Genomic DNA, 72,089 nt, shown 5'->3' on the forward strand with positions numbered 1-72,089 from the left:
TGCATAATCTCATAGTTATAGGAACATGTATAAGTCATGAAGAAAGCAATAGCAACATACTAAACGATCGGGTGCTAAGCTAATGGAATGGGTCATGTCAATCAGATCATTCACTTAATGATGTGATCCCGTTAATCAAATAACAACTCATTGTTCATGGTTAGGAAACATAACCATCTTTGATTAACGAGCTAGTCAAGTAGAGGCATACTAGTGACACTTTGTTTGTCTATGTATTCACACATGTATTATGTTTCCGGTTAATACAATTCTAGCATGAATAATAAACATTTATCATGATATAAGGAAATAAATAATAACTTTATTATTGCCTCTAGGGCATATTTCCTTCACGCGCCCCCTGCCTCGCGGCCCCCTAGTGGCCCTCTGATGCCCATCTTCTGCTATATGTGGTCTTTCGTCTGAGAAAATATCATAAGCAACCTTTCAGGAAAAAACTCCGCCGCCACGAGGCGGAACCTTGGCGGAACCAATCTAGGGCTCCGGCAGAGCTGTTCTGCCGGGGAAACTTCCCTCCAGGAGGGGGAAATCATCCCCATCGTCATCACCAATGATCCTCATTGGGAGGGGGTCAATCTCCATCAACATCTTCACTAGCACCATCTCATCTCAAACCCTAGTTCATCTCTTGTATCCAATCTTTGTATCCAAACCTCAGGTTGGTACCTGTGGGTTGCTAGTAGTGTTGATTACTCCTTGTAGTTGATGCTAGTTGGTTTATTTGGTGGAAGATCTTATGTTCAGATCCATTATGCATATTGATACCCCTCTGATTATGAACATGAATATGCTTTGTGAGTAGTTACGTTTGTTCCTGAGGTGTAACATCCCAAATTTTCAATTTGGAATGTTATACATTAGATCATCAATGCATATCATATTTTATTTTGCATTTTGGTTGATCCTAGAAATTCTACGCAACTCAATGACCCACGGAGAGAGTTGGGGATTTTGTTGTTTTCATATTTGAGTTTTTCTCAAATTTTGAGAATAGGATCATTTGATTTTATTTATTTTATCATCAATTATTTCTATTACAAAAATATGCGAGAGGGAATAAAATGACTTTCCCAAAATAGATAAATATTGAGGATTTAATAATAAAATCAAATAAGATTTTATTTTGGAGTTTTTCGGTGTTTTATTTGAATTTAGGAAAAATGTGCATTTTTCAAAATTGCATTTAGGTCCCAAATAAATGTTCACCTTGTGCGGCTTGATTTTAGAAGCCCGTGAAAATTTATTTCGGAATTTTTGGAGTTCATTTAGTATTTCTTTTTATTTTTCTTCTACGCGTATTAAAAAAAAGCGAACCGACCTACGGGCCGTGTCCTATCCGGACTCCGGCCCGACTCGCCCTTTATAAGCCGGGGGAGGCCCAGCCCCGGGGAAACCCTAGCCCCAGCCGCCCGACCCCGCCCCCCCCCCCCCCCCCCCCCCCCCCCCCCCCCCCCCCCCCCCCCCCCCGCCCCCCCCCCCCCCCCGCCGCCGTCGTGCCGCTTTGCCGCCGCCGCGCCGCCTCGCCGGATGCCGCCACCGTCGATCCCGCCGCCCGAGGTTCGCCGCGCCTCGAAATCCGTGTCATCAGTTTTTTTAAATAACCGATCGGTTTTCGTCGGTTTATTTCTTTTTTTAGATTTCTTTTTTTATATATATCGGTTTTTCTGGTTTATTTAAATAGTGAGCGTTCGTCCATTCGTTCGTTCTAGCAAACGTTCGTCATTTTTCTTTTTCTCGGATTAAATCCGCGGTTTTTCTGATCGTGATTCCTGATCCGATTTTCTTTTTAGTTTAACTTTTCGCTCGTTTATCGAAATCAGGCGATTCAAGCGCCTGGAGTTTCGTCTCGAATCCCTCTATCCGTTTAACCAACTTAAACAAGATTTTTCTACTGTAAAATTTGCCCTAGATCCAGATTAGTAGAACTAAGTTGTTTTCTTTCGCCGTTTGACTTTCGTTGCTTCGTTCGATTTGATTCTTTTTGCCAACCGGAGTTCTTAAGTTGAACCTTCTGGTTATATCTCTTATTTGAGTTTTACCTATGCATTAGATGAGTACTTATTGTATGCTTGTTTGTTTGTCTGCGATAGAATACCCGGAGTGCGCCGCTTGTTACTTCGAATCTCTAGGTTTCCCGGATCATCAGCAAGGCAAGTAACACTTTGATCATACCTTTTCTACTACCCAGTTTTATTGCATTAGATCAATCCTCACACATTGCATGGTTAGGATCTAATTAAATTGTGGGATGGGAAGTAGATGAGGTAGAACCTATTACCTGTTTATTATCAAACATTTCGGAGTTACTTCTACGTTTGCTTATTATGCCAAGCTATGCTAGTAGACATGGATTGGGTGAGTGATATCCATGGCAGATGTGAGTTTTGTTAATTAATGGTTTATCTAAGGTGGCAACTTAAATACACATCTGGGTGGATTGAGGCACCTGGATATTCCAGGACTTGACTGTTTTCTTTTGGACCGCCACCCATGCTCAAAGGGATCATGAGACTATTCGTACTAGAAACTTCCATGTGCAGCCACAAGCTATTATGGGCTCTAGCAGAGTTGACTAAGTCGTGAAAACTCTTACAGTGGTAGACTAGCAGATGTAGGGGATGTAGGTGGTACGGTCTACCCGATCGTAAGGTGCTAGCGCTTCTGAAAGACTATGTCTCGGTCATCCGTCTTCTCAAACACCATGTAGTGCGAGAAACCAAACGGAGGCGATCGAGTCTTGTGGGGAAAAGTGCGCAAACCTCTGCAGAGTGTAATAAACTAATCATGGTTAGCCGTGTCCCCTATTATGGACATCTTGAGTATCTAGTACATGGATTATCATGTGAATCTCAACATGTTACTCTAAATTAATTTTGTTGGGTTATGTTTAATGATGATGTTTAATTGGGATTGAGAATGCTGTCAACCATTCTCAATGTTTAACAACTACCATGATAGATAAATAAATCTATTCCTTTGAAGTAGGCAAAAATTGGCTTTACGCAAAACTGTAACCATAGAGCTTTCCACCAGCCAAATATGCATATAGTATAGCTGTTTCATTCCATTATTCTCTATGTGTTACCTTGCCAGCATATTCCATGTGCTGACCCGTTTTCGGGCTGCAACGTTAAGGAGTTTTTAGGTCGTGTTTCTATACTCAGTGATGCCGTTGGAGTTGATGGACTCACTTATCTTCCAAGCCTTCCGCTGTTATCGTTATTAGATGGCCTTAAGCCATATTTATTGTAATAAGTTCTCTTTTGAGACACTCGATGTAATAAGTGTGTGATTGCTACTCTTCTATAAATCCTCCGAGTACTATGTGGTGTTAGCATTACTGATCCAGGGATGACACTGGAGCACAGAGATCAGACTGTTTGAGGTCTGGTCGCTACAGAGATGGTATCAGAGCACACGCTGACTGTAGGACACGACCACTAAGCTAAAGACCTAGATCACTATCCATTCTCTTCTCTTCTGACTTCTCATCTTTTCTACTCATTTAGGATGGCGGATGCAAGGAACAAGTTCACACAACCGGATGAAGATACACCCTTTGGACGTCACTTGAAGGAAGTCAGTAGATACCTGAACATAGGAGTACGAAGCTTCACCGGAACCTACAACGCCACTTTACCTGAAGAAGAGCGCTGGATGATTCAAGTTCAAGTTCCAGGAAGGACGTTCATGCCAGTCACTGAGCCCATAGAGTTTTCTTTTGATGCACCAACTTGGAGTCTAGGAAAGAGCATGGCAGCTCACATCGCCATGGGACGCATTGGAGAAGTCTACCGCAAGGATCTCAAGGATACTATCTACCAGATTTATGGGCGCCGAGATGAGCACTGGGAGATGATCAGCACCAGGAAGGATAGATCAATCGTGGCTTTTATCCAGGAGCTAAATCAGCACATTCGACGACAGGAGAACCAGATGTGCGCCGACATGATAGATCTGAAGAAGGCTAAGACTAGAATCAAGGAACTGGAGGAAGAACTCAAGGCTACACGTGAAGATTATGAAGAAGAAATTGAAGTATTGGTGGAGAAGAATGATGACCTGATCAAGAAGATTGGAATATTTATGGGAGGCCCTACACCAGTAGAGGAAGACGAAGAACCCAAGGAGATTAGCCCGGAAGACTACATCATCATCGACGACACCGACTCGGATCAAGATAGTAGCGATGATAACTATGTTGATGAAGCTGGAGCAGATATCATGGAGTCTGCCACCGAAGAATATTTCTAGTAGACCACCTCATCAGTAGTAGTAGTAGTCCACCATGTAAATAAAGTAGTCCGAGCACTTTTGCGATAGATAGATCGATTGTATGCCCTTGTTTGATTGAATGAAGTGAATTGTTTGCTTTTGCCTCATGTGCATATGGGTAGTGTTTTCTCTTTAGACCCCCTCTATTCTTACATCTCATCTTTTCTAAACCCCTCAGATGCCTCTGAGACGTGACCCCTGATTTGCCTTTCCACCGGAGCTCACCCAGTTGATCCAACAGCAGAACACGTTGATGCAGTTGCTAGTCCAGAATCAGAATCAGGGGAACAACAACAACAACCCACCACCACCACCACCTGTTGACCATTTAGCCCGTTTTCTTAGGCTAAATCCGCCGGTGTTTTCCAGTAGCACCGAGCCGATAGTAGCAGATGATTGGCTCCGCAAGACCGCTAGGGAGTTGACCACAGCAGGATGCACAGATGCGGAGAAGGTGAAGTTTGCCGCACATCAGCTAGAAGGACCCGCAACATCATGGTGGGAGAATTTCACAGCCACTTTCCCTGTCGACACTGTCACATGGGACCAATTTCAGCAGGCTTTTCGTACTGCACAGGTTTCAGCAGGAGCTATGGCCATGAAGAAGCGTGAGTTTTGCAACTTGCGCCAAGGAGGATGGACAGTTGGCCAGTATGTGGAGGATTTTAGTAAGTTAGCACGTTATGCACCAGATGACGTCGCTACGGATGCAGCTAAGCAGGAGAAGTTTCTGGAAGGACTGAATGATGAGGTGAGCATGCAGTTGATGGTAGCAACCTTCAACAACTACCAAGAGTTGGTAGATCGTGCTCTTATGATTGAAGGGAAGCAGCAGCAAATTGAGAATCGCAAGAGGAAGTATGGACAAGGGAAGTACAATTCAGGAGCTCAGCAGAAGCCACGTTTTACCCCTAGACCGGGAGGACATTTTCAGCATACCCATGGAGGAGGTAACTCGCACAATCACAATGGCACCAAGAATGGAAATGGCAATGGAGGAAGCAACTGCCAGAATCGCACCAACCCATCAACCCCAGCCAAGAAGGACCTGAGCCAAGTCACTTGCTTTAAGTGTCAGAAGACCGGACATTATGCTAATGAATGTCCTGAAGGCCAAAATGGCAATGGAAGTTCTGGGAAGAAGCCGAACCCTTTCAACAGGGGACAGGTGAACCACGTTAGCATGGAGGAGGTTGAAGCCCAGCCCGATGCAGTAATAGGTAAGTTTTTGGTTAAGTCATTTACTGCACTCGTTCTTTTTGATACTGGTGCATCGCATTCATACATCTCAAGGGGATTTGTGGATAAGTATAACCTATCAACCCAAGCCTTTAGGTCACCCATGTTAGTAACCTCGCGTGGAGCAGATTATGTGGCTAGTCTATGGTGTGATCGGTTACCATTAAGGATTGGTAACTATGTTTTTCCCTCAGACCTAATAGTATTGGAATCTCAAGGATTAGATGTGATATTAGGCATGGATTGGTTATCAAAGTATGAAGGGAATATAGAATGTGCTAGTAAGTAAATTTTGCTTACCACCCAAGAAGGGAGAAGGATCAAGTATGTATCCCGGCATGTGCCAAAGAGGACTCAAGTAAATTGCCTAACAGGAGTTGTGCAGGAGGAAGTACCAGTGGTAAGGGATTTCCCTGAAGTATTTCCAGAGGAGTTTCCAGGCATGCCACCGGATAGAGGTATTAAGTTTTTGATTGAGCTATTGCCAGGCACGGGGCCAATATCAAAGAGACCATATAGGATGCCAGCAAAGGATTTGGTGGAAATTAAGAAGCAGATTAAGGAGTTACTGGATAAGGGATATATTTGCCCAAGTTCTTCACCTTGGGGATCGCCAGTACTACTAGTGGAGAAGAAAGATGGATCGTTAAGGATGGTTGTTGATTATCGAGGATTGAATGAAGTAACAATCAAGAACAAGTACCCACTACCAATGATCAATGATCTGTTTGATCGATTGCAAGGAGCTAAGGTATTTTCCAAGATCGATTTGTGATCGGGATACCACCAGTTGAAGATTTGAGAACAGGATATACCTAAGACAGCTTTTACCACCAGGTATGGGTGGTACGAGTATACCGTTATGTCATTTGGTCTGACTAACGCACCTGCATATTTTATGAACATGATGAATAAAGTTTTTATGGAGTTCTTGGATAAGTTCGTCGTAGTGTTCATTGATGATATCCTGGTGTACTCGAAGAATGAAGAGGAGCATAAGGAGCATTTGCGTTTGGTACTTGGAAAGCTCAGAGAACATCAATTATATGCCAAGTTCAGCAAATGTGAGTTTTGGTTAAACGAAGTAGGATTCCTCGGACACGTTATATCTGGAGAAGGTATAGCAGTTGATCCCACTAAAGTTGATACCGTGACCAAGTGGGAAGTCCCAACAACAGTTGGAGAGATCCGAAGTTTTCTTGGACTCGCAGGATACTACCGGAGATTCATTGAGAATTTCTCAAAGATTGCGAAGCCTATGACTGAGTTGTTGAAGAAAGATACCAAGTTCATATGGACGGAGGAATGTGAGGCTAGTTTCCAGAAGTTGAAGAAACGTTTGGTTACCTCACCAGTGTTGATTTTGCCAGACCAGACCAAAGATTATGAGGTGTATTGCGACGCTTCACATCGAGGACTTGGAGCGGTACTTATGCAGGAAGGGAGAGTTGTTTCATATGCCTGAAGACAACTGAAGCCTCATGAGTTGAATTATGCTACGCATGATTTGGAGTTAGCAGCCGTAGTGCATGCATTGAAAACATGGAGACATTTTCTGATCGGAAACCATTGTGAGGTGTACACGGATCATAAGAGTTTGAAGTACATTTTCACCCAGAAGGAGTTGAATCTCAGACAAAGGAGATGGTTGGAGCTCATCAAGGATTATGATATGAGGTTGCATTACCACCCCGGAAAGGCTAATGTAGTAGCTGACGCATTAAGCCGTAAGAGCCATGTCAATACGTTAATGATGGGAGAAATACCCAGGGAGTTAGCAGAAAATCTTCGTGAACTATGTGTGGAAATAGTTCCGAGAGGCTATGTAGTAGCATTGGAGATTTAGTCAACTTTGATGAATAGAATCAGGGAAGCTCAGGAAACAGACAAAGAGATTGCCCCTATAAAGGAGAAACTGAGCAAAGGAAAAGCTAAAGGATTTCGTGAGGATGAGCACGACACCCTATGGTTTGAAGACTGTGTTTACGTGCCCAATGACCCGGAGATTAGCAAGTTGATTTTGCAAGAGGCACACGACTCACCGTATTCAATTCAGCCAGGAAATACCAAGATGTATTTGGATTTGAAGGATATTTTCTGGTGGACCGGAATGAAGAAGGATATTGCGGAGTATGTAGCAGTTTGTGATGTATGTCAGAGAGTAAAGGCAGAGCATCAAAAGCCAGAAGGATTGTTACAACCATTGCCGATACCCGAATGGAAGTGGGATAAGTTAGGCATGGATTTTATCATGGGATTACCCATGACTCGTTCAGGCTATGACTCGATTTGGGTTGTAGTTGATCGATTGACAAAAGTAGCTCATTTCATCCCAGTAAAGACCACTTACACCAGTGCTAAGTTGGCAAAGATATACATGACCAGGATCGTATGTCTGCATGGAGTTCCAAGGAGTATCGTATCAGATAGAGGAACCCAGTTTACCTCAAAGTTCTGGAAGCAGTTGAACGAAACTTTGGGTACCAGGCTAGAATTCAGTACAGCTTTTCATCCACAGACAGATGGACAGACCGAGAGAGTAAATCAGATTTTGGAGGATATGCTGAGAGCTTATGCGCTAGATTATGGATCTAGTTGGGACGATAATTTGCCATATGCAGAGTTCTCTTACAACAACAGTCACCAAACCAGTTTAAAGATGGCCCCTTTCGAATCCTTGTAAGGAAGGAGGTGCAGGACACCGTTATCGTGGGACGAAGTTGGAGACCGCCAGTCCAGGCAGAAAAGTTATGCAGATTCTAAACGCAAGGAGACAGTTTAGAAGTCGGGGATAGAGCTTATCTTCGAGTATCTCCACTTCGGGGACCAAAGCGTTTTGGAGTTAAAGGAAAATTAGCGCCATGATTTGTAGGACCATATCGAGTTTTGGAGCGTATGGGAGAAGTGGCCTACAAGTTGGAATTGCCCGAAGGATTGTCAGGAGTTCATGATGTGTTCCACGTTTCTCAGTTAAAGAAATGTCACGCGGAGATGGCTGACATACCGTTGAGAGACACAGTGCCCTTGTAAACTATTCAGTTGGATAACGATTTGACGTACGAGGAGAAACCAATTAAGATTCTCGAGGTTGCCAGTCGAGTCACTCGCAGCAAGGTTATCAAGTTTTGCAAAGTTCAGTGGAGCCACCACACGGAGGATGAAGCCACCTGGGAACGAGAGGAAGATTTGCTCAAGGACCCCCCTCACCTATTTTCTAGCCAACCCGAATCTCGAGGGCGAGATTCATCCTAAGGGGGGTAGGTTTGTAACATCCCAAATTTTCAATTTGGAATGTTATACATTAGATCATCAAAGCATATCATATTTTATTTTGCATTTTGGTTGATCCTAGAAATTCTACATAACTCAATGACCCACAGAGAGAGTTGGGGATTTCGTTGTTTTCATATTTGAGTTTTTCTCAAATTTTGAGAATAGGATCGTTTGATTTTATTTATTTTATCATCAATTATTTCTATTACAAAAATATGAGAGAGGGAATAAAATGACTTTCCCAAAATAGAGAAATATTGAGGATTTAATAATAAAATCAAATAAGATTTTATTTCGGAGTTTTTCGGTGTTTTATTTGAATTTAGGAAAAATGTGCGTTTTTCAAAATTGCATTTAGGTCCCAAATAAATGTTCACCTTGTGCGGCTTGATTTTAGAAGCCCATGAAAATTTATTTCGGAATTTCCGGAGTCCGTTTAGTATTTATTTTTAGTTTTCTTCTGCGCATAATAAAAAAACGAACTGACCTACGGGCCGTGTCCTATCCGGACTCCGGCCCGACTCGCCCTTTATAAGCCGGGGGAGGCCTAGCCCCAGGGAAACCCTAGCCCCAGCCGCCCGACCCCGCCGCCGCCGCCCCGCCGCCGCCGCCGCGCCACCTCGCCGCCGCCCCGCCGGACACTGCCGCCGTCGATCCCGCCGCCCGAGGTTCGCCGCGCCTTGAAATCCATGCCTTCGGTTTTTTTAAAAACCGATCGGTTTTCGTCGGTTTATTTCTTTTTTTAGATTTGGTTTTTTTAAATAGATCGGTTTTTCCGGTTTATTTCAATAGTGAGCGTTCATCCGTTCGTTCATTCTAGCGAACGTTCGTCGTTTTTCTTTTTCTCGGATTAAATCCGCGGTTTTTCTGATCGCGATTCCTGATCCGATTTTCTTTTTAGTTTAACTTTTCGCTCGTTTATCGGAATTAGGCGATTCATGCGCCTGGAGTTTCGTCTCGAAACCCTCTATCCGTTTAACCAACTTAAACAAGATTTTGCTACTGTAAAATTTGCCCTAGATCCAGATTAGTAGAACGAAGTTGTTTTCTTTTGCCATTTGACTTTCCTTGCTTCGTTCGATTTGATTCTTTTTGCTAACCGGAGTTCTTAAGTTGAACCTTCTGGTTATATCTCTTATTTGAGTTTTACCTATGCATTAGATGAGTACTTATTGTATGCTTGTTTGTTTGTCTGCGATAGAATACCCGGAGTGCGCCGCTTGTTACTTCGAATCTCTAGGTTTCCCGGATCATCAGCAAGGCAAGTAACACTTTGATCATACCTTTTCTACTACCCAGTTTTATTGCATTAGATCAATCCTCACACATTGCATGGTTAGGATCTAATTAAATTGTGGGATGGGAAGTAGATGAGGTAGAACCTATTCCCTGTTTATTATCAAACCTTTGGGAGTTACTTCTACGTTTGCTTATTATGCCAAGCTATGCTAGTAGACGTGGATTGGGTGAGTGATATCCATGACAGATGTGAGTTTTGTTAATTAATGGTTTATCTAAGGTGGCAACTTAAATACGCATCTGGGTGGATTGATGCACCTGGATATTCCAGGACTTGCCTGTTTTCTTTTGGACCGCCACCCATGCTCAAAGGGATCATGAGACTATTCATACTAGAAACTTCCGTGTGCAGCCACAAGCTATTATGGGCTCTAGCATAGTGGACTAAGTCATGCAAACTCTTACAGTGGTAGACTAGCAGATGTAGGGGATGTAGGTGGTACGGTCTACCCGATCGTAAGGTGCTAGCGCTTCTGAAAGACTATGTCTCGGTCATCCGTCTTCTCAAACACCATGTAGTGCGAGAAACCAAACGGAGGCGATCGAGTCTTGAGGGGAAAAGTGCGCAAACCTATGTAGAGTGTAATAAACTAATCATGGTTAGCCGTGTCCCCGGTTATGGACATCTTGAGTATCTAGTACATGGATTATCATGTGAATCTCAACATGTTACTCTAAATTAATTTTGTTGGGTTATGTTTAATGATGATGTTTAATTGGGATTGAGAATGCTGTCAACCATTCTGAATGTTTAAGAACTACCATGATAGTTAAATAAATCTATTCCTTTGAAGTAGGGAAAATTTGGCTTTACGCAAAACTGTAACCATAGAGCTTTCCACCAGCCAAATATGCATATAGTATAGCTGTTTCATTCCATTATTCTCTATGTGTTACCTTGCCAGCATATTCCATGTGCTGACCCATTTTCGGGCTGCAACGTTAATGTTGCAGACTTTTCAGACGACGATTAAGGAGTTTTTTGGTCGTGGTTCTATACTCAGTGATGCCGTTGGAGTTGATGGACTCACTTACCTTCCAAGCCTTCCGCTGTTATCGTTATTAGATGGACTTAAGCCATATTTATTGTAATAAGTTCTCTTTTGAGACACTCGATGTAATAAGTGTGTGATTGCTACTCTGCTATAAATCCTTCGAGTACTGTGTGGTGTCAGCATTACTGATCCAGGGATGACACCGGAGCATAGAGATCAGACTGTTTGAGGTCTGGTCGCTACATGAGGACATGGGAGAAGTCTTGCTATAAGTAGTCATGTGAATTTGGTATTCGTTCGATATTTTGATGAGATGTATGTTGTCATCCCTCTAGTGGTGTCATGTGAACGTCGACTACATGACACTTCACCATTGTTTGGGCCTAGAGGGAGGCATTGGGAAGTAATAACTAGATGATGGGTTGCTAAAGTGACAGAAGCTTAAACCCTAGTTTATGCGTTGCTTCGTAAGGGGCTGATTTGGATCCATATGTTTCATGCTATGGTTAGGTTTACCTTAATACTTCTATTGTAGTTGCGGATGCTTGCAATGGGGGTTAATCATAAGTGGGTTGCTTGTCCAAGTGGTAGTACACAAGCACCGGTCCACCCGCATATCAAATTATCAAAGTACCGAACGCAAATCATATGAACGTGATGAAAACAAGCTTGACGATAATTCCCATGGGTCCTCGGGAGCGCTTTCCTTCATATAAGAGTTTGTCCAGGCTTGTCCTTTGCTACAAAAAGGATTGGGCCATCTTGCTGCACCTTATTTACTTTTATTACTTGCTACTCGTTATAAATTACCTTATCGCAAAACTATCTGTAACCGATAATTTCAGTGCTTGCAGAGAATACCTTACTGAAAAGTCCTTATCATTTCCTTCTGCTCCTCGTTGGGTTCGACACTCATACTTATCGAAAAGGCTACGATAGATCCCCTACACTTGTGGGTCATCAGTGGGAAACAACTGCCGAGTCTTCCCTGGCTCCGTGTCGTTCCCTTCCTAGGCCTCGCCGTCGTCCACCGCCCTGGTGCTCTCGGCATGGCATGGTCAACGCGGTCAACAAATGATATCCATAGGAAGTGGACTGTACGTGGAGACGCTGACAGCTGGTTCCATGGACGCATGCAAGGAAATGCCTCCTTATTACGTGCAAAATAATGGTTCCTCCACCTGACAGCTGGGATCCACCTGAAGGGCCTTTGTATTCCCCGAAAAAACCGTTCGCCCCACTGACAGGTCGGACCCACCAGCTATATCTTCGCATGCAAGAAAGTGCCTCCTTATTATGCACAAAAAATGAATCCCCCCCTCCTAGCTAGGACCCATCATAGTGGGAGACTGACCTGTGGTCCTACTAAGTTGACGGGGACGGAGGGCTTTGTCAACTTAGTCAATATGAACGATTCTAGCTCCAGTGACCGTACGATGTCCATCCAAAGGCTGTAGTGCTTCTTCAACATATGGTCTTCTTGCTCCAGCCGCCCAAACTAGCGCCGGTCATGCCGCGTGCTCCTGCCTCCCGTGGCCGGCTATGATGCCGCAGAGGCCTCACCGCCCCCTACTACTCCCACCGCTGGCCAGGCCATCCACTCACCCACAACCCCTGTTATTCAGCGGCGATGGCAGCCTCACACCACAGCCAAACCAGTGAACCCTCGTACTCCTCTCCGCATGGGCTTCCACTGCCACGTCTTCCCTAGCTCTGTGTCGTCCCCTTTCTAGGCCTCGCCGTCGTCCACCGCCCTGGTGCTCTCGGCGCGGCGTGGTCAACGTGGTCAAGGAGCGACTTCCATCGGAAGAGTACTGTACGATGACAGCTGGGTCCATGGCAGCAACAGGGAAGTGCCTCCTTATTTCACGCAAAATAATTATTTCTCCACCTGACAATCGGGACCCACTGGACGGGCCACCGTATTTCGTGAAAAAAAGGTTTCCCCCTGACTGCAGGGACCTACCAGCTACATCTTCGCATGCAAGGAAGTGCGTCCATATTACGGGCAAAAAAATGATTCGCCCCCTGACTGATGGCACCCACCAGCTACATCTATGCATGGAAGGAAGTGCTTGTCAGTCGGGACCCACCTAGTCAAAGCGTACATAGCATTGTCATTCTGGTCACGAATGTGTATGTACATACTGGTTGATCGGTATGTCTCCAGGCTGCAGCGATGAATCGTGGCCGTGTAAGGAATGGCATGTGTCGTAGTAGAGGCACGCACGTGTCATAGTAGAGGCGCGCACGTAGCATATCATGCAGTCCTATTAATATCATGTACACATACATACAGCGGCCAGGGTGCAAGAAAGTAAATACGGCCACGTACGTATGTACGGGCGGGGCCTCGAACGCCTACTCGCGCATACGTATGGCTAGGGCTCGCGTACATGGCTGGGTCGGTACGGAGAAACTGCGTCGCTATCGTGTTCATGGGGAGGCAAAGGAATGCGTTGTGTTCATCGGGAGGCAACGGAATACATCGTGTTCATCCGGAGCCAACCGGCTTGGACGGAACTGCCGATCGAAATGAGGCCTGGTGTACCGCAGAATGGAGGAAACGGCTTGTGTTCGACCGGCCACGGTCGAAACAGGATCCTGTTCATCGGGAGGGGTCTGGCGTACCGCAAAACAGAGGAAACCGACTTCTCTTGGACCTCCTACGGTCGAAATGGGGTCCTCTTGATCGGGAGGGGTGTGGCGTACCGCCAAACAGAGGAAATGGACTTCTGTTGGAGCGCTATGGTTGAAACGGGGGTCCTGTTCATCGGGAGAGGTGTGGCATACCGCAAAACGGGACTCCATGGGATACTGTTCATCTCCACTGTTGACTGCCTCCATGGGCTACTGTTCATCCACCGTCAACCTCCTCCAGCCTCCACCTGCAACTATTCATCCACGGGCTCCTGTTCATCTAACCTCCACCACTCCTCCACCGGATATTGATCAACCAGCCCTCTCCACGGGGTCCTATTCAACCACCCCTCCACGGGCTACTGTTCATCCAGCCCTCCACCAGCTACTGTTCATCCAGCCCTCCACGGGGTCATGTTCATCCAGCCCTTCACGGGGTCCTATTCATCCACCCCCAACCGGCTCGATCGGGGTCCTGTTCATCTAGCGGCAACGGCCTCTACTACCACGGGGTCCTGTTCATCCACCCCCCACTAGGAACTGTTCATCCAACCCCCCTACCCCAACAACACTCACTATTCATCAAGGGAAGGAGGTAGCAGGGTTTGATCAGCTTCAGTTAGCAGCAATAGTGAAGGAATCACTCGGGTTCAGTTAACAGCAAGGGATCGATCGCTCGGGTTCAGTAACATAGCTAGTGCAATCACTCGGGTTCAGTTAGAGCCCAATGCCTTGCTCGGGTTCAGTTAGAGCGCAATGCCTCGCACACACGCGCATACGTGTACTAGAGAAACGAGCAAACCTCCATGCATCGCTCGGCCCCGATCACCCACCGCAACCGAGAACACCCCGATATTTTCCTCGCCCTCGCTTCTACCATGGTTTTTTCCATCATGGACAACCCAAAGAATGTCATGCAGCTATGTCTCCGGCCCGCCCAGGACGAAAAGCCCATTTTCTGTCATGATTTTTTGTCAAAGAAGTAGGAGACCACCACATCTATGATGATATCAGGTTTTGTCACAATTATCGTCATAGAAGTGTCATAAGCATGACAGAAAAAAATCCGCTTGGCCCAAAATGTCACGGATGTGTCTTTTTTGTAGTGAAGCTTCTTTGATAATGGTCGGCAACCCATGACCAAAGATTTGGCAATCGCCGAGAGCATCCGAGCAGCCGTCCGTTCCTGTGCGGCATACCTTGTCACGACGGAGCACGCCAAAGCCCGAGATCACGGCCGCCCATGCCCAGCTCGGGTCGGCCTATTCCAAAGATATGGCGGACGTGGATGGCGAGATGCTTGTCGAGTATGGTGCGATTGATGCCATGGAGCCCCTTCCCCAGGAGACCGTCGGGCGCGAGCTGGACATGGAGGTGGCGGCGGAGATTGACGAGCACCAGCCATAGTAGTACTCTTTGTTTTGTTTAATTAAGAGCGCCGATCTTTAATTTGTTAGAGTAATGTTTAGTACAGCTAGCTCTGTTTAATTGCTGAATTTGCTCGATTAAGAAGTGTGGCTGTGCAGTAGTCTCCTTTGTGTACCCAAATTATTCAATGACGTGGATGACCACTGTAACCAGGGAAATTCGAACCAAATTTTTTTATGTTCAAACTCATCACACACGGGTTAAGCTATCTGAATATTTGTGATGTTCACATATCGTACATAGTTCTGGATAAGGGACCGTGTCTGATGACACTTTGTGCGCCAGTTTTTTCGCTGAAGCGATTCCAAATTTTCGTCTTCCGTGGAAATATCTACCTCCCCGCCCCCTCTCCCTTACCAAAAGCCACATTTCCCCTGTTTCCGCCTTCCTTTCCAAGTTGAAATCTTCACTCTTGCTTGCAGCGCCGCCTCCTCACTAGCAACCATCCTTCATGCTGATCGGCCTCGCCTATCCAGGCAGGTAATCCACACCTGGCCCCCATCCTCCTCCTTCCACATCCCACATGCCCCGACTACCGGCGCAACACCTTCCACCCAAATCACCAACCCCTCCACCAAATAAGCATCGCCCTAAGCCATGGTGCACGCAGTATAGCCAAGATCTCAAGGAGCATCTGGCAACGGAGAAGCAAATCATGGCCGCACACAAGGATGAGGTCGCGATGGCTGCCATTCGTGTCGACCCCCATATCTTGGAGGAGCACCTCGTCGTCGAGGCCACCGTCGACACCTTGCGCACCGACAACGCGACACGATTGGCTGTTTGGTTCAATTCTGCAATGCAATGTTCAATTGTTGTTGGTGCCTTCTGTTATTGTATACCATGTGAGAAATAAATCGAGTTTGGTTGTACTAAATACATGAGAGACAAATACAATTGCTATATTTCGAAGTTGTTAAGCATGCTTGGTTTGGTTAACTGTCTGATATTCTATTAGGACTATGTTATATTGTGCAATGTGGTGCTCAGTTAACGTTTGGTTCATTTGTTGTGGTGTTTAGTTAACTGTTTGGTTCAGTTCTACAATGTGATGTTCAATAATTGTGGGTGCATTCTGTTATTGTATACCATGTGAGAAATAAATTGAATTTGGCTATAGTAAATACACGAGAAATAAATACAATTGCTATATTTCCATGTTGTTAATCATGCTTGGTTTGTTTAACTGTCTAATCTTCTATTAGGAGTATGTTATATTGTGCAATGTGGTGCTCAGTTAATGTTTGGTTCATCTTTTATGGTGTTTAGTTAACTGCTTGGTTCAATTCTGCTATGCGATGTCCAATTGTCATGGGTAGAATTTTGTATTGTTGTACATGTGAGGAATAAATCGAATTTGGCTGCACTTAATACATGAGAAGCATATACAAGTGCCATATTTCCTAGTTCTTAATCATGCTTGGTTTGGATAAATTGGTTTTCCATGTGGCTTGAATTAATCTGATGAATCTACAATGTGCTTATTTGTCAACAACATATTTTACTGATAGCATGCGAACCCTCACTTAACCTGATGACTAACTACCTTATATGTGTTGCAGGGAAACAATGGGAAGCACTGAGGTTTACAATCGAGGTTTGCACATGCATGGTCCTTTGTCTAATAGCACATTATTCTGCAATTCCATGAACCATTCTAATTTTTAGGTTTTTAACAATTTGGTCTTGCACATGTAGGTCCTGCTGTTAGAGGTTTTGACCCACTGTTCGACCATTTTTGCATATGGGGAAATGAGTTGTCCATTAATATCAGTCAAGTCAAGAAACTCAGAAAGATTGTTAGGATAAAGAAATTAGTGACAAAAAACAACATCATCTTTGTCTGCACAATGAAGAAGACATCAGTTCACTACAGGATGGTACTAACTATTATACCTTGCCTTTTTTATTCCTTTGCCCCATTTCCAATATAGAGAAGATATTTATGCACATCCTTGTTTTCAGGCCTTTCCAAAGCAGTTGACTGATGATTACCTCTCAAACCACCTGTATGGTCAGGAGGCGAGGAAGGTATTCATACAACACCCACGGTTCAATATTGAAGTGTTCCTGAAGAGGACGAAGGATAGACGATCAATCATCCACTGGCACTAGCCTAAAGTTTCAAAGACCTTCACCATCAATGAAGGCTCAATATTCGCCTTCTGCTTCAGCAGTTTTCCAGATGAGATACATTTGTCTATGTACCGTCTATGATGCTAATTTCGAAAGGTTATAGATGTTGCATGTGAAACTAGGTGCTGGTGTAGTTGTGTAATGGGGTAGCTGAGTGCTGAAGCTATATGATGTTGTACTCTGATGTATTTCAATTATGAAAATGAAATATATTTTATGCTTAATATGAAATGTCAATTAGATTAATAAATGGATTATTAATAATAGGACAATTAGACTGCTAATTGGGTTTTTCTATTTCAAACGGTTATTGAGAAAAAACCGTGTGTGATGCATTCAATAACGCACACAGTTTCTAGGAATAAACTGTGTTAGATTAATGAACAATCACACACGACATCCTCTTGAAAATTGTCTGCGTTAGGCCACCTGGCGCAAATGTGTACCACATAAAAACTGTGTGTGATGGACAACCTTTGCCACACAGATTCTTGTATGCACCATGTGTGATGGATTCAATAATGCAAACAATAAAATTGTTAATACCGTGTGCAATGGAAACGCCATCACAAATGATTTAACGGGGAAAATTGTGTGTGGTGTACTTGCGAACAAAAATGTTTTCCTTTGAGCGACTGTGTGGGATGTATATACAAACGGAATCGTTTAGCGGGGACGGACTGTGTGTGGTCTACTTACGATCGGAAATGGTTTCGCCTATATAATTGTATTTTTTGAGCACTACTGTACGTATAACCGTATTTGGTTGCTCGCCGGTCGCACACGACCTCATTTTGCCGAGCGTGTGTGCTAGGAGGGCATATCCCCGACGGTTTCTGGGTCGTGTGGGAAGGACCCCCCTATCGCCCACACTCACTAGGCGACGGTTCCAAATGCCGTCGCGAAAAGGGTTAAAAACCGTTTGTATAGAACCTCAGTGTACTAGTGTATGTGTAATAGCTATGATAGCCTAGCATAAGTTGCTTGCTTATTTATTTCCTTGTTGTCTTGTTTATTTGTTTGCTTGTAGTCAATGCAGTTCTTTTTTCACGGTTTGCTAGTGGCTGCAATAGCCTATTTTTTAAAACTAGGCCACAATAACCATGGGCTGCATATTTACTATAGTGATCCTGGGCCTCCTACGGGTCGTAGAAACAACGGGCCTTCTATGGGGCATAGCATCAATGGGCCTTCTACGGGTCATATGATCGATTAGCCAAACATGGGCCAATAACAGACCGCATTATGGGGCGTAAACGAGCTAGAGTTGGAATCATTTGTTCATGGGCCGACCATAATGGGTCGTCGTTAATCGATCGTATTTGATGAGGCTATGGGAACGGCCCAACGGATTAACAGGCCACGAACGGGCCGACTGTAACCATAGGCTAAATTTGGCCCACAAGCAGAAAAGGCCAGTAACTGGCCGTATGTAACCGAATGCTAGAAATGAGCCCAAGAACAAATGGGCCCTGAGAAGGCCAAAAGATAACATGGGCTGGAAATGGATCAATGGAATAATGGGCCGTTAATGGGTATAAAGTGATACACTGTTCATTACGGGCCAGTTCCACCACGGGTCGTTAATGGGACAAGAGTTACAAATGGCCTCATATGGGACGAACGACGTCATGGGACATACATGGTCCGGAAGTTACAACGGGCTGGAATCATATTGGACGGCCCAGATGATGCTACTGGTCCTAATTCGGATAGGCCGTAACGGGCCCTGGGTTAGCGGGTTGTAAATGGGCTATATGCGAACAGGCCGTTAATAGCCTTTCAATGGACCGGCCCGCTACCTTTTGACCAAGTCAAACGGGCCAGCCTTTTTCACAGGAATGGGCCTCTGTTTGGCCGTGCCATGTGTCGATGTATCATAGGCGCCTTCGGTCTAATGATTGTATGACATCTGTCCCAACGGTGAGCCGACACGTGTTTCTTCCAGCCAATGATGATTTTAGATGTGGAAAATCCCCATTGGTCCGGGCAATTAGCGGGTTATCGGATCCAAACTGGAACCCGATAGCTTAATAGCGACCCATTACGGGTGATGACACGTGTTTGTTACCCTTGACGAAAGCACTTCCATGATGCGCCATTTATCATCATGGAAGTGGACACTTCCGTGATGATAATTTTGGTATTGTCATGGAACACTTCTATGAATGCACAGGTATGACTATCTTGATTTGGTCATAAACTCGTCATGGATGTACAAGCTTGACAAAAAATGGGACCTACAATGACAAACACGTATCATCATGGAAGTGTATTTTTTGTAGTGTTGTATGTCGAGTCCTCCACATGGGTCTTCGTATAACGAGTCTCGGTTCAACCTATGTGGCGAAGGATGGAACCGACCCATGAGTCCTCACGTTGACCCACCACAACTAGAAATGATGTGCCCACCACACCCCACACACAAACGGCCACTAAGAAAATAAGCATATACAATAGTACAAAGTTATACATGAAAGTTAATTGCATGGTGCATCCAATAATATTTGTTCTGCATTGTGAATGTTTATATTTTCTGCTAAAATATTAGTCACAGGAAAGAGAAACAAAGGGCATATCTCTCCTTGTCTCCACCGGACACCCCCTCTCTCTACACTACTTTCACGTACGCACACAACTATCTCTCGGCCCTCTAAAAGTATGCCCCTGACATATTCATGCATGACAGTCATTGTATTTCAAGCAAAAGCACTATACGGTCCCTGGACATTAGAATATGCTCATTACGGTCACCATATACATTCTCGTGGTGATCATATGGTATCTAGCTCACGATATGTCTCCATATTTTGTTGATGACACTGACGGACATTGTATTTGAATCATGCTCCGTATTTTGTTGACGACACTTACGGTCATTGTATTTGAAGCGAAAGGACGATATGGTCACTGGACTTCCACTACTGTAGGATGCTGCTAACGCGACACTATGATCAGAGACCCTTCGATGAAACTGTGTGTGATGCAATAACCACTAACAGTGGTGTAAAAGAACTGTCAAAAAAGGTGAAAAAATTTGCGATAGCAGAGCCATCAAACACGGTTCGGATTTTAGTTGCGTGTGCGATGTAGGGCATACGGTTCAGTTCAATGAACTGTTTGCAATGAGGCAGAACAAAAGAAACGGGCAGCCAGGTGAAGGCGTGTGCGATATATAGCATACGGTTCACTCGGATGAACTGTTTGTGACAAGGAGGAACAATAGAAATGGGCACCTAGAGAAAGGTGTGTGCGATTGAGGGCATCCGGCATGTCCCGCCATGCGGCCATAGCAGCACAGAGGTCCCGCCGCACCGCCGAAGCAGCATGGAGGGCCCGTTGCATCGTCGATGCGACAGACTGGTCTGGCCGCACCGTGGAAGCAGAAGAATGTCCCGCTGCGCCGTGAATTCCAAAGAGATGCCCTTCCGTGCCGCGACGGCCTGGGAAAATGTCTCGAGGGCAGGCGAGGACTCTTATAGGCGCATGCATGCGATCGTCCATAGCCAGATGGATCGAATCTTTGGCTAGGCGAGGTTGCAGGACGACATGAAAGCCTCTTTTGAACAGGCTACCGACGTCATCCGTCAACTAAATGAGAGCAATGCGAAGCTCTAGGCCAAGCGCGACCTGCTGAGGGCGAAGATCGTTGAAAGTGCGGAGCAGCAGGAGGAGACCACTTCCTTGTTGAAGAGGACCGGCGTCACCGTCGAGAAACTTATGGACGAGAATGCCATGCTGCGCATCGAGCGTAGAAGGCTATGGAGGAATCCGCGGATGCTCTCAAGCAGCATCTTGAGGACAAGAATGAGCTCATCGCCTCTCCGCGGAGACTAGTTCCCGCGGCCTGCATCAACGCATCAAGAAAGTAGAGAACAGCGAGCCAGATCATTGTCTTCCTTCTTCTTTTGCCCTTGCGTATTTCGGGCATTGCCGCATGTGGCTTTGTTTTAATTATGTTCCTTTTTTGTGGGGATTTTAATTATGTTCCTAAATATGTACGGCAATTATTATCCAGTGTCATCGTCCTTATATTAATCATGCTTGCTATAAGTCGCAGTCGATGCTATATAGGTCCGTCGGATCTTACATCAAGATCCGCGCAAAACTTTCTTTTCAGATTTTCATTTTTCTCTCTTAAATCTCAGTCTAGTGAGACATATAGCCACGCCGTAAAACAGGGGCTCAGGCGCCACTAATGGAGACAATGGGAGGGAGGTGCGCGGCAGGTAGAGGTCAAAGGGCTCTCCTCCCGATGAGCATGCGTTGGGGTCTGATCGCACGCCTCCCATACTAAAATAGCTACCCCACACAGCACCTCCTAGCCAATAAAAAAGGGGACGCGTGGCGACACGTAATTAGTAAGTAGAACACCCACGGTTTCAATAATACTTGTGTTCCTGATTTGTAACGTGACATCACTTGTTCCAAAATGACTTTGTTGATTGTTAATGTGTGCGCTTTCGCAAATCGGACAGAAAAATTACCACAGCATGTTGGTGCCATGTCATGACACCATGCCAAGTTTCATGATTTTCAGGCGTGTTTTGGATTTACAGGAATTAAAAAACCAAGTTTCTCACTCTTTTCGGCCGAGCCATGATGCCCAGACATTTGAATTTCATTCCCATTTCTTGCATGAGACCTAGAAATTCACCCAAGGACACACATGTGATTCTTCCACTAACTTTGGTGCACTGGAGCATGTGCTTGTAGTTCAAATCTGAATTATGCACATTAAATGCCTAGAAACTCAATTAATGTATAAAAAGGCCAAACGAACCCAGAATAATTCCAAAATTTAGCACGATACTTCTATTTGGTCTAATCTGCCTATGTAAAAAAATTAATGCGGGAGAAGGCAGTGTATGTATGTCGTTTCGCACGCGGAGGTCACACGTTCCCTCTCGGAACCATAATCCTTCTCGAGGGAAGCTCTGGTTTGCACTAAGCTTACACCAAAGCTTGTACAATTCAGCCAAAAAATTACCGCAGCATGTTGGTGCCATGTCATGACACCATGCCAAGTTTCATGATTTTTAGGCATGTTTTGGATTTACAGGAATTAAAAAAACAAGTTTCTCAATCTTTCCGGCCGAGCCACAACGCCCACATGTTTGAATTTCATTCCCATTTCTTGCATGGAACCTATAAATTCACCCGAAGACACACATGTGATTTTTCAACCAACTTTCACTACTAGGGAAAACCCTAGTAGTAGCGCGGATTTTTATGCTATTAGCAGCGTGGGTAGCCACGCTGCTGCTACGGCGCTACAGCTAACAGTTAGTAGAAGCGCAGAAGGAACCCGCGCTACTACTATTGACTATATCAGTAGCGCTTTTATTGAACGCGATACTATTAAATATCTGTAGCGCTTTTCTATACCTGCGCTACTGCTATATCTTTCACAATTTTCCCTTTTTCTTGCCCCATTTCACGTGTTAGTTGATAGTTTATAAACTACAGCTTCACATGTACCAGATAACAATCTCATTAACCACAATACCATATAGTCATACAATAGTCATACAATAGCATAAAGCATTATAGGTACTCATACATAGTCAACATGCATCCTCACATGAATATAGCATATATGATAAGCAGTACTAGCTAGGTAGTCTAACGGCCACACATATATAGCAGTTCTACTAGGTATATATAGTCTATGTAGTTCTAGATGATATCGACGACGATCATCATCCTCAAGTCTGGCGGTGGGTGTTCCTGATAGTAATTAGGATGGCCTGTCCAACACAAAGATTCCTGCCAATGAGGAATCTCTTCCACCCAACCGAGTTTAAGTGTGTGCGACCGTCCGTGTCCATGCGGTAAGTACAGGTGGTGACGGAGCCCCTTGCGGTAAGGCGTAGTCCAGCTGAGCCTTCTTCATCAGGCTCGATACCACAACTTACAGATAGGCTCTTTGGCAATTTCTGAATAAGAAAAACTTATCAATTAATAAATAGCCTCGCACATACTCTTGCAAATAAATTTCTGTTAAGTATAGATTTCTACACTATCAAAAGACACAGTACTACACATTTGTACTAAACATTAATTCTACTAATAAGTATATATGGATTATCTACACTATTAATAGTTCCTTGGATTCTACACTAATAAGCATGTGATCGGACTCTACACTAAAGCATATCATCGACTAGATTCCACACAACATATCATTGGACTCTACACTAAGCATATCATCGGATAATTTGCATTTGTAACTATAACATACCATATCATGCCGGTCGACCATGTTACTTGTCAGGATGGTCACGAATGGCACCCCGACAAAGTCATCACGTGGTGGAATTATGTCCCATAGGTTGCACACCTCCTCCTCGCTCAGCCTCATTCTTTGAGCTACGATGGCTTCATGAAGTGGGTCCTCATCATCTTCATCATCTTTGTCATCTTCATCATCTTCCACCAGGTTGATATGAATGACAGCCAGCTTTGGTCTTTCTGCTCTGAAGGAGAAACTGATCAACTCACCACCAGTAAGACGCATGCAGAAGAGGAAGCGAGCCCATCCATCTCCTCCAATCTACGACATATTGCGTCCTTTCTCGACCTCCATACTATACGGCCCCCCAGGAGCCTCAAATGTCACAGTGTCTCATGTCAGCTTGTTGAATTTCAACCTCACATTGCATGGGACGATCTGTGTACAAAAAGCAAAATGAAAAAATGCATTAATGCCAATAGTATAAAAAATAGATGTTACATATAATTTCTTACCGCCGCATGACAAAAACTCGGCTGGAAGTAGATGCCAAACAGCTTGCCAGTTGCAACGCTGCTGGCGCACCTTGAGTTGCACAGTCGACATGGTGGTGGTGGTGGTGGTCGCGCCATTTTCCTCAAGCAATATGAGCAAAGAAAACAATAACTTAGCATGGGATGATCATCAAGCTCAACATGCAAACCAAGATATATGACCAGAGGCTTATATCAACTAAACATTATCAACTATGTCTAAATTTTTACTAATCAGTTAAGCATATAAACTAAAAACTATCAACTATCATCTCTCTCTCTCTCTCTTTATCTCTCTGTCTCTCTCTAAATGTTGCATCTCAACTAGCTTACTAAATCAAAATGTTCTAAATTAACTAAATCAACTAGCCTACTAAATCAACTAAATCAAAATGTTCTAAATCAACTAAATCAACTAGCCTACGAAATCAACTAAATCAACTATCCTACTAAATCAACTAGCCTACTAAATCAACTATCCTATTAAATAAACTAAATCAAAATGTTCTAAATCAACTAGCCTACTAAATCTAGTAAATCATATCAACTAAATCAAAATGTTGCATATGAACTAGCCTACTAAATCTAGCTAGGGCAGCCCTTGGGGCGTGCTGACGAGGAGGGGGGATGGCATGGTGACCTCAGTCAGGGGTGCTGACTAGGGGAAGGCCGGTGACTTTCCTATGAGAGGGGGCGATGACAGCGGCCGGCGAGGGGATCGAGGGCGGTCGGCCAAAGGCGCCCGGCCAGAGCTCGCGGGCGGCAACAGAGTGGGCGGTGAGAGGGTGGAGGAGCACCGGAGAGGGGCGAGAGGGGAAGGAGCATTGCCTGCGGCGGCGGTGGCGGAGGAGAAACCCTAACCGCATCTGCCGGTGTTGGGCGGAGGGGGACGATTGTGAGATGAGCACGTGGGGGGCGGCCCGCGTGTTTTCTTTTGCTGTAGCAGTAGCGTGGGAACAGGGAGCGCGCTACTGCTAAGCCAAATATCAGTAGCGCTTTCTCCTGAAAAAACGCTACTTATAAGGCTAATCATGTAAAAAAACATCGAAGATATACATTGGTCATCATTGATCTTTTTGTGTAGAATATAAATAGTCAACATGAATCCTCACCATACAAGTATAGGAACAGGTGAAGATTGATATTGCAGCCACAAATCCTACACATACAGTTCAATGAAGACCAAATGCTCGTGATAGTTTTAGAAGTAACATATTTAAGGTGGTAAACACCCTGTTTGCTTAGCAGTATGGGACTAAAGTTAATAGTTGCAAGAGGGGATGATACTTAGCAGCAGTGAGTGTTGGAGAAATGCGCTGCTACTAAGTACTTTAGCAGTAGCGCGGCCCTAAGAAGGGCGCTACTACTATACCGAGCTGGGAGGCAACGCCCTGGCAATTATAGTAGTAGTGCTCTTTTCGACTAGCGTGTTACTGCTACCGGGCTATTAGTAGAGCGGTGGACTGGAGCAAGCTACTGCTAATTAGTAGTAGCGTCTGTTTTTAAACAACGCTGCTAGTAAGATTCTCTGTATAAGGTTTTCCCTAGTAGTGTTTGGTGCACTGGAGCATGTGCTTGTAGTCAAATTTGAATTATGCACATTAAATGACCAGAAACTTAATTAATGTATAAAAAGGCCAAATGAACCCGGAATAATTCCAAAATTTAGCACGATACTTCTATTTGGTCTAATCTACCTGTGTAAAAAAATTAAGGTGGGAAAAGGCAGTGTACGTATGTCGTTTCGCACACGCAGGTGACACGTTCCCTCTTGGAACCACGAGCCTTCTTGTGGGAAGCTCCGGTTTGCAAGAAGCTTACACCAAAGCTTGTCCCAATTCGACCAAAAGATGATAGAGGCGATGGTGTCCCGATGTTTCGATGAGATGGTGGCTATCGTTTTCTGTGGGAGTCGACCTTGACGAACTGACTACGAACGTGCGAGACGTCACGCCATAGAAATCGCTAAACCAACTTCCAAGGGGTTATTGACCACGCCGGAGCACGACCAACCTGACCACGAGGGTCTGTTTCCTACGAGCAAACGAAGAACAAGCAAGATACTGAGATTGCAATCTGGATATTGCGAATATAAGATGAAAGCTTTATTGATCAAGGTGGGGTTCTGTGACGTCTTGGTCTGGTCATTGAACATGTTTAAGTACGCGAAGTCGCATCTATGGCAAACTTTTAATCTAAACAAAACCCGAAGTCTAAATGATGCCCTAAGGGCTGTATATATGGAGGAGAGAGGGGGAATTTCATGGCCCTTGGAGGAGGGGTCCGAAACCAACCCTAACTCTTGTTTCCCCACACATACGGACTCCAAAAACAGCCTATAATCAAGTATTTCGAAATTACATGAGCCTGGCCCAAAAATAAGGTGACACGGCACCTAGGATAGCCTCTGGATGAAATTTATGAAGTGGCATCTTGTATATTTTGTCCAAGGCCTCATGCACGCATTATGGTGGCTTCAAAGTCCTGGAATCATCACTTGTAACTCTGTTCTTATTCCCCTTGCGCACGCCATTATCTCCATGCTTGAACTTGCTCCAAGGTTCATCTTTCTTGTCCAAGCTCGGCCCTTCATTTGTAAGCAAAACAAATGTATCCAATTTAGTCAGCATCATATTCTCATGAACATTAGAATCGTAACCAAGAAACGAAAGTAACTGGTAATTTAATTGGCGTGCGCGAGCTCTAGTAATTGAACCAGTATGTATAGCAGTAGGGGCAGTGGGTGTAACAATGGTATTGATGTCCTCATCATCCTCCCCTTCTTGAAATTAAGTCGTCCTCAACAAAAGCTCATCTTCCTCACCCAAATAAGGAAATCTTTCCTTACGCAAATGTAACCAAACAAGATCTCCAAGTGCAAACACAGCATGTTTTCTACCCTTATCTCCAGCAAGTTTATATTTAGCATTCATACGCTCAATGTTTTCCTTAGTTAACTCCTGCATTTTTAAAATCAATTCAACACGTTCTTTGGAACCAAAATTAACCTTCTCCGAAGATGGAAGAGGCAACAAATCAATAGGTGCACGAGGTAGGAAACCGTACACAATTTCAAAAGGGCACATCTTAGTAGTAGAATACAATGAACGATTATAAGCAAATTCAATATGAGGCAAGCATTCTTCCGACATTTTCTTATTATTCTTCAAAACAGCCCTAAGCATAGTAGACAATGTTCTATTGACTACTTCAGTTTGTCCATCAGTCCTAAGCAATGAACGGTGACAAGTAGTACTAAAAAGCAGTTTAGTCCCCAATTTAGCGCATAAACATCTCCAAAAGTGGCTAAGAAATTTAGTCTCACGATCTGAAACAATAGTATTTGGAACACCATGCAAGTGAATAATTTCACAAAAGAACAAATCAACAACATTAACAGCATCATCGATTTTATGGCATGGTATAAAGTGTGCCATTTTCGAGAATCTATCCACGAAAACGAATATGCTATCCCTCCCCTTCTTTGTTTGAGGTAAACCTAAAACAAAGTCCATAGATATGTCCTCCCAAGGAACACTAGGTACAGGCAAAGGCAAATATAAACCATAAGGATTGAGTCGTGACTTAGCTTTTTGACATGTAGTGCAACGAGCAACAAAACGCTCAACATCCCGTCTCATCTTTGGACAAAAGAAATGTGTAGCAAGTATGTCCTCCATCTTCTTCATGCCAAAGTGTCCCATTAATCCTCGTCCATGTGCCTCCTGCAACAACAAAATATGAACGGAGCTAGCTGGAATGCATAGCTTGTTAGCATGGAACACAAATCCATCATTAACGACAAACTTGTTCCACGTTCTTCCTTCTTTACAATTATGCATTACATCTTTAAAATCAGCATCATGCACATATTGATCTTTGATTGTCTCCAAACCAAATATTTTGAAGTCAAGTTGTGAAAGCATAGTATACCGACGGGACAATGCATCAGCAATAACATTTTCTTTACCCTTCTTGTGTTTAATGACATAAGGGAAAGTCTCAATGAATTCAACCCATTTAGCATGTCTACGATTTAGTTTAGCTTGACTTTTAATAGGTTTCAATGATTCATGATCAGAATGTATAACAAATTCTTTGGGCCATAAATGATGTTGCCATGTTTCTAAAGTCCGAACAAGAGCATATAATTCTTTGTCATAAGTAGAATAATTTAGACTAGGCCCACTCAATTTTTCAGAAAAGTATGCAACAGGTTTGCCATCTTGTAATGACACACCTTCTAACCCAATTCCACTAGCATCACATTCAAGCTCAAAAGTCTTATTAAAACCTGGAAGTTGGAGTGAAGTAGTATGTGTCAACTTATCTTTCAATACTATGAAGGCTTCTTCCTGTGCGGTACCCCAAACGAAAGGTACATCCTTCTTTGTAAGCTCATTGCGAGGTGCAGCAATGGTGTTGAAATCTCTCACAAAATGCCTATAGAATCCAGCGAGGCCAAGAAAACTCCTCACTTGTGTGACCGTTTTGGGCTGCGGCCAACTCTCAATAGCTTCAATATTGGCTTTATCAATTCCCTATGGAGTAGCAACATAGCCAAGAGAAGATACTCGGTCGATGCAGAAAGTGCACTTCCCAAGGTTACCAAATAAACATGCATTACGTAGAGCAATAAAAACAACATGTAAATGTTCCAAATGTTCCTCCAAAGATCTGCTATAAATCAGTATATCATCAAAATAGACTACCACAAATCAACCAATGAAAGCACGTAAAACTTCGTTCATTAATCTCATGAAAGTACTAGGTGCATTATTTAACCCAAAAGGCATGACTAACCACTCATATAATACAAACTTAGTTTTAAATGATATTTTCCATTCATCTCCCAATTTCATACGAATTTGTTGGTATCCACTACGCAAATCAACTTTGGAGAATATTGTAGAGCCACTCAATTCATCAAGCATGTCTTCTAGCCTAGGAATAGGATGACAATAACAAATAGTAATATTATTAATGCCTCTACAATCAACACACATACGCGATGTACCATCCTTTTTCGGCACTAAAATGATAGGAACAACACAAGGACTAAGGGATTCGCGTATATAACCTTTGTCGACCAGCTCTTGTACTTGACGCATAACCTCCCTCGTCTCCTCTAGATTGGTACGGTATGGCGCACGGTTGGGTAATGATACACTGGGAATTAAGTCAATTTGATGCTCAATCCCTCAAATAGGTGGTAATCCCGGTGACACGTCTTGTGGAAAGACGTCAGCGAACTCCTGTAAAATGTTAGTGACAGAAAGAGGCCAAGAGGAAGGCATGTCCTCGAATGAAAATAATGCCTCTTTTCACACAAAAGCATAGCAAACAAATTTGCTAAAATCTAGAGCATCAATATCAGATTTGGTGGCAAGTAAACATGCACTTTTCAATTTAATTTCAGAAGCAACACTAGATGGTTTATTATTAGGCTTAATTTGTTGCTCAAATTCTTTTGCCACAATCTGATTTTCACTCTTTTTTTGCTCCTGTTTTGCTTTATTAGCTCTATTAATATCATCTGTCAAAATGGAATCATGAGTCATAGGAAGCAAGGTAATATTTTTGTCCTTATGAACAAGAGTATACTGATTGTTTCTACCATGGTGTACATAATTTTTATCAAATTGCCATGGTCTACCAAGTAATAAGGAACATGCTTGCATAGGTACCACATCACAATCAACATAATCAGCATATGTAGAGATACTAAAATGCACATGAATGGTACGTGTTACCTTAACCTTGCTGTTGTTGTTGAACCATTGGATATAGTAAGGATGTGGATGCGGTCTTGTGGTGAGAGAGAGCTTCTCCACCATCTCCATGCTAGCCAGGTTGTTGCAGCTCCCTCCGTCTATGATGACGTGAATAGAATGTTCCTTCACAACTCCCTTTGTATGGAACAAATTATGCCTCTGATTTAGCTCAGCTTGTGTAACCTGCACACTCAAAACAACGTTGAGAAACTAAACATTCATACCTGTCAGCATCTTCAGCAGCCATGTATTGCGTCTCATGATCAGAATCATCTCCACCGTGTTCTTCCTATGTAATAAGAGCCAAAGTCTCCTCATCATAGTCACTAGCGGACTCATACCCACCATTCTCAATAGCAATCATCACACGCTGAGATTTGCATTCTCTCACAAAATGTCATCTTCCCTTACAACAACGACAAATAATATCACTTGTGTGCCCTGTTGATTCCATGGAAGAAGAAGAGCTCTGCGCAGGCCTAGCAGGTCTGCTCTTGGCAGATAGTGGTGGTTGTGCCTACTTTCTTCTATCACGGCTGGAGGTGGCACCTGATGGAGGTGCTAGTGTAGTGGAAGTAGAGGATGCACATGGTGTCCATGATGAAGATCGACCTGCACAGAAGTTAGTTCGCGCCCATGCCTATCGATCCTGCACTTGACGTTCAACTTTACAAGCAAGGTGGAATAAACGAGTGATATTATTATACTCCTTATACTCTAGAATGGTCCGAATCTCTCTATTTAATCCACCCATAAAATATGCAAGAATAGCTTCATTCTCCTCAACAATACCACATCTAATCATGCCAGTTTGTAATTCCTAATAATAAGCTTCTACAGAATTTTTTCCTTGTCTTAAATGCTGCAATTTTTGAATTAATTCATGTTGATAATATGGTGGAACCCAACGAGTACGCATAGCAGTTTTCAAAGGAGCCCAAGTAGCTGGAATAGGATATAATCGACAATGTTCAGACCACCAAACACATGCAAAGCTAGTGAAAGCATAAACAGAAGCAGGAACACGTCTCTCCTCAGGATATTGTAAACATGTAAATCGTTGTTCAGTTTCTAACTCCCAAGTAAGATATATATCAGGAACATATCTACCCTCAAATGGTGGAATATTCAATTTCAGTTTAGGGAGATGGTCATGATATCATACCTGAGGGGGAGCCCTACCATTGCCATTATTTGCATGTGGACGACCTGGTAGTGGTGGTGCTGGTGGTTGCACGTAGTTCTGATTTTTATCAACCTCATCCTCATAATCTCCCGCATAATCCTCCTCCTCCGCATAAGCAACAGGAGCCACAGAAGTATCAACAGCAGCACCAACAGTTTGGCCAGGCGCAAGAGGGACACGGCTCGCTCGGCGGAGGGCCATTTCGCGATGTGGAGGTAGTCATTGTTGTTGTTGTTGTTGTTGTTGTTGTGGTGGTGGTGGTGGTGCTTTAGGTGCAGCCGGTGGTGGTGGTGGAAGACGCGCGAGCAATTCATTAAATTTGTTATCGAGCTTTGTTTCGAACGTCTTCTCCATGCCATCTATCTTCTCCATGGCCTCTTCAAATCTGTTTAGCACGTCTTGCACCTCTCCACTCATCATTTGCTGAAATTTATCATGCAACTCCTTATTCGTCATATTCTCCCAGTCAGTCTCGTCGGCTTGTGATCCTGCCATGGTTAGCAGCAATAGAAACACACAAGAATATGATCCTACAGACTACTAACAAATGGTGGTGGTGGGTGTCACAAATCCGTCAAGCAAATCTCAAATTCTTACCAGTTCTTACCCAGCAGCAGGTGGTCATCGGCAACCGATGTAGTAAAAACTCTCAAAGCTTGGATAGGGCGATTACAAGAGAGAGTCAAACGCACAATGTAGATTTATGTGGAGCTTGGAAGGCTTATAATATGGTAGCAAAAAGATTAGCAATAATCAGTTTAGAGATGCAAAGTTGAATAAATGCTCAACGACGGTACTGTGCTTGTTCTAAGCTAGACCGTGCTAGAGACGCGAGCCTAGAACACTAATAAAATCACGGTGCTGCATGTAAACAAGGGAAAAGCATACTCTGGAATTTTTTTTGCTCTGTTTTTTTGGCGCTCCTCTTTTTTTGCGCTCCTTTTTTTGCGAAAAATCACTATAATGGCGAGTGTCTCAAAACTCTTCCCAGGTCAAACTAACAGGATGGGCACGAATTTTTTTGAATTTTTACGGAAACCAGGGCAGCGACGATGAAAAAGTGCGACAAAAAATCACTATGATGGCCCGTGGCTCAAAAGACTCCGAAATGCCAAAAATAGGATAGGGAAAAAATTGCCTACGAAAATTTTGGCCTAAAAAATACCCAGGGGTCTCCAGACTCTTTTTTTTGTTTCCGAAACCTACTCAGGCAAGGAAACACGAATCGGAAATTAGACGGATCTCGAAAACAAAACTAATATGAAAGGAACTCGGATTAGTGGTGGATATATGGTGGTAGGATATGGCAGCGGTGGTGGTATATGGATACAGATTGGTAGTGGTATATGGATACGGATTGGTGGTGGTATATGGATACATATTGGTGATGGTATATGGAGACGGATCGGTGGCGGATAAGCGGTGATGGTAGATGGCAGGGGTGATGATGATGGTGTGGCAGCGGCGTGACAACTTATGACCAGAACTTGAAACTCTAAAAGACTAGACTCTAAGACCAGCAACTAGACACGACGATGCAACCGCAAATTCAACAAAGCAAAATACTGAAAAGACTATGCAAAGGCTCAGAAGTGTTCGGATAGGATGAACTAACCCTTATTTTTTTGGCTTTTTCGTGGACTGTAGGTATGAAGAACAGGCTCAATCTATACTATGAAAAACTGTAAAATCTCACCAAGCAACCTGAAAATCTGATACCACTTGATAGAGGCGAAGGTGTCCCGATGTTTCGATGAGATGGTGGCTATCATTTTCTGTGGGAGTCGACCTTGACGATCCGACTACAAACGTGCGAGACGTCGCGCCTTAGCAATCGCTAAACCAACTTCCGAGGGGTTATTGACCACGCCAGAGCACGATCAACCTGACCACGAGGGTCTGTTTCCTGCGAGCAAACGAAGAACAAGCAAGAAACTGAGATTGCAATCTGGATATTGCGAATATAAGATGAAAGCTTTATTGATCAAGGTGGGGTTCTATGACGTCTTGGTCTGGTTGTTGAACACAAATAAAGTACGCGAAGTTGCAGCTATGGCGAACTTTTGATCTAAACAAAACCCAAAGTCTAAACGATGCCCTAAGGGCTGTATATATGGAGGAGAGAGGGGGAATTTCATGGCCCTTGGAGGAGGGGTCCGAAACCAATCCTAACTCTTGTTTCCCCACACATACGGACTCCAAAAACAGCCTATAATCAAGTATTTCAAAATTACATGGGCCTGGCCCAAAAATAAGGTGACGCGGCACCTTGCTGTTATTCGTCGCAAGTTTCTTCATCCTAACAATCTTTCTGAGTTTATTGACTTGACTGATATTCCTCGGCATCTCATTTCCCCATATGCAAAATGGGCCGAACAGTGGGTCTAAGCCTCCGACAGCAGGACCTACATGTGCAAGACCAAATTGTAAGAAACCTAAATATTAGAATGATTCCTACAACTGCACAATAATGTGCTATTAGCCAAAGGACCATGCTTGAACAAACCTCGATGGTAAACCGCAATGTCTCCCATTTTTTCCCTGCAACACACATAAGGAAGATCTTAATCAGGTTAACTGAGAGTTGCCATACTATCAGTAGAATATGTATTGAGTACAACCAAATTCGATTGGTGTCACATGCATAACAATACAAAATTGTACCCACAGCTAATGAAAATAAAATTGCAGAACTGAACTAAACAGTTAAATGGACAGCAGACCAAATGAACCAAAATAGTTAACTGAGCATGACATTGCGGAATAGAAACATGTACTAGAAGATAAGATAGCTGAAAAAACAAAGAATGCTTGAGAGTAATACTATGAAATGTAGCAATTGTTGGACCAAAGTGTTAACTGAACATTACATTTGAGAGGACCAGACTGTTAACTGAACATCAGATTGCATATTAACATTACAGAGGACAAACCACTAAAAGGCACTAGTGGTGGCCTCAAGAAAACAACACAAACTGTATCTTAAAGTAGACAACCGCATGGCGGTATCAACGGTGGCCTCGAAGACGAGGTGCTCCTCCAAGATCTGGCGGTCGGCACGCATGGCAGCCATAGCTACCTCGTGCGCACTTGCAGCCGCATGCTACCGAGTTCCATGTTATACTACGTGCAAAATGGCTGTGGGCGACACTTAATTGGAGGGGGACAGTGATTTCGGTGGAAGGTGTCGCGCCGTCGGTCGGGGCATGTGGGACAGGAAAGGAGAAGGATGGTGTGGGTGGGGTGTGGATTACCTGACCATATCGACGAGGCCGCGCAGCAAGAAGAAGGGTCGGCGGCGAGGAGGCCGCGCAGCAAGAAGAAGGGTCACCGGTGATGAGATGGCGCTGCCAGAAGAAGGGTTGCCGGTGAGGAGGCGGCACTTCAAGAAGAAGGGTAGCCGGCGAGGAGGCGGCACTTCAAAAAGAAGGGTTGTCGGCGAGGACGTTGAGCTGCCAGTAAGCAGCAGTGAAGGTTTGAAGTTGGAAAGCAAGGAGGAACAGTGGAAATTTGGCTTTTGGTGGGAGGGAGGGGGCGGGGAGATAGATATTTCCGCAGTGGCAAAACAATTTCGCTCGGTGCCGCGAGAAACTAGCGCGCAAGTGCAGTTCAAGCGGGGGCGATAGACTGTAGACGGCGAAGCTTCCTGCGTAAGCCAGACAAGACGGTGCACCAAGATATTTTATATCGCATCCCGCATGATTCTTTCTAGTAAACTGTTTGTGGTATACCTGATTTTTTCATTATGTTTTGAAAGACAAAATGGTGTTACGAAGGGAAAGGATGGTGTTTAAATTGCTAGAAGATTTATGTACAGTGAACATGCAACTAGTACATGAGTGTCGTGTTTAAATTTGGAATTATTCCGGGTTCTTTTGGCATTTTTATGCATTAACTGAGTTTCTGGGCATTTAATGTGCATAATTCAAATTTGAACTACAAGCACATGCTCCAGTGCACCAAAGTTTGTTGAAAATCACATGTGTGTCTTCGGGTGAATTTATAGGTCCCATGCAAGAAATGGGAATCAAATTTAAATATGTGGGCGTCGTGACTCGGCCGGAAAGATTGAGAAACTTGGTTTTTTAATTCCTATAAATCAAAACACGCCTGAAAATCATGAAACTTTGCATGGTGTCATGACATGGGAGCAACATGTTGCGGTAAATTTTTTGGCAGAACTGGGACAAGCTTTGGTGTAAGATTCTTGCAAACCGGAGCTTCCCTCAAGAAGGCTCATCGTTCCAAGAGGGAATGTGTCACCTCCGTGTGCGAAACGACATACGTACACTGCCTTCTCCCACCTTAATTTTTTTACACCGGCAGATTAGACCAAATAGAAGTATCGTGCTAAATTTTGGAATTATTCCGCGTTCGTTTGGCCTTTCCTATACATTAATTGAGTTTCTGCGCATTTAATGTGCATAATTCAAATTTGAACTACAAGCATATGCGCCATTGCACCAAAGTTGGTTGAAAAATTACAAGTGTGCCTTTGGGTGAATTTATAGGTCCCATGCAAGAAATGGGAATGAAATTCAAACATCTCTGCATCGTGGCTCGGCCGGAAAGATTGAGAAACTTGGTTTTTTAATTCCTACGAATCCAAAACACGCCTGAAAATCATGAAACTTGGCATGGTGTCATGACATGGCACCAACATGTTGCGGTAAATTTTTTGATGAGGACATCAATACCATTGTTACACCCACAGCCCCTGTTGCTATACATACTGGACTAATTACTAGAGATCGCGCACGCCAATTAAATTACCAGGTACTTACGTTTCTTGGTAACGATTCTAATGTTCATGATAATATGATGCTGCCTAAATTGTATACATTTGTTTTGCTTACAAATGAAGGGCCTAGGTTGGACAAGAAAGATGAACCTTGGAGCAAGTTCAAGCATCGAGATGATGGCGTGTGCAAGGGGAACAAGAACGGAGTGACAAGTGATGATTCCAGGACTTTGAAGCCACCATAATGAGTGCATGAAGCCTTGGACGAAATATACAAGATGCCACTTCATAAATTTTGTCCAGAGGCTATCCTAGATCTTTGTTTGCACAATGAAGAAGACATCAGTCAACTATAGGATGGTACTAACTCTTTTACCTTGTTTTTACCCCCTGCGCCATTTCAAAATTTATAACAACGATTTATGCATATCTTTGTTTTTAGTACTTCTCAAAACAGTTCACCGATGATTACCTCTCGAACTACCTACATGGTTAAGAGGCGAGGAAGGTATTCATTCAACACCCATGGTACAATATTGATGTCTTGCTGAAGAGGACAAAGGTTGGGCGGGAAATTATCCATGGCCACTGGCCTAAAGTTGCAAGGACATTCAACATCATTGAGGGCTCAATATTTCCCTTCCGCTTCTACAGTTTCCCAGATGAGATTCATCTGACTATTTACCATGTATGATGCTACTTTCCAAAGGTTTTTCATGCTCCATGTGAAACTTGGTGCTGTTGTGTAATGGCGTAACTGAGTGCTGAAGATATCTGATGTAATTCGATTATGAAATCATGGTTGCTGTTATACGGATATGAAATATCTGGTGTGTTTTATAAGAAATATCAATTTGATTAGTACATGGATTATCAATATAGGATAATTACCCTGCTTATTGGGTTTTCTATTGCAGATAGTTACTCAGACAACACCGTGGGCGATGAACTCAAACAACCCACATGGTTTCTAGAAAATAGGTGTGTTCGATCAACTAACAATCACACACGGCTTCCGGCAACGAAGTGTTTACGCTAGGACACTTTGCACAAACGTTTCCACACAAAGAACTGTGTGATATACATATGAACGGAAATGATTTTCTAGGATTCACCGTGTGGGATGTGCATATGAACGGAAATGATTGGGTTTCGATGCCTCGCCCGATCGCACACGAGCTCATTTGGGCCCAGCTTGTGTCCTATCCACGACGGTTTCTGGGTCATGTGGGAAGGACCCCCATATCACCCACACTCACTTGGAGACGATTCCAAATGTCGTCGCGGAAAGAGGTTAAAAACTGTTTGTATAGCACGTCGTTGTACCAGTGTTCAGAATAACCTCATCACAGTCACCATATACATTTTGTGGTGCTAACAAACCTGTGGTTGGATGGTTAGGTGGACAGTGGTTTCCCCAGCCCACTAGGGTTAAAGTCCCGGTGCTCGCATTTATGCTGGATTAATTTCAATATTTTCCCGCGATGTGCGTTCAGTGGGAGGAGAAATTCCCCTCGACTACGAGGCACCTATACTTCGTAAAATCTCAAGATCATATGCTGGATCATTCTCTCTAAGGTGCTCATAGGGGTAGGGTGTGCGTGTGTGCGCTTATAGCGGTGTGTCTGTGTGTGTACTTTGTTAAAAAATACATGTCATGATTATATGGTCATTGGCTCACCTCTACAACTCCGTAATTTGTCGATGACACGATCAATTGACCAGTCAAATGTTCCACATGGCACAACTAGTGTCGCATCATCTGCGCGAACCATGGGGCCCACCTGTCAGCGTGTATATGAAATAAAGTAATGGTAGCTTGAGTCTATACTTTGTTAATAAAATATAGTTTACGATGGTCATATGGTCACCGGCTCACCATACAGCTTCGTAATTTGTTGATGGCACGATCAACTGACCAGTCAAACGGTCCACATTCACTAGCGCATGTTACCGTCGGGCCCACCCGTCAGCGCATATATGAAAGACAGAAATGGTAATAAGTTAGTGGTTAGTGGGGACTCGAAATCATGAGACCTCTGGTTGGCCCTGCGCGCCCTAACTACAGCAGACAAGGATTGCCTTGTGATGATATGCTGAGTTGGCCATTTTAATTGCATGCATGCATGAGCCACTGTGGTGAATACAAACACATCACATATGCGCGCAAACACGCCTTCAACGCCCACATGCATGCATGCAATACTCACACGCACACATGCATGCACGCAACACTCATAGGAACACAAGCACGCGTGCAGGCATGCAACACTGACACATACACATGCACTCACGAACACACGCACGCACGCACACATGCATGCAACACTGAAATGTACACATGCACACACGCAACACTCGCACACCTTCATGCACAGAGCACACGACGCAAGAAACACGCTCAACCTATACTTGCATGCACCCTTTGTTAAGGACATGGATTGTTATGGGTATTAATCATTCTTATCTATGATAAGTAGAACATTGATTTTTTCCAGCAGTCTTTATGGATCACAACGTATTGAGTTTTTCCAGCAGTCTCTATCAACGTATATATGAAAAATTTAAAATTCTCTTACATTATATAGTAGGCTTATCAATCTACATGAATTAGATGACGTCACAATCAATGAATAATCATCGGTTTGTGAAATGCCTGCTTCGCACAACCCTGGCCCACCAAAAGCTCCTCTGCCATGCGCTGCCTGCGTTGGGTCACTGACATGCTGGCCAAGTACCCAACGAGCCCACACGTTAGTGGAAAAACGACATGGTGTCGTACGTCAGAGTCGAGGGCGCCGCTCGCTGCACGCCCGGCTGAACATGCCTCCTTGCCGCATTCAAACGCCTCCATGAAACCCAAGTGGAAGCCGAGAAACCCACTTCAGACACACGTCCGTTCATGACTGGGTCGGCATTAAACGCAACACTGGCCGAGCTCCTCCCGTCCGCCGTCTATTTAATCTCCTATTTAAACGAGGCTAGGTGCCAGCCAAGAATCGCACACCTCCGCCGCTCCCCTATCTCCTCCTTCACCATTTTCTCCACTCTTACAATAGCTTATGAAGAGTAGTTATCCAGCATCCAAGCCGGCTGGGTGGCCCGCCGAGCCCGCCAGATACGAGCTATGCAGCTTGCTGATACACCTCCCTCCCCTCGCCCAACAGAGCTAGTTGCCGCCCCAAGCTGGCGCGTGGTTCAACAACTCGTGCTCCAGTACAACTTGACGAGGAGCGGCGAGCTGCTCCACGCCGGCACGATGGGCAGCACGAGCATCGTCGCTACCATCCATGCCACCACCTCCTACCGTGCCTCCCATGCCAGCGACCGCGTCTACCATTTCTGTGGCCAAGACTCCCAAGCCTGCGACCGCGCCATGCAAGCAGAGATAGAAGCCGAGTGCCCGGAGAGCAACGAGTTGGTGGCCAGTGCCTTCGCGTCCGCCACCATCATCGAGGAAAAGTAGAACACGGGAGGCCGCCGCTTCTTGGGTCACATGAAGGCCACCACCGAGGCGACGCCGGTGTACACAACAGGTGTCTTACAGGATCCTTCTATTGCGAGAACCTTCATCGACCCTACATGGGCTCCACGGAAGTGGTGAAGCCCCCTTCAAACTCCATCTTGGGCATCAACCAACGATGTCAGTTGAGCGGTGGGAAAGAGAGTCGTCCTTTGCGCTGAAGCATATACCTCCGGGGCTCTCGGTAGTCCGGTGATTGTCCTACCAGACATGAAGAAGACAAATGGATCCACGGGCGACCATTTAGGCTATGTATTATTACACTTGTGTTGTTCAGGAGTAGCACCACTTAGTTGATTTGAATGTAATGAAATCCATCATGTATATATGAAAATCTGGTATTTTATATGAATTCCGTCATTGTTTATATGAAATATCACCGTGTTTGCATGAATTTCGTCTGGTTGGTTGAGTTTCTATCAGAATGTGTGCGGCTACGGTTGGATGGCGTAATTTGCGGGTCGCCAGTCGGTCTACGGCCGGCTCGGGCGGCATGGTGGGACAAAAAAAGCATAGCACGTGCGAGCTCATCTCCAATGCACGCGCTGGAGGATGCATGAGCACCGAGTTCTTCCTCGTTCATTGGTGGCAAAGGCATAGGTGGACAAAAGGGTCGCCAATATTTTGGCTACCTCGGACATGATCCAAACAGCCCCTTCCAGGCCCATCCCAGCACATTCCAATCCCTCATTCGCCGTGAAATTTTTCCATGTGTTGTTTTCATGGATATTTTTTTGTGTGAAAACAAATTTAAATATGAACGAATGATCGGTGTCCGCGGTCTTCTACCGGGGCACAGTTGGATGGCCTCATAGTAGTAGTAGTGTAGAGTACTAGTACTACTAGATAGTGAGTGTTTACTACTGTATCATGTACTCCCTCTGTTCCCAAATATTTGTCTTTCTAGACATTTCAAATGGACTACAACATACGGATGTATGTAGACATATTTTAGAGTGTAGATTCACTCACTTTGCTTTGTATGCAGTCACTTGTTGAAATCTCTAGAAAGAAAAATATTTAGGAACGGAGGGAGTACATACTAATTTCAACACATGCATGTGCTAGCAGTATAATGACCACACACGAATTTGATGGTAATATTTGTGTAAGTTGGATGTCATATTATTGCTCTAACATGTGGTCAAAGTTAGCCTCCAAAACGCATTTTAGACCCTATATGGATTGAGGGAGTACATGCATTCCTGAGATTTCTCTTAATCCTTGCATGCCACATTTTTACTGAAGCTTGAAATGTGAACATGTGAATGGGAGGGACTAGTACAGCCCTTCCAAAAGAACCGTAGTACTAATGGCATCGTACTCCCTCCGTTCACCATGTCACATGCTCAGTCCTTTTGTGAACTATGGAAGTAATAAATATATTCCACCACTCAACATCTATTATGGATACATTGTGGATTTCAAATTGAGTCATATAGACCATAAAGTAGGCACTTAAGGCATCCACAATATATGCTTTTTGTTTACTCTAAGCCCTCTTTCTCCTCTTAAAGGCAGGCCTCTATACATTGCATGAACTGCCTCTAACAAAAAATTGGCTAGCATCAGTTCTAACCTTAGAGGTTGCCTCTAACAATGTAACAATCCATCTAGTCCCACTTGTCGGCCTTAGAAAGCATTAGAAATTAGAAGAGAAATAGTACTGATTGGACAAATGTGGTGCCTATCAATACTTTTTAAATTTCTGCTAGTGCCCACCTTAGAGGCTGGTTAGAGTCTCTAAACATTGCGGTTTTTCATTTGATAAGAATCAAACCATGTGGGGCATACCTTAGAGGCAAGGCTCAATATACTAGAGTACTACTTTTGATGTGTCCTGTCAACTCGCAGAACGAGGAGAAGCTTGCTTAGTACACCCTCTCCCCTGCCCACGGGTGTAGTGGCTCGCAGAGTTGCGGGATGAGGAGAAGCTTGCTTACTACGCCTATGCCCACTCCCTCGACCACGCGCGTAGTGGCTCGCAAGACGAGGAGAAAATTTTACTACTCCCTCTGTTAGATATATACTCCCCTACCTTGGTTAGAGAGATTAATTATCATATTGTTTGAAATATATGTCTTTTAGTAGTAGGAGTAGTACTACAGCAATTTCCTTGGAGTCCGTGGTGCAGCAAGCTACCCTAGGACATGTTACTAATCCCTCCTTTCTGGTTTATAAGGCTCAATTTCAAAATCTCTCCAACCAAGGTAGACGGTGAGTGGTGGAATTAATTTCGTAGTTTGCACAAGTACTTAATTAGTACGCTCATTTTTCTCAAAAAGTTATGATTGTTGATGCATTAATTACAACGAATGCATGCATGACCACTAAATTTCCATGAACTTCTACATGCATTGGTGAGTTTTCTCTTTGATACTGCTTGCATCGGGTGAGTTAATGCACCTCGAAATCCAAACATGTGATGGTAAGTACTAGTAGAATTGAGACTTATAAAACAGAAAAACGATTTTTTGGATGATCCCTATAAACCAGAAAGGAGGGAGTAGTAAGTAGTACTACCTCCATAGTGGGTACGTACTCCGTCAAATCAAATTTTCCCAAAACTAAGTCGCTCAACCTTTATTTGCTTATTTCCCTTCCTGCCTCATTGCCTCGAACAGACTATGCCAAACTCCCCTGCCTACCCGCGTAGGACAAAAACCAAGCCGTGTCTTGTACTCCTTCATCGTACTAAAAGAGTGGAGACGCTCGCCTTGATGAATTATGTACTTCCTCGCACCGACATGTGGGACATATAGCAACCAGGTCGATGTGTCATGCACCAAATAACAATGCAGAACAGCAGGGGATGCACCCCAGTCGTAGCGCCCTAGTAGTAGTAATGAGCAATGAGACGTCAAATGACAATGCTCCACCTTTCCCCAAACGGGCGAACCAACCATTATTTCACACTTCGCTGAGTCCGCTTCTCCATCATCTCCTTCAAGAAAACCATGTATTGCTTCTGCCATTGTTCTACCTCAAGAGGGATGCGCATCGCCTTGGTACATCATGACACGTGGGACCGCATGACAGGCCATGCTCCCCCGCCCACCGCTTAGTAAAATCACCTCATTTTAACTACTTCCTCTGTCTCGGTTTACAGGGCATGCACGTCGTTCTACGCTGAGAACTTAATTAGCTATATATGTATTTTATGTGATGAAAAATATATGTTTAGAAACTAAATCTGCTTAAGAATCCAATAATATACTTTTTGTAACATATAACTCATATTTAGTTAGTCAAATGGATGACCTAGAACTACATGCACACCCTATAAACCAAGACAGAGGGAGTAATCTGGATACTACTAGTATCTTTTTAGATCAATATAGTCGGGATTCACCAAGGAGCAAAACCAAGTGGTAGGTTGCTCCTGTCATATTGGCGTAGCAACTCAGTAGGGTCAGTCCGCACACGAAATGGTGACACACTTAACAGGACCCCTTTGGCCGACTTGTGGCTCATCCACCGTCTTGTTCAACATGTGATGCACCAAATTACAGTTCGAAGCAGCGGTTGGACTTGGAGGCATCCCGGTCGTAGCGCTGCACTAGTAGTAAATGAGCGATGAGGGGTCAAATCACAAAGCCCCACCTTTCCCCATTAACAGTACAAAAAAGACACATCCGTGACATTTTGAGCCGAATGGAATTTTTTTTGTCATGGTTATGACACTTCTATGGCGATAATTGAGATAAAACCCGCTATCATCATAGATGTGGTGGGCTCCTACTTCTATGACAAAAAATCATGACAGAAAATAGACTTTTCGTCCTAGGCGGGCTGGAGACGCAACTGCATGACATTCTTTGGGCTGTCCATGATGAAAAAAACCATGGTAGAAGCGAGGGCGAGGAAAATATCGGGGAGTTCTCGGTTACGGTGGGTGGTCGGGGCCGAGCGATTTGCGTTTCTCTCGTACACGTACGCGTGTGGGTTCGAGGCGTTGGGCTCTAACTGAATCCGTGGTGAATAGTAGCTGGTGGAGGCTGGAGGAAGTCGACGGTGGATGAACAGTAGCAGGTGGAGGCTGGAGCGATGCAGTACACGGTGGATGAACAGTAGCCCGTGGAGTCCCGTTTTGCGGTACACCACACCCTCTCGATGAACAGGACCCCCGTTTCGACCGTAGGCGCTCCAACACAAGTCTGTTTCCTCCATTTTGTTGTACGCCACACCCCTCGCGATCAACAGCACCCCGTTTCGACCATAGGAGCTCAAACACAAGTCCGTTTCCTCCATTTTACGGTATGCCAGACCCTTCCCAATGAACAGGACCCCGTTTCGACCGTACGCGGTCGAACACAAGGCCGTTTTCCTCCGTTTTGTGATACGCCAGACCCCATTCTGGCTGTTCCTTCCAAACCACTAGGGTCTCAATAAACACGACCCATTTCGACCTAGTCTGTTGTCGGTGAACACGACACTATTTCCTCCGTACCGACCCAGCCGGTTGGTTGCCAATGAATATGATGCCATTGCTGCCCTCCGCTGCCTCTCCATGTACACAAGCCCTGGCCATACGTATGTGCGATTAGGCATTCAATACCCTGCCCGTATGTACGTATGTACGTGTACACGATATAGATGGGACTGCCTGAACAACTACCGCTCCTTGCTGGGCCACGGTTCATCGTGGAAGAAAGATCGATGGACCAGTATGTACGTACACGTTTGCGACCAGAATGACAACGCTACCTAGCTTCGACCGGGTGGGTCCCGGCTGTCAGGGAGGATAAGGAGGCACTTCCTTGCATGCGAAGATGTAGCTGGTGGGTCCGACCTGACAGGGGGAGGATTCTTTTTTTCGCCTAATATGGAGGAAAGTCCTTGTGTGCGAAGATGTAGCTGGTGGGTCCATCTGTTAGCCTCACTGTGTATAATCCGCTTCTGATGGCTATCGTTCATTGACCATGCCGCATGGAGAGCACTAGGTGATGGACGAGGATGAGGCAGGGAACGATGCGAACCCTGGGAACATGCGGAGGGTAGTACTAGGGTTGACTGGTTCGGCTGTGATGTGAGGTTGTCGTCGCCGCAGAATAACAGGGGGTGTGGGTGAGTAGAGGGATGGCCTAGCCAGCGGTGGGAGTAGTAGGTGGCGGTGAGGCCTTCACAACAGCACAGCTGGCCACGGGAGGCAGGAGCACAAGGTGGTTTGGACAGCTAGAACAAGAAAATCAGAGGTTGAAGAAGCAGCACGACCATTGGATATTAATAATCCAACGGTCACTGGTGATAGAATTGTTTGTTGACTAAGTTGACAAATCCTCCGTACGCGTCAACTTAGTAGGGACACAAGTCAGCCTCCAAATCTGGTGGGCCCTAGCTGTCATGGGGAGCACTCGTTATTTTTCGCTTAATAAGGAGGCACTTCCTTCCGTGCCAAGATATAGCTGGTGGGTCCCAACTGTCATTGGGAGTATTCATTCTTTTTGGTGTAATAAGGAAGTACTTGCTTGAGTGCGCTGACCCAGGAAGGGAATGACCCGGAGGCGGCGAAGCCACAATAGTGGAGGGATGTGGGTCAGTAGAGGGATGGCCTGGCCAGCGGTAGGAATAGTAGGGGCGGTGAGGCCTGCGCGGTAGCACAGCCAGCCACGGGAGGTGGGAGCAGGCGGTCCCGCCGGCACTGGATTTTGCGGCTGGAGCAAGAAGATCAAGGATTCAAGAAGCACGACGTCCATTGGGATTAACATCCAATGGTTACGTCTGCTAGAATCGTTTGTTGAGGTGTATAATAAGTAAAAAAATCTTGCATGCGCGTCAACTTAATAGGCCCACAAGTCAGACCATTCCCTATTTTTTTAATAACTTACATCTCATTGCAACTTCTTATGCAATTTATTGTAGTCCCTTTTTTGTTGGCGAGGGCCAGGGTTAAAAATTTAAACGAAATTTCGCATAATTCTGTGGGGTCCAAACTATTTTTAATACCGAAATGTCGAGCCAGATTTAAAGTACTTTGAAGATATATTTAAATTAGGTTAAAGCCCAGTGAAATTGGAATCTGGAAATGTGAATTTTTTTTCCTGAAATTATAAGTAATTGCCAATTTGTCGTCTGTTTTTTATATTTACAGCCCATTTCATATTACTTTCAAGATTTGTAGCCGTCTTGAAAGAGTTGCAACCCATCAGGGCATAGAAAAATAAGTAAGCCTGGATTGGGTATTCTTCAGAAAAAATAAACTGGGCTCATTTTCACAAACAAAAAATAGTTGGGTTGGTCATGTGGTGAACGTAAAATATAAGCCTGGGCTAGACGAGGCACAGCCCAGTTGAAACCCAGCTTCGTCTCAACAATAACAAAAAAATACAACTCGAGCCGCTATGTCCCAAGTGTCAGCCAATCTTGTGTTGTTCTCTTGTCTATTGACTATATACGCTGACAATGTCGTGGGTCCCAGATGTCAAGAAACCACTAGGAGGAAGCATTTTCTTTTTCTATATGCTGACAATGGAGTATATATAACAAAAAAATGAGGAACTTCCTTGCTTGCGGCCATGGACATGGTGGGCCCCTACATTCATCCTCCACACGTACAGTCCTCTCCCGATTCCTCTTGTTTGTTGACCATGTTGACAACGCGAGAGGGCGGCGCCGCGGCGAGCGCACCAAAGAATGCGGAGGACGAGGGCGAGGCCTTGGACGTAAGCATTAAAGATTTATGAGACGGTGGGGCAGCGATACGTGCACTAAGGCGCAGCCAGCCGTGGGAGGCGGAAGCAGGCAGCCCCACTGGCGCTGGTTTGGTTTTGGTGGCTGGAGGAAGACAGGAGTGGAGAAACATGACAGACTGTAAAAGCAGCAGGAGCACTTAACAACCATAACTGAAAGCAGTATGAGTACTTATACAGGTTCAACCATACAAAGCACGCCTCGAACAGTGCTACTTTGCCTACAGTTAACCAAGGGTGAGGCCACCAAGCCCCGGGACAAGGCCCAGGTGCCACCCCGTGCATCCACAACCTTCTGAAAGTGACTTCATCTTGCAATGTGGTCAATAAATAAGATATTTGCTTTAGATCCATGGAAAAGCATGAGCATAACCTTCTGTCATATTCTCCAAGATGGACGGGCTTTTATTATTTGAGACCACCCATGAATAAGTATCTTTTCACCTCCAATGGGAATGGAGTAGGTTGACATAAACATCATGTTGTGACCAAGCACAAGTCTCACCCGACCATGGCCAAGCATCCGTATAGGAACAATAGAACTGGGTTGTTTTTGTTTCAAGAAGATCACAGCTGTAAAATTGTGTATAAGCAAGAGTTTATGAACAACATATATAACAAAAAACAGCTCGTACCATAAGTTTCTCAACACAGTTGGACCTATTCAAGGTGTGCAGCAGTGGCACACGTATCTCACGTGGCCTTCCACCATTGAAATGGCCCAGAAGGATGTCAAGACGATCAATGGAGTGTAGGAACCTGTGGATGTCGTCCCAGTCAACTTCAGTTCCATCAGTAACAATCGAGTTCTTATAGAATAACAAACGAGTAGCGTGCTTAACTTTGAAATAACCTACACGTGTCACCAGTTATAAGAAATATTAGTTAGAAGTAGCATGTCGCGGGATGTCCACGACCACCTATGGGACAGGGTGGCCCCTTGTCGTTTCGGCAGGGGGATGGCACATTGCACAAAGAGTAGACCAGCGTACGGCAGCGCGGCGGAGAGCACACAGGAGATTTACCCAGGTTCTGGCCGCCGCAAGGCGTATGATCATACTGCTACTTTATTGGATTGATGGTGGAATGAAAGTGGTGATGTGTAGTACACTTGCCCGACAGGGTTGGCCTCGGGGTCGCAGCGACTACGTGCGTATGGTGGCTAGTGTGTATCAACTTTCCAACCTTCTGATCCCTCCCACGAGTGCCATGGGTCTCCTTTTATAGATTAAGGGGTCACCACAGTGGCAAAAGTGGTCATTATCCACTGATATGATAGCGAGAGGGTGCATTAAATGCGCCACTGAGTGTCACATCACAAGCCGCCCGGCAAGGCCCGCAGGGCTATCTTGCCAGCTCCGCATCTATTCTCTTGGCACGTCGTAGGACGAGTGTCATCTGTAGGTTTATTCTGCAGGAAATGGCTGCCATGTGGCAAACGGCTGCCACTTAATCATCTTGCGGCTTGACACCACACTGATTGACGATGCGAGTCGTGCTTGAGTGGTTGGTGGGATGGTTCTGCCCCCGCGAGCCCCGGCAGGCTCTGTCGGGGAGCCTCGGTTGCTTGCTTCTAGTGGTGGCCTCGCCCCTTGCCGGGCTCGCATGCCCGGCAAGGGAGGCCCTTTTCTTGCCGATGTCTTGCTCCTTAGGCACGATCTTGGCCCCTCTGAGCTGCATGTTGGTTCTTAAAATCTCTTGGTTCTTCAATCTCTGACTTAAACTGGTTCTTCAATCTTGATCTCATGCCTGTGCACAGTTGGGCAACAGACCCAGGGTTTGTTGCACCGACATAGCATCTTCGTGAGAGATGGGAATCACAAATCGTTGCTAATTCTAAAGTTAAATTGTGATTAGTTAGACAAAATAGGTGGATTAAGAAGTAATCGAGGCAACGAGTAAGGACCGGATACAAAACTAACATGGATGAACAATTGGAACGATGTTGGGGTGGAATATCAGAGTGAAGATGAGACCAGGTTCTGCTGTTTCAATCAACATTCGTGCACCAACTTTCAGTCTGTAACACTTGAGAAAGTTTATCCAAGTTTGGCCATAAAAAGCAGCGATCTTCTTGGTTCATGAACCCAACTCAGAACTTATACCCATGGCTTGTCTTCAATGTGACCATTAAACTAGTGTATTCAGTTATGGCAAGGCCGACCATCTTGAGTACATGTGTTCTGGCAGAGCAAGGAATGCACTACAGGAAAAATAATATGAGAACACAATGTATTCCCTATCCAAATCTGGAAATAATTTCCTCCTTCACGTCAGTGTTGACCATGGTACTAGTACCTTTTATTCAAATATAGCAATCCAAATTTCCAAATTAGTCTATAGCACGTTCAAAAAACCCCACCCTCCCGGGCAGAAAAGAGGATTCTAGGAACATACTTTGCGTGTTTTAAAATCCTGTGTTAGGATGAGAAGGAACGAGTGTGGTGTCTTGACGAGGGTGCAGAAACCTGTAGGGTCCTCGCACTTTGGGCACTGCAAATGAAACACACTAGATTTAGTACAAAGAAAAATGCATCAACGGCGGCGGCTGCCATCCTAGGATTACCCGTGACCAAGGGACATGGATTTATCGGGGATGGATGAAGAATTCATACCTGGTTCTCCATGAGAAAACCCTATGCAATCGTCAAGAGGAGGTTTTCTCTGAACAAGCAGACAAGGGAGAAGGGGATCCGAGCCCAGTGAAATATTGTTGCTTCGTCCGTCCGGCTTACTACTAAAGCTGGAAAGGTGGGGGGTTTCGTGATTTGATGGCTCATTGGGCATTACTGCGGCGCTACGACCGAGGTGAGTCTACCGTGCAGTTGTGCACTCTAATTTGGTGCATGGCAGATGGACCCCATTGTCGGATGCTCCACATATCAGCGAAAGGAAGTAGAAAGGCAGGAGTAACTAGTTACACATAAATATATTTTTTACAGAGAGATACTCCCTTTGTAAAGAAATATAAAAATCTTTTATATCACAACTTTATACATAAGGGAAATCAAGGGGAACATATATAACATAATATGGGGGTTCAACTGAGAATATAATACTTAGACAGGCTCACGGTTCTGGACTTTGGGCCACAGGCCGGTGGGCCTGCATGTTTGGGGGGCCATGTTTTCTACCTCAGCGCTTTTCATATTGCAAGCGATCGGTACGGCGCTGGTTTTAGATGCTGTCGCAAGGCAAATACAGAAAATTGAATAAAGCACGGCAGTTGTTAGAATGAAATTGAATGACAGTTCCTAAGTAGCAATCAGAGTTGCAATTCTATCAACGATATCCTACGTGATAAATAATATTTCCATACTACTTATACACATAGGACACTTGTTTCACCATGCTAGATTATTACATCAAAATCTCTTGCAGGATAGATCAGTTCGGCAATTGCGTGCTGCTACTAAAGAATTTCAAAGTTGATTTGGACCAGCTCACCTTGCCGAGAAAGTTCGATTTTGATATCATCCCCTACCGCAAGATTTGATTTAGATTTGCACCTTGACCATCCTTTAGCATCAATCATCATGCAACCATCCTTTGTACTTACGGTATATTCAGCAGGTTCATTCACACCTAGGCTACACATGGTAAGAGAAACTTGGCCACGGTCGCCCGAATTGTTGAATGACTCCCTTGTTGCTCTAGGAATTCTTTGTTTGCAAACAAGAAGATATACACAAACATTTAGATCAACACAGTGAATCATGTGAAACAACATGGAAAGGAAAAAAGAATGAAGCACTTTGGCGGCCAAGGCTTACCAAGAAGGTGGAGATGTCAGTTTTTGTAAGGACTTTGCTATATGTAGTGTGAATTGTAGCCCAGTCTGTAGCCGATGCAACTGCTGGTTCCGTTGCCGCTGCACGGCAGAAGCAGATGCAAGTGCAAGTGTTGGAGTAGGTTCTGGAGCCGTTGCTGGTGCCCGTGCCAGTGCGACTAGTAGTGCTGCTGCTGCCGGAGATGGTGCTCCTTGTGGACCTGGTGCCGGTGTCGGTGCAGGTGCCGGTGTCGATGCCCGATCCTCCGGTAGAACAGCCTGATCCACTGACGCGGTCGGTGCCAATCCTCAGGTGAATCGGACTGAGCTACTGCCACTATCAGTGCTAGAGCAAGTGCCGTCGAAGAAGGTGTCTGTGCTCGATCCGTTGCTGAAGGTGGTACTAATGTGCGAGACAGCGGCGACCGTCTCTGGTCTGCTATGATCAGCTTTCTAACTTGACTAGGCTCTGTGACCGTGATCCAGTCTTTTTATTCATTTCTTTTAAACGTGAGAAGGACTAATTGTGGCGTGTTTGTTAAACCAAACTGCAGTTCATCATAGGGCTTCATATTGTACTCAGACAACAGACTGATCCAATTGTGTCCAGTAATATAAGTGATGGACAGTGCCTTCCTTACTGACATGACATAAGAAGTGTGCAAAAATAACCATCTTAGAGCAAACCAAATGGTTTATTTTGTGACAAATGTCACATGGCAAGATCTGCATCGTAAAATTGGAGAAAAAGTAAGTAAACATAACATTAAATCAATAAGATTTAGACAGTAAATCAATAAGATTTACTTGATGTGACACGAGTGAATCCTTACCAGGAAATCACTATGTTGAAGTTCTAAACAGAAGATTGATTGTCCAATTACGCGTGGCATGCAGGGCCCCCTCTTACTCCCACAAGCAGGACAGTCCAAAGGTCATGACAAATCGTATGGACCGAACATCCATGGGACTGGAAATCCTTGTGGGTGCAATAAACCCTGCAATGCATACAGATATTGGAATGTAACCATAATTGATAAACCGTCCTCACAAAAAGATGACCTGGATACTTCAAAATATACATATTGAATTGAGCGGATAGTCATTAACATAGATTGTTCTCAGGACTCACCAAACAACAAAAGCGGCAGTACTAAACAATACAGGGTCCGCACACACAAATCAAGTACTGAACAATATTACTTACTACAAACAAGCAAAGTTGCACTAATTAAACTTTGTAGACTATTTCTTGCCACCGACCTATAGGATGAACCCCGCATAACTGACTAGGCTACGGACTTCGTGAGAGATGTCTACCAGCACTACCATCTCGTCAACCTTGCAGAACCTAACGGAGTGGTCTTTCCACTCATAAACATGACGATGAAGACAATCCGCATCAGATTTGTCGGGAAGCTTTACAAGGACCACACCCTTCGTAATCGAAGGCACAACCAGGAAATTATTGTGGTCAAGTAAACCCTTGAGAACACGCCTGACAACAATGCTACAGGGAAAACACTAGTTCAGGACACGTGGTGATAAGGACACAACAGCTGGATAGTTTAGCAGTAGAACTCATCCTCAGGTCTTCCAGTTCACACATCATGACTTTGAGAACTTCATCTCCACCGCGGACCTGGTTCTAATTCAAATAGAAACCAAGTATTGTATTACTACCTCCATTCAGAAATATAAGATGATTTTCGATATTTTACTACATTTACGCACAGAAATGAGTGAATAAAGACACTAGAACATGTCTTCAAAGGCACGAGAGCAGAGGAATTACTTGAAATATCCATACTACAAGTTACTTAGGCAAATATACTCTCTTCAAAGGTAGCATTGATGTTCATAAAGTAGTTGAAAGTAATCTATAAGAAATCAGTGTCAACCTCTCGCATGTTTTAGTCAAAAGAGGAACTTAGAACCATCATTTGGCACACAAAAATCACATGCAAGATCACCGAGAAAGTTGTACTACTATTACTAGTATCGCGTGTTAGATGAAAAAACACGATCAAGATCGAGAAAAAGATCGTCAAGAAGAGATATTACCTGGAATTGCTTAATGAGGGATCCCAAAGAGGAGGGCTTGGACATGGCGATGTCCTTGAGCTTGTCTGCGGTAGTTTCGGTGGGGTGCTTGCGCTTCTTTGTACCATGAGCCTCGACGGTTTTGTCCAGAGCCATAGACATCACTTCGGTCGGTGCTCCAGCGTCCATCAAGAAACTGCCAAATAGAAATAAAAGAAAAGAAACCATAATCACAAACCCAAAAGAAGAATAGAGAGGGAGTTATAGGACCAGTCTCGGGGTTGCAATACTGGGCCTTGGCTAGAATCAACACCATTGATGCACTCACCTTTCCTTATTTGGAAGAGAAGAACAATGGCAGAAGCAGGTCAGGGTTTTCTTGAAGAAATGAGGAACAAGATGAGGGAGAAGCGAGTTGGGGTTTTCTTAAAGAGAGGAAGCCGAGGGAGAAGAGTGAAATGTTGGTTGCTTTGTCCGTCCAACTTACTGCTGGAAAGGTGGGGGTTTTGTGATTTGATGGCTCATTGGGCATTACTGCAGTGCTTCGATCGGGGTAGGCTACCGTGCAGTTGGGCACTCTAGTAAGGAGTAATTTAGTGCATGACTAGTGGATGACGATGCTGGCTATCCCACACGTCGACGAAAGTGAGTAGCAAGGTTCCCGACGACCGTTGAGGAGGATCCGCACGGTAGAGCGCATCCACTGTTTCTAAAGAAGAAAATTATTACAGCAAGCATTTCCACTCTTACGACAAAGGAGTGCGAAAGACATCAGCCACTTGCACTTACACAATGCTCCTACTATTAGGCATGTGCAGTGGTTCATACGTCAGTACTACATAATCTTGTTGCTAGTGTAGTAAGGTATTACGATAACAAATAAGGTTGTGCGCATGTCAACTATATGAACAGTAATGTAACATAGTACCCCTTTTTTGACTGTCCGGTCAAGAATGAACGGTGAGATCAATGTTAACAGAACTAGGCCTATAGCGCATGGAGAGTACAGTGCTACAGTACTTCACGGAACATGAACCATATGAAGCACAAATCAGTGTTAGGCAGGGTGTATGAAGGGTGCATGGGATGGGAGCAAAAGTTCCCTTCTCAACCCACTTTTGGGAGTTTGGCAGAGTGCATGAAGGGTGCATGAGTCCACACTAGTGGATTAACACAAATACAATAGGATCATGCATGAAGAGGGGTGCTGAGATGAGCATGCACGAAGAGGGAACAACTATATTGAGATGAGAATGCAACCAAACACACCCACACGCTTTGTGCTACAGTGACTGATCTGCACCGTTTGAGTTTGATCCAACGATCATGTTGCACCGAGACATGGACATGCCCATGTAGAGGACGCCTAAACACCACTGAAGTCCCTCTGCTTCTCGAGGCGTGCGACGTTGATTATGTAGGGTGCCACCGCCCACAGAGCCCGGTCCCGGTCGACGGGAGCCAGCTCCTCAAAGACGGCGTCCAACGGCACGAATGGATTCCGGTGATGGAGCCCTAAGAGGATTCGCCCGTAAATGGCGATGGCAGCCTGCAACCCCTCCTTGTTCAGCTCCGCCCCCACCATCGCACGGAGATGGCTCAGCTCCTTGGAGATATAGGTAAAGAAGGAGACCAGGTCAGGAATCCGCAGACCGTTTAAGTCGATGGGGTGGTCAAACAGGTTTAGCCCGATGCTCGGCATGGTCACGATGGCACGACGGTAGGCATCACGCAGACGCAACACGTGCATGGCAACATGGTCCACCAAGTGGCTGAGGCGATTCTGGACCTCGTCACGATCGTCCTGCTCGCGCTCTAGCCGGCTCGCCTGACCGCCTATCATATCTCCCGCTTCCTGCAGCAACACCGCCAATGCCTCGAGCATCTTTGTGGTGGACACCTACCTCTTTTGAAGTTCCGTGAACTCCCGCACCTAAAGGAGGAGCATGGCACTTCTCTCCTCCTTGAGCTCACAGAGCTCCACGTCCTTGTCCCTAAGCTCCGCATCCTTGGCCTGGAGCTCCTGTGTCAGGCACCTCACCTCAGACTCCGTGATATGGTGCGCCGCCATGGAACCAGGTAGAAGCAATGGGGAGAGGAAGCAAAGGGGGCGAGACGGCTAAAAGGCAATGCGATCTACGGGAAGGCGGAGGGAACCAGCCAAGTAGGAGGGTGAATCTTTTGGTTTTCACCATTGGAAAACACCAGTCGACAACTTTTCACATCAGGGAGCATTGGGTTTTACAGGCGGAGTCATCATGACTAATTGCTGTCGCACCTGCTCCCGTCAATCAAAAAATTAAAAATCTTGCCACACCTGCTCCCGTCAATCAAAAAATTAAAAATCCTGCCGCGCCTACTGCACCCAAAGACTAGAGCAACGCCGCAATGGATATTTAAATTTACCCGCCAGCAAGGAGATAAAAAAGGGGTGAAAAAACAAATGGCTGTGGCCTAGCTAATCGGCCGCACTAGCCCAACTAGCTAGCCACTGTGCTTCACTGATGTACTCGGCGGGAAAGGTGGTCTTTCATGATTTGACGACTCATTTACTTGCTTCAGCGCTACGACCGAGGAGGACCCAGAAAACACGAGGTAGGGCGTCCCATGTCTTGGCAAGGAAGAATATATGTGTGCACGACCCAGGAGGACCCCGAAACCGCGCGGTAGGGTATGCCACGTCTCGGCACGAAGGAAAAATGTGCGTGTAAAAATATACTGTATCGGACGTACTACCTATGGTTCAACCTCGGGACCCACCCAGGCGGTCGAAAACACCCCACTAGCCACACTGCTTCATCATGCTAACGTGGCACGGAGGATAGGTGTGGTTAGCTCCATCTTGACCAGCCACAACGTCTATTGTTCTAGGCGATTCTTCTATTTTCCAAGCTTTTTTTAGTTATAATAACACCACGGCAAGCTAGCGCCGCTCTTTGTGTGTGCCCGTGCGTCTAAAGGTTAGACGACGGAGAGGAGAGAGATCACACACCTGGGACCCACCAGTAAGTGAGTCAATGGTCATGCACATGTTGACGAGCCACTCCTTCCACTCTACTCAATGTAATAATGCATAAAATCAAGTTATGGGACAAATCCAACAACCATTGTTGTTTCAGGCTATCGACTTACACTTTGTAGTCCAGGTTCCCAGTTCGAATCTCGTCTTTCAAATTTGTTACTTTTAGGTCCAAATTCGATCAATGACAGGTGGGGCCCTCGTGTGTTGTTCCAATATTTCAATGTAGGATGGTTTTTTTGAACAAACACTTTGTGCGGTTAGATAAGTAACGACACGAGTTACACGTATTTTGCAAGTTTAGGAACAAAAATTACAGCGGCATAGAATATCAAATCCACCCCGTAGCTTAGATGCTATGGTGATATGAGTTTTTACTTCGTTGGAACTGAGATCCAATAGCTTGGGAGTAGTCTTTGTAATTATGCGCAATTTCCAACTCTCCAAGGTTTTTATTGCAAATAAAACATTTAGGCCTCGTGTGTACCACTGCATCTTGGATCTAACGGCTCCTTGTTGCTCATATTAGGTGATCCTCAGAGCATAAATAGTCACTACGGTGATACGAGCATCTAGGTCGTATGATCTGTGTTCAGATGCCACATGCGTAGTTCTTGTACTTTCTGCGCAATTCCGAAACTCTCTCAGGCGTATATTGCAAAAACATTCAAACTCCTACTGTGAGCCATTAGATCTCCGGGAACTCATATCACCATATAATCTATGTTGTGGGAGCACCTCATATTCTCCTGTGCGAGAAAACATCAGGTGCTCTCGCATCTTGGATGCTACGGTGATAAGAGCTTCGAGGTTGTTCGATCTGACATCCAATGGCATCTGAGAAGTCTTTGTGCTGGTAAGCAGTGGCCAAATTCTTTGGGGGCTTTTTTGCAAAAAAAAAAACATTCGAACCATTGAGGAGTTGTTGGATCACAAATCCAACGACTCCTAAGAGCTTGTATCACCAAAGCATCTAAGGTGTGGTAGCACATGATATTCTTACATACAGGAGAATATGAGGTCCTCCTTCATCTTAGATGCTACGGTGATACTAGCTTTGAGGTCATTGGATATGGGATCCAAGGGCATCTGAGTAGTTTTTGTACAAATTGTGTGCAATTCTCAAACTCATTAAGGTTTCCTGTAAAAATATTAAGACATCTCGTGAGTTGCTATATCTTAGATCTACAAGCTCCAAGCAACTCATATCACCATATAGCATATAAGGTGTGGGGGCACATGATATTCTCTCGGGAGGGGGGTACACAACCAATCGGTGTTAGGGAGGGTGGGAACAAATATAATATTCAAGTAATACAGTCTAAACAATCCTAAATAGAGCTTCACAATTTTATCTAAGGTCGAGGGGTTAACCCCCGACAATCTACATAGATCCGCCTAAACACAACATTTGCATGTATGCAGTACTAGACTTAATATTCATGTTTCAGTTTCTTGTTCATTTTAAATATTCAATTGAGGACCATGCATGTCTTACATTTTACTCCCTTCATTCCTAGATATCAGTCTTTTTAGAGATTTCAAATGGACTGCCACATACGGATGTATATAAACATATTTTAGAGTGTAGATTCACTCATTTTGCTTCGTATGTAGTCACTTGTTGAAATCTCTAAAAGACAAATATTTAGGAACAGAAGAAGTATTTTTGAATTCGTATCATGCATGCATGGTTTGGAAAAATAGAAGCACTATACCTACTGGATTGTTGTTGTGTTCGTGTGTGTGTGTGTGTGTGTGTTTATGTGTGTGTGTGGTCATATGCTTGATACATACAAAGTTTTCTCACCACCATACTGTTCATCTTTTAAATTTGAATTTGCAATGAAAAACTTACTAGGGATACCATGAAATGTGAAATCCATGTTCGGATCACTATATCACAAACTCACTTTAGTTCAAGAACTTGTCATAAATCGACTACCACGTTGAGATTACTATTTGCAAGGAAAATATGGGAATTGTAATACACATAGATTCATTCAGCAAATTAAAAGATTCCTTCCGTATTCTCAAATGGTAGGACCCAACGGCGTACCAGCCAGGCCCTGGCTTGTGTTGATCCTAAAAAAAATCAGGCTCGTGTCCTTCTGGTGGCGTGCGTGGTACGCACATTAGCCAACCCCAACCAGTCGAGCCTCCGCATTTCGAGTCGAAATGTCTGTCGAACAGAATTCCAGCCCTAGGAAATTCCGCTCATGTCCCCAATCCATAATGACTACTGATGAACAATGGAGAGATGCTTTAGTAACTAGACAGCGTTACCTACCATGCCGAGCACGGTTCAATTCCCTTGATCGCCGCTACCCAAGGTCACCCGTCAACTCCATTTCCTAGTACTAATTGGAGTACTACACCAGGATGAGCCCAGAATTGAGCCCCGTTTGTTCGTGGCTAGTACTTGAGTTAATATATCAGGAAATGCACTAGTACGAAGGGATTATCCTTTTACTCTACATATATAACTTGTCTGAAGTCTAACTAAGCAAAATGTTTGACCAAATCCTTTCATAAGAAATCAACAGGAAAGATGTATCGCTTGAAAATTTATTGCATGATGCAGGTCATGATACTGTTTCGAATCCTGGATTTCAAATTTCAGAAAATACAAAAGTGACCGGAAATTCATGAAACCGAGCATGGTCTCGTGATATGGCATGAATATTCCTACATAATTTTCTCTTCAATTTGAGACAAGTTGTTTATGAGAAGTTGCACAAGTGAAGAGCCATGGTATTTTGGAACAAAGACCTGTCACGTTAAGGCGAACACTTTCACTATTCAAACTGTGGGCGTTTACGTGCCGCCACGAGTTCTGCTTCTCATCGGCAGGTGCCGTCCGAGCAAGCGTGTGAGTCGACGGGAGGCGTGTGAGCAGACCGCTGTGCAGGCTCACCGGGAGGCGAGCCCTTTGACCAGGCTCCGCCGCCCACATTCGTCCCAACTGCCCCCACCTTTAATGGTGTCGGAGCTGCAGTTTAAAATCAACCCTGCACTACCCGGTATCGCTACAATCTTCTCTCTTCCTCTCTGATTCTCCTGTCGTCTACTTCCAACCAGCCTGACCTAACCGTACGCCATGCCGCATCACGATGGTTTGCCCTTAATCTTCCTGTTTCCTAAGGAAGACACCCAGTCGGAGTCTCAAGAACATAAGGCGCTTTGGGACGAGCTTGAACCGGCCTTGCGGGAAAACGCCATGCCTGTCCCCGCTCCCGTTCGGGCTCCCATCGCCTCAACTGTTCCAGCGCCCATCCCCGTGGCATTGATGGCCTGGGAGCCGCACATTGTCGCCGAGCTTGATGACACGGGGTTCCACGAGGTCCCCGCCGACTTTCACGCGCCCGTGCACCTGCCAGCGCATGCGCCTATGCGTGCACTCACGTGTGCGCCCGTGCCGGCATCCGTGCACACGAATGTCTTCTCTGCACCGTTGCCAGCGCATCTCCCCGCACGGGTGCTAGTGCCCCCCTCAGCGGCATGGATCGCCGTCGTCGACCGCTTCCTTGCACCAAGGCTAGTCGCCTCCTCCCGCCAGCTGACTTCCTCCTGGAAACCGAAGTCCAGAACATTCTGGCCTTCCTTGTAGCTAGGGCCAATGTCCAGGAGTACGCCAACAACGGCGCAAGACGTCACCATCGCCGTCGCCGTCGGTCAGTGGCCCGACGACACACAGAGCACGTTAGAGGAGATGCTTCCTACCGCAAGACGCCCCCGCCACCGCCGCGTAATCTAAATTTGCCATGAAAAACGTTCGGATTGCCATTCTTAAAATCGTTTATCATTTTCATTTATTTTAGATCGATCATCATATGAATGTAAAGTCGGAATCAGACTGAATGAAATCTATGGTTTGATCGATTGAATGTTCTGCTAGAGCCATATCAAATTAAATATAAAATGTCATCAAGCCACATGTATTCCTTCTCATCCAACGACCTAGACTGCTTCAATGTCGAGCGCTCAACACATTTAGCGTGCAGTTAATTTCATGCCAAAAATAGTGTTAATCACATAATAACACACAAATAATATCCTACTTAATATCTGCATGCACTTAATATACTTTCAAATTAACGTGCATTGTACGTACACATTGACTAGTACTACTAGTATGTGAAACTTGTGACGTAACTTATGAACACATCCAGATATGGTCAACGGCAACATCACCTACGAGTTCTTCATATTTGCCCGTGCGTCTAAACGTCGTAGGGGAGGAGAGAGAGCAGACATGCAACCCACCAGTAAGTGAAGGCGTATAGTACGTGCTGATGAGCCGGTCCCACTAATGTACTAAAAATAATATTACATGTTATCCATTAAATAGGTTGTGGTAATATAAAAATATTATATCAACAAAGGGGGGCACAACAAACATTGTTGTACTATGTTGCATATTGACATGCGACTTGAAGGCCCTGGTCGCATGTTCGATCCTCGTCCTTTTTAATTTTTAATTTATATATGGGTCCAAATTTGTTTCACGACAAGTGGGACCCTCGGTGTGTAGTTTGTAGCACTTTAATTTGTGGGTCGAAATTTGTTCCATTACAGGTGGACTATCGGTGTGTAGTTTTGTAGCATATTTGTAATAATTAAAGAGAACAACAAAGGTTTTTGCAAAAAATACCATGGTGCGACGTTGAATGTGAGAAAGGACATGCGAGAGAGCGATGACCGAGCTAGAGGGAAATCAATTGGGGGAGGTGCAGGTGTTCCAATGGTATTTGGAGTAGTTGTGGGCTAAATGCTACGAAAATATAATCTAAACCCACCGGAATAAATGCCTTCACAAATTAATCCAAGGTTGGAGTCCCCCTCACAATGTAAAGAGCTCCGGCTTTGCGAGGGATGGAGAGGTAGCTTCAATGTGTGGAAGATACGGCGTGCGAAAGCGAGGTCAATCGATACACAGATAGGTAGAGAGACAAAGTGAGTGAGGTCCGACATTCGTTGAAAAGATATATATGCTCTGCAGAGATATTGTCCGATTGAGCTTTTGGGAAGGGTGAGGGCTGTAAGATAGAGCTTGAGAGATGATCCAGTCACAGACATGTAGATATATTTTGTGCATGTGAGGAAGCAAGGTCAATCGATTACACATATAAAGGGAGAGAGATTGAGCGAGTGTGGGTCGTTGTGCGATCGAAAGAGTGAGATGGGTTGGAGAGAGTGACCTAGATAGACAATGTGCGTGAGAGAGTATACAATATGAATATGTCGAATTGGGCTCAAACATGGAGATATATCGTTTGTGTCTGAGAAAGAGCGAGGTCAATTGAGACATACAAAGAGAGACAGAGAGAGAGAGAGAGAGAGAGATTGAGCGAGCGTGGCCCGCCATGAGTTCGAAAGAGTGGGGGCGGCTTGGATGGACTGACCTAGATAGACAATTGTGTGAGAGAGTATAGAGTGTGTCGATTGAGGCCCAAACAGGGAGATATATCATTTGTGTGTGAAAGAAAGCGAGGTTAATCGAGACTCGGATAAAGAGAACGAGATTGAGCGAGTGTGGCCTGTCGTGCGGAAGAAAGAGTGAGATAGTCTCGAGGGAGTGACCTAGATAGACAACGTGTGTGCGTGCGCACGAGAGAGGGGGGGCTAGATAGGCAATGCGTGTACCTAGTGAGAGAGGGTGGGAGGGAGAGAGAGAGAGCTCAGCCTGGGGTGCAATGGCGGGTGTGTGAGGTAGATACATTTGATAATAGAGTGGGAAAAGGAGGTTATGTAGTTGAGAGAGTTAGAGATCGAAACACGGAGAGAAAGAATGAACGTGTGTCAGAAAACAATAGCTTCCTAAGGTGGTTAGGAGAGGAAGATTGATCGATACAGGAAGTATGTAGCGTGTGTGCCGACGGGGGGGGGGGGGCTAAAAACAACATTTGAATGTAGATAGTATGAGACTTAATATCGATGTTTCAATTTAGTGTACATTGTAAGATTTGAATTGTGGACCATGCATATGGGTAATTATTTCGAAATTGTGTCATACTAGGTTTGGAAAAGTTGACATTGACTCGATTGTTGTGCTATTTTGTAGGTCATATGTTTGAATCCATCCAAAGTTTTCTCACTACCATGGTGTTCATCATATACATATGAATTTGTATTAAAAAGTAGCATGGATATCGTGAAATGTGAAATGCACGTTAGGACTTCCGTCCCCCGGGGCTACTTCACCGAGCACATCATCGCACCTCCGCCCCCCGAGGCTGTTGGGGTTTCACCAACGGCCTCGTCCACCACATCATAGCGCTCCGCTGCCGCTCAAGATCTGCATTCGTGCGTGACCAGCCAACGCTAGTGCATCACCCTCAACGGCTCTGAAGTGACCCGCACTCTAGCTAGGTGCGCATGCCCAAACGCTAGCCCGAACTAGGTATCCACATATCACTCCCTTGTGCACTGTTCTGACGATGTTTGGATATCCTTTCACTGCTCTCTTAGCTTACATGCCTATGCAACTCTGACTTTAACTCTTATTTCTTCTGGAGACATCATCTGAAACAAGCAAAATCATTTTTTTATCGAAGCATGAGGGCGCTACGGAATCTGGTACACATCCTGCACACCGGTATAACCTTGTATGTATCTGTCCTTCAGTACAACAGCATGGTCGATTCCTCTTGTTTGATCAACCATTCGCCGTTTCAAAAATGCAGAGGGGGATGCAAGGAGCACAAGGCCTTCACATCCAAGTAAGTGGTAACATGGACTTGTACATGGAACATACCAAGCGCAAGCAGAACTACAGTGAGCATGTACAATGAGCTAGCGCAAGTCCTTGCATTTCATTTAATTCGTACTAGCCTCTGTGAATGATTTTTGTGCAGTCGCGGATCCACGAATTCAAGTTACCAGGGGCAAAAATTTAACTTAAAAAATACGAAGGTACTTGCACTCCATAAATCAACATAACTTGAGAAATGTGAAGCTACAAGCACTTTGAAAACCAGCTAATGATCCAAAGTAGTTCAGATTATAAAACACCGAATGATGTAAGCACCAAAAAATACAAAATACAACATGGTGTACAAGGACTACTAACATGGTCTGTACCTGCTTAAATTATTCGTTCTCTTGCTGAAAATATCTAAATGTAATTGCACCTATAACCAATGCGCAAACTACATATCAACATATCTATCATGCACAAGTATGCCAATACTTTCAAACAATAGATTAGAAAAGTATTTATGCTACGTTGTCATGATAGGGGACTTTCTGGTAGATGGCCTCGACATTTCCTCAAGCCATGAAAATGTACTATAATTCGCTTGTCATCAATGCCTGCAAATCTCTATGTGTGTCTCAACATAGCAGATCATCATTAGACACTAAATCCTTCAATGGGAGCTTGCAAAATTCTTTCATTAGATCCCTCATTAGACACTATATGTTCATCACGAGGAGCATGTAAAATGTTTGCACAAATCCTTCATTACCAGTCTGTTCATTAGACACTTCAGGCTCAAGAACAACATGAGATTGTATGTTTGCACCGGAAACTTGATTAGATACATCAGGTTCAGTCAGTTCAGTATTGACTGGGGAGTTATAAAATAAGCAAAAAATTGGTTTCATTTTCTCATAGATACCCTACATACAAGCAGTTTTACAACACCGTCAGGTTTAACTATTGGCTAGAAATTGAACAGTTGAATTAGATATAATCAGGGATGTGATGTACTTGCTCGTTGCGTATGCTGCTCTTGCAAGCCGCGACTATCCGTTTGCGCAGGCTCGATGCCATGCCCATGCTACCGCCGCTGCCTCCCACATAGGCTACACCCAGGGTTGGATCTTCATCTTCTTGTCCTTCCATTTGCTTGAAGCCCGGCGACCGCCCTTCGACAAGGGCGTGAGGAAGTGATGTGTCGGTCTGTCCTGCAACGGCTAGGTTAACACCAAACCATACTGGAGGCTAGAGCGAACGAATTGGGATATTTCCTGTTATCGATCAATATGTGAGGCGCTCGTTTTGGGCCGCGCGCCTGCTATAGGGCCTACCTTGCACTTACTTTATTGGCCCTTCCAAATTGAAACGTTTTTCTTCATTTTTTACATTGCCTACTCGTGCGTTGGGATGAACAAAACTAGCCTGGGCCAACCTGGATGACTCAAACTAGGTGCACGCTTTCCTGCCACCCGAGGCGGCCGCCCATACCAGCCCCTATGGTGGCATCGCCCCTTTTGCGTGTATGATTGGGGTAGTGAAAAATATTCCAGTGTCGCTTTTGATTTACCCATAGAATGGTTGAATTTCCGTTTTCTATGAACTGAGTTCGCCAATAATGTGAAGGATTCCAGTCTTTTCATCCTATTGTAGATTGCTTAGATCTCGATATGCCAAATGTAATCGCATGAAATATACAGTAAAAGCCAGTGTGATGTGTTTGATTACAACTATTCTGACAACCCATGCTCATATAACATATCAAGGATGCACCATCTTATCAAATTAACCATTCAACTTAACAATGCAGTGTGGGAAGAAAGAAGTATTGGGACCGTGTATCCAAGCAATTGATGCCATGGAATCCTTGGTAGAACCTTGTAAGCGAAAAAGTAGTTGCAGTGTGCATGTACAAAAACCCAGCGTAAGTTCAGTTACATGCTTCTCGGAATTTATTAGCCACCTATTGCAAAATTGTTCAATTACATTGCTTGGCTTAATTTAGTTTGCTACTGATTACATAATGCCATAGCCTGTTAATCCTATTATAGACCAAGCCTATCTATGTGTTTGATACTCACTGTTAAGAATTACCTGTTTGCCTGAACTTAAATAGCTACTTAAGCACGTAGATACCTGGTCATATGTACTTCTAGGGTGCAGCAGAATTCATGTGTAATTTACGTTTTGATACCCTCTTTGTTTAAATGGTTTGCTATTATCACTTGTAGCACTAGTAATGTTTGGATGTTCATAGATAGACAACTGTCAGGTTTATATATATATATATGTGTGTGTGTGTGTGTGTGTTGGAATCATTTTGCTTACATCAAAGAAATTTACAGATGTATGTGTTGCTGGTAAACGGTACCGACTTGTTACTTTAATACATTGCCAAGAACTTGTTAGTTTTACTAGTTCATGTGTAATTAAATACATTGCCAAAACCAGTTAGTTTTACTAGTTTGATGTTAGTTTCTTATGGCTCTTGCAACACTTTATTTATGATTGCTAACATTCAAGTTTGCAGGATCCAACTGAAACTCCGTTGACACAATAGTTATGTTTTCAGAAACTTCCTTATTTACCTGGTTTGCTGATGTAACTTGTTGCTGTAATCATCTTACCAACTTCAAGTTTTCAGGATCCAATTGGAAGTCCAATTGCACAGCAGGTACATTTTCAAAAATATATTTGTGTAAGAGGTTTCCTGTTGTAACTTGCTCTAATCAAGTTACTCACTACTCAACTTTTTAGGATCCAAGAGAAACTCCAATACCACAACAGGTTCCTTTTGCAAAACTTGTTTGTTTAACTGCTTTGCTGCTGCAACCAGTTGCTCTAATCACGTTACTGGCTACTCAACTTTTCAGGATCCAAGAGAAACTCCAATGCCACAACAGGTACTTTTTGCAAAACTTGTTTGTTTAACTGCTTTGATACTGCAACCGGTTACAATGATCTTAATAACTACTTTTCAGCACCCAATTGAAACTCTTTAATTCCTTATTTGTTTAACTTGTTTGCTGTTATAACTCCCAGTTGAGATATTTTGCTAACTTCAACTTTTCGGAATCCAATCGGGACTACAATGGCAAAACAGGTTAGCCTAAGATCAACGAGCGAGGTCCCATGGACGTTGTATCATCCGACAGCAATGGCACTCGCCCAATCGTGCATCATGAATTGCCAAGTGCTGATGCTCTAGAGGCTAAACTATTGGTAGAAAGAGATTCTGCTTCTGCACTTAGAGATGAAGTTAACATGTTGAGGAAGCAAACAACACAATCACAAGCAGTAGTCCAGACAACCAGTAAATATTTGGTGGATTTCAAAATGAAGCAAGCTGAGACTGACCGCATTGTTAAGGTCCTGGAGGAAAAAAGGAAATTAAATTCCCACTTGGTAAATCATAGGAGAAATATTCTTTTCATCGTTGAATAACCTCTGTGTTGTTTCTTCATGTAATCAATCAAACCATTTGTTTAAAAGATCATGTAATAATTGTTTTCTTGTTTTTTGGTTTGTATTTTTTTAGCACAAGTCTGTATTAATTGATAAGACTCTGAGACATTTCATTTTGATTATTGTGCCAGACCTACAAATATGTCAATCAGGCCGAATGTGCATTCAGCAATAATAGTAGTATAGATGGACCTTAAGTGGCACGCATCGGAAAGGGCCAAGATGCTGCACTAGCTTCGCTAAAAAAGGATGCACTTCTAGCAAAAAAAGTACAACGGCCTGGCTGTCAGGACCCCGATTCCAAGTCACATCGATCTAGCCGGTAACACCTCATGTCACTTTGCGGCCTCACACACGGTATTCCCACGAGTGTCGCCTTACCATGGCCCGGGATCGTTTGCGCCTTTTGGCTCACATATATGATAGTGTCGCTAGCATCCATATGACAGAGAACCCGGGCCGACATGGCTAGTCGTGAACCCAAAGCGGCACTAACCTATGGGAACAGGCATACATGAATCACATCGAGCATGTCGGTCAGCAGCGTGTAAATCCGGGCTGTAGCACTAGGCTAACAAGACTCCGGGAACCCGGGCTGTAGCAGGCTAGGCAGGACTCCGGATGTTACCGCGTGACATTTCCCTGAAGGGACAGACACAAGAACGAAGTGAAACACATGCCGGCCAGTCAAGTGTCCTGAGCAGTAGTGCTGGGCTAACAGGACTCCGGTGAACCGGGCTGTAGCGGACTACTATGGCTCATGGAAGCACAAGACTACATTTCCCCATAAGAGAGGCTGCCAAGGATAAACAACTGGATTCTCGGATCCCACACATACCAAGCATTTCAATCATACACACAATATGCTCAACATGTGTAAATACAACATGGCATCACAACAAGACTCTACGACTCAAACATTTATTCATTAGGCTCCGAGGAGGGAGATATTACAAACATGGGTCTCATGACCCAACAATCATAGCATACAAATCAAGCACATGCGGAAGCTTAACATGTCTGAGTACAGACATCTACAAATGAAAAAGGCTAAGAAGCCTGACTATCTACCAGATCTTGCCGAGGGCACAAGATTGTAGCTGAGGTATCAAGCTAAACGTCGAAGTCCACACGGAACTACTAGCGAGACTGACGTCTCTCTACAAAAACATAGAATAGGCAAACGTGAGTACAAATGTACCCAGCAAGACTTACATCAGAACTAACTACATATGCACTGGTATCAACAAAGGGGGTGGTGGAGTTTAACTGCAGCAAGCCAGCTTTGACTCAGTGGCTAACCTGAACTACGACTGCAAGCAACTCTTTTGAGGTGGCGCACACGAGTCCACATGTTCACCATTCAATACACCACTATGGATCTGCTCTCGTCTCCCTATGAGAAGGCCATCCATAGCACTCACACTTATCTTGTGAGTTTTAGAGTATCCACTTTCACTTGTCCATGAACTGTTATAGGCAACCCAGAAGTCCATTACCACGGACACGGCTATTCGAATAGATGATGTTAACCCTGTAGGGGTGTACTTCACACACGCTCTCACCACTTACCGCCGTTTACACGACATGTACTCGGCAACCTTCAAGCGGAAGCCCAACGAGGGTGTCGGCCACAGCCTACCTAAACACTCAAGTCTCTAGTCCAGGTTTATCGCCTATCCAGGTTCCATCCACAGGGAGTCCGGCTGAGGTTTCCACATACGGCCCCGGACGATGTGTACAGGGTTCCGAGACACCAAACGGGCGCCCGACATGCCCGGCCACGGTGTATCTACCGCATCATAGCCCACCCCTAGGGTCAGCGCTACGCACGGCCGCCAACACATATCCTATAAATACCATAAACTAGTTGCAACTCCTGGACAGAGGACAAGGGTGATCAAGAAGCCGAGAGGGTCCATTGGTTTTGTGCCCAATACGTGGTAGTAACTGTTTCATGGATCACAAACACAGAACTCAGTTCCTAAGGACGGTTTCAATGAGACAACCCACCATGTACTCCTACATGGCCTCTCACCGCTACCTTTACCAAATCGTGTTCACACACTTAGCTCACACACAGTAGGACATGTTCATCACTGTTCCAATTCATCCCCGATGAATCAGACCTGACTCAACTCTAAGCAGTAGCAGGCATGACAAATAAGCATGAATGAGTAGGCACATCAGGGCTCAAACAACTCCTACTCATGCTAGTGGGTTTCATCTATTCACTGTGGCAATGACAGGTCATGCAGAGGAAAGGGGTTCAACTACCGCAACATGTAACAGTTGAATCGTTGTTGTCCTAATGCAGTAAAAGAGAGCAGGAGCGAGAGAGTGGGATTGTATCGGAATGAACAAGGGTGTTTTGCTTGCCTGGCACTTCTGAAGATATCACTGGGTCTACATCGGTGTGAAAGAGCACAACGTCGGTACAACGTCTATCGAGAGGGGACAACCACCGGCAAACACAGAAAGAACACAATCAATGCAATGCACAATATGATGCATGATCATGACATGTCAATATGCTGTGTTTTCAGCTAATGCAACTAGCAACAGGTTAAATGGGGTTGGTTTGAACCCCAAGTTCAAATTCAAACTCCATATGTGATTTCTTAAATGCCATTTAATTGGATTGTCCTAAACAGCAACTTTAGGTTGTTCCAACATGCATGAAAATGCTAGATTCAGATTCTTTGGATTTTTCTAATCATTTTTCATATATAAATCTTTTCAATCTGAGTTATAGATTATTTTCTATGATTTTTCAAAGTTTTGGATATTTTCTGAAAATAAATAAATCATTTAGATTTATTTAAAATGCAGAAAAGGTTTTACTGCGTCAGCATGACGTAAGAGTGACGTCATCAGGTCAACTGTGGCTGGCCAGGTCAAACCTGACCAGTGGGGCCTACTGATCAGTGACACAGTGCTGGCTTGAGTCAATGACAGGTGGGACCGGTCAAAGGCCACGTCAGCAAAGTCAATGCTGACGTGTGGGTCCACTGGAATCAAATTAAGTCCAAATAATTTCGTTAGTGGGTCAAATAAATCTGTGGGGCCCGGCTGTCATTGGCTCAGGTGCTAACCTAATTGGCAATTAGTGCCTAATGGCTGGATTAGGCCGGCGGTTACTCGCCGGCGTAAGCAGAGGCGGCGGTGTTCCCCGCCCGGCCAACTCCGGCGACGGGAGCAAGCGGGGCTGGGCGTGTTGGAACCGGAGCAAGGGTGCGCGTCGGTTGGTGGCCTCGGGCGATGCTAGGGTGGCCGAGAACGTCGACGGCCTCGAGTTCCACGGCGGCGCAGCTGCGGCTTGCACGAGCGCGAGGGCTAGGGTGCACGAGCGGATGGCCTGAGGCGCGCTACGGCTTCCTGAGAAAGCCCGGAGCACGACTGCGTGCTTGGATTGGCCAGGCGGGGCGGCTACTGACGGCGAGCTTCGCGACGGCGGCAGCGAGCTCCGGCCGAGGTGGAAACCACAACTGGGGGGTGGAAAGGACGGCGGGGAGAGGGGCGAAGGAAGAGGGGCTCACAGGGAACCCGTACAGAAGCTCTTCGTGCTCGGGGATGGCTTGGACGGAGCAAATCGACGCCGGCGATCTCGGACGTCCGAGGTTGAAGACGACGGTGGTGAGGATGATGCATGGCTCCCGGCGAAGCATGGCTCGGCGTGGACGAAGAGGACGATGTGGCGGATATCGCAGACACAACGAGCAGTCGAGGGGAATGGGGTGGCTATGCGAACGGTGACGGTGAGCTTGCGGTGGCTTCGGCCATGGTGCGGAGCGGGCGCGGGAGAGAACGAGCAAGAGAGGGAGCGATCCCAACGGGCATGGGGGTAGCATGGTGTCGCGAGAGACATCCAGGGGAAAGAGGTGGCAGCCAGGCAGGGAGGAGGTGGCTGGCGCGTGTCGGCGCGCCGCGGGCACACGCCCTCTGCCTACTGGCGCGAGGAGGAAGGCGACAGGGAAGGAGGCGGTGGTGGGCTGGGCCGGCCACTTGGGCCGCCAGGTGGGCTGCAGAGGTAAGTCCAGGTAGCTCTGTCTGTGTTTCTGTTTTTAATTTTGTTTTCTATTATTCTGTAGTCTTTAAGGATTTATTAAAAATACTTAGACACTTCCAAAAATCATGAAACTACTCATGATCACTATTGGGAATATATCCTACAGTAAACATTTTAGTTTATGATTATTTGAGCAGTTAAAATATTTAATAGCATTTAAATGCCCAAATGCAAATAGAGTATGATTTAATCCAGAGCCCAAATATGTCATGCAAAAATGTGCATCACCTCTGGTTACTGTTTCCAGTTTTTTTCCAAGAATGATGAACATTTTTTAAATCCATTTGGATTTACTGGAAATATTTTGGTTGAACCAAGTGAATTACTTTAATGCTAGGGTTTAGGCAATCCCCATTTCAAGTTTCTTTCAAAGTTTAAAGATGATGCACACATGAAGTTACCCTAGTGCAATGCCAGAAGCTAGGGATGTGACAACTCAACCCCACTAAACAAGAATCTCGTCCCGAGATTCAAGCGTAGGGTAAGATAAAGGGGAACGCAACTAACACAACCTTCTCGATCCAATTGCACTTGATAAGAACGTTGATTCGACCACCATCATTGTCTCGATGTCCTGCTCTAAGAACTCCAACTAAGATGACAAATGAGAGGAAAGGGAAATGTCTAGAAGGATCGATCTTATCGAAGATCGAACAACTTAGGATCAACTCGTGGAGCGAGACGCTGAAACATCTCTCGAGCTGAGATGCGGAGCATACGTCCAGAGGGATGGAGTGAAACACATGACAAAGGATCACTAGGTGGGCAACAATTCCGCATGTAAAAGGGTGGTGAACGGTTGCCAACGTAGTGAGGAGTTGAGTTTCCAAGACACCGAAATGAGACATCTTGGAGGAGGGTGACCTATAGAATCATCCCTTAAGTGGCAAAAAGAATTACTTTCGATCTAGAGATCAATAAAATTCTCTATACCAGCCTAGGGAAAATCTCGAGCAATCATTTGAAGAAGTTCGAAAGAATGACATACCCTGACTAGAATGGATGATGTGGACTACCTTGTTGAAGACAAAGCAATGGATGATTTTTGCTTATCACCGGAAATGGATGGGACCCGTGGTAGGACCACTTGAGGATGATCCTGGTTAATAATTACTGAGAAGGATAGTCCGTAGTAGGATGACACAATGGCGGTGCAAGCTGGGAACAAAATGCAAACGCTAGGAATGATTCTAGTACCTGGGGAGAAACCCAACAGTAGAGAGAGATTCCACTGTTTGAAAGGTTATGGCATAATTGAAGAAACTGAGAACGGATCCCAGTTAATGCCGACGATAAATCCTAGTGCTTACGCGTGCTCTCAAGAACTTGAGCATTTCCGTATTCATCAAGGTTTTACCAATATCCGTGTCAAGGATCCTGGCAACACAGCATGCTACCATGATGAATAATGGTGGAAGATGCAGATGCAAAGAAAGATAACACTTTCTCAGATTTCACCTTAGCGAGGCCAAGGGATCAAAATCTGGATGATCGACCGAGAGACATTTAGCGCTCCGCTTCTAATGCTCTCCTTGATGTGCTAGCCTAACCATTCTTTGAAATGGTTTGGTATATAGAACATCAAGTAGCAGGTCGGACTTCGGAAACACAAAAATCCATAAGGAACTACTATTGGAATAAATTCTACGAGATCCTTATGGGGAGGTGGCCAACTTACTCAATCAAGATACTACAATAATAGGTCTTCCGGCTGGGTGTGTTGGTCACGACATCCACTTTACTGGGTTACAGAGAGATCAATATTGTAGCTCTTGGGAAAACGTCCCAACCATCACATCTGCCTGAGATTCAGATCTAGTTGGTGTCAGGATATTCCAGACTCATCGAGTCTGGAAAGAAAATGAAAGTTTGCAACACAAATCGACGAGATGACATTGCGAGATTCTCAGGAAATGGACTATGGTAGTAAGCTCCAAAACATGAGCTAGTTCTGCTAAACTCATGTGAACATGTTGTCCCAGCCAAGCATGATCACATAGTAGTCTTACAATGAAACACTGTCGAGTCCTAGTTGGGAACCATCATCAAGGATATCGATGTCCTTGCATAAGTCATATGATTAGCTCTTATGAAGAAACTTCTTTTCCCTAAACAAATCAGCCAGTGGCTTGGTGTGATAGGGAATACAAATGGAATGGAGGTAGCGAGCCTGTCAAACCATAGCATACTTCGCACATGCATGACTGACTTGGGATGGTACCACAGGAAACAAAAACAACCTTTCTCGAACTCACGGCGACAACTTGCATCGTTTGCACGTGAACTTAGAGGAGGTCACTACTTTCATCCAAACATATTCTACATGAACGGGGCATGAAGAAAATGCTTACACAAGTTTTCAACACTAGCTGGACGTTTAACACAAATCATGGAGGAGACAAAATGCTGCTGATCGACTTAACAACAACTCATCGGAATTTCCATATCACTAGACTTCCACCATCATGTGAACACGGTGATAGCATTGTTCAGACCAAAAGATGTAATGGTGTATGCTCGAGGGATCAACCACGAGTAAGACAACATTATGAACATCATTGGTTCTGATTTGACTTGACGATAGCCCATACTCAAGTCAAGGTTTTGACAAGGCAATAGATCCAACAACTGATCACGAGGACCAATCGATGGAGATATCAACTTTCTTCATCACACACACACAAAAAGATATCCCTTAACATGAACTAAGTCAGACAAGCTTTATCTTCCAACTCTCCAAGTTGTTGTTTAGCTCAACCAACTAGCTCAGGGATATCCAACACAGATTCTTGGAGAAGGGGTGATTTATAAGAAAACCCATTTAATCACGAACTCAACATACCGGTCAGGTGACAACCAGGTAATACTTCCGAGAAGATCTTCGGAAAATCACGAACCACCGATATGTTACTAAACTCGAGAACAATCTTGCTTTTCAGGGCAAGACGGTATGATCAACTAAGCAAGGATAGACACAGTCCCAACTCTTGATCGAAGAGTGCACCAGGAAAATGGACTATATAGCACGATCAATCTT

Source organism: Triticum urartu, chromosome 6 (assembly GCF_003073215.2).
Source record: "Triticum urartu cultivar G1812 chromosome 6, Tu2.1, whole genome shotgun sequence".
Classification (NCBI taxonomy): domain Eukaryota; kingdom Viridiplantae; phylum Streptophyta; class Magnoliopsida; order Poales; family Poaceae; genus Triticum; species Triticum urartu.